The 60948-nt window shown below is 35.9% G+C and overlaps 3 protein-coding genes across 17 annotated transcripts; 1 reads left to right on the forward strand and 2 right to left on the reverse strand.

The window, feature by feature from the left end:
- Positions 1-21317: 21317 nt before the first annotated feature.
- On the forward strand, positions 21318-43856 carry LOC135617487 (DNA mismatch repair protein MSH3-like). Of its 5 annotated transcripts, none has more exons than XM_065117757.1 (14): positions 21318-21483; positions 22542-22587; positions 23544-25060; positions 25752-25946; positions 26271-26435; positions 29296-29394; positions 29653-29904; positions 37754-38008; positions 38082-38213; positions 38916-39176; positions 39267-39338; positions 40053-40202; positions 40706-41200; positions 43227-43856. In XM_065117757.1, exons 3-14 carry the CDS (start codon positions 24080-24082, stop codon positions 43575-43577), a joined length of 3408 nt encoding a protein of 1135 aa, XP_064973829.1. In that variant the 5' UTR covers positions 21318-21483; positions 22542-22587; positions 23544-24079; the 3' UTR covers positions 43578-43856. The 5 variants fall into 5 exon arrangements, with proteins under 5 accessions (XP_064973829.1, XP_064973834.1, XP_064973832.1 ...); XM_065117762.1 differs by having other exon boundaries at positions 43164-43299; XM_065117760.1 differs by having other exon boundaries at positions 43108-43242.
- A 3723-nt stretch (positions 43857-47579) lies between these two features.
- On the reverse strand, positions 47580-50911 carry LOC135617488 (cysteine protease ATG4B-like). Of its 10 annotated transcripts, XM_065117764.1 has the most exons (9): positions 50777-50911; positions 49402-49954; positions 49252-49280; positions 49063-49181; positions 48796-48946; positions 48388-48526; positions 48231-48286; positions 48065-48135; positions 47580-47994 (listed from the first exon to the last, which is right to left on the reverse strand). In XM_065117764.1, exons 2-9 carry the CDS (start codon positions 49810-49812, stop codon positions 47810-47812), a joined length of 1161 nt encoding a protein of 386 aa, XP_064973836.1. In that variant the 5' UTR covers positions 49813-49954; positions 50777-50911; the 3' UTR covers positions 47580-47809. The 10 variants fall into 10 exon arrangements, 7 of the variants coding, with proteins under 7 accessions (XP_064973836.1, XP_064973835.1, XP_064973837.1 ...); XM_065117763.1 differs by having other exon boundaries at positions 48796-49181; positions 49252-49302; XM_065117765.1 differs by having other exon boundaries at positions 47857-47994; positions 48231-48300; positions 48796-49181; positions 49252-49302.
- A 4506-nt stretch (positions 50912-55417) lies between these two features.
- Positions 55418-59557, reverse strand: LOC103973205 (E3 ubiquitin-protein ligase AIRP2). Of its 2 annotated transcripts, none has more exons than XM_009387704.3 (5): positions 59312-59557; positions 57661-57817; positions 57491-57557; positions 57163-57397; positions 55418-55996 (listed from the first exon to the last, which is right to left on the reverse strand). In XM_009387704.3, exons 1-5 carry the CDS (start codon positions 59389-59391, stop codon positions 55786-55788), a joined length of 750 nt encoding a protein of 249 aa, XP_009385979.1. In that variant the 5' UTR covers positions 59392-59557; the 3' UTR covers positions 55418-55785. The 2 variants fall into 2 exon arrangements, with proteins under 2 accessions (XP_009385979.1, XP_009385980.1); XM_009387705.3 differs by having other exon boundaries at positions 57661-57811; positions 59312-59556.
- Positions 59558-60948: the final 1391 nt, after the last annotated feature.

Raw genomic sequence — 60948 nt, forward strand, 5'->3', positions numbered from 1 at the left:
AATATTGTCCGGCATGTCATCGGTTCATCGATGCTTCGTCCGATTCTTCGACGCATCGTCCTCTTTTGTGGCCCTTTTATAATTGAATAAGATATATAATATAATAACTAATTGGGTTCCATTGAAATATTTTAGCCAATATATTAGAAGTCCACTTACGAAACGATTCCTCGGGAGATAACCTTGATGGGAGGAAATCTCCTGAGATCTTATCGTAGACCCTCTGCTCTCGCGTATAAAAGGACAGGACCTCTAGGGGCTGAGAGAGTAGGACCTCTAGGGGCTGAGAGAGTGTTGGCACATTACGTACAGACGCACCTCTCCATTGAGGGATTTCAGTTTCTCCCAAAAAACCCTTTCTCCCCAAAAATCCATCAATCTCAATGGGTCTTGTGAAAGGATAGGAAGAGAGGAGAAAGGATATACTTCTTGCACTCCTTGCAGACGGATCGATGCCTGCAGCAATCTTGGATCGGTGCCTGCAGCAATCTTGGATCAAAGACGGTGCTTAACAGATCAAACGAGATCTCTGAAGAGATGACATCAAAAGGTACGCATCGTAATAATTAGATCTATACACTTGATTTAATTCCTGGCATATAAGTTATTTTCGCATTTCATATATAGCATAATTATAGATTTTATGCTTACAATTGGTATCAGAGCTCGGTTTTTTGAGATCAAATGCATTAGATCTGTAAATTTATTTACGATGCATAAAATTACCTTTATCTTCCAAAAATTGCTAAGCAGCAATGGTCATCGTCGACCTCGCTACGAATCTACGACTACGCCGGGTAGCGTGCGCATCACAGAACCCGTCCCATATGCGGGTTTCACAGAACCCATCTCGTATGCGGGCATTACAGAACCCGTCCATGTGACGGCCGGCCGCACACGGCTAGAACCCGTGCATGCTACGATCGGCCACACGCAGGCAGGAACCGCCGCAGCGGCAGCGATCGCGCATGAGCAGTAGCAGCGCCGTGGTGGCAGCGGCTGCGCGCTGGCTAGAACTGTCGCTGGCAGCCGCACCGCAAGCAGCAGCGGCAGCGCCGCTCGCGCAGGCGGCGGCGACGAAGGCAAATTAGGTTTTTTGGCATAATTATGGTTTTGCCTTCGAGGCTAGGGTTTTGCAAAATTATAATATTACCCTTACAAATTTCATAATTTCAGGTTATGTTCTATCAACATATATACGGTTTTACCCTCGGGTTTAATTTATGTCAAAATTATAGTTCTGTCATTCGTATATTTCTGATTGATAACATTTCAAATATTTACGATTTTATCAAAATTGAGAAATTTAGTTTATATTCTCAATTATAAATTGATAAATATGATTTATTATAATTATGATTTTAATCATAATTATACATTTAATTATTTGATTGGATTTAATTTTTGATTTAAAAAAAATTATAAATTATGGTTTGCTTTATAGTTTTCTCATATGAATTATTGATTATACATGTGGTAAATAAAATTAAAATCTAATTATTATTTTTGAAATTTTATTTACTTATTCACATGTATATATATGAAATTGTGAAATAATGTATACCTTTCACATGAATGCATGATTTATATGAATTATTGATTATACATGTGACAAATAAAATTAAAATCTAATTATTGTTTTTGAAATTTTATTTACTTATTCACATGTATATATATGAAATTGTGAAATAATGTTTACCTTTCACATGAAGGCATGATTTATATATTATCATGATTATCATATGAGTTTTCTTACTAATTAATGTTCAATAATTATTATTGTTATTTATTATTGAACTGCTTAGCATCAATATTCAATAATTATTATTGTTATTTATTATTGAATTGCTTAGCATCAATATTCAATAATTATTATTGTTATTTATTATTGAATTTCTTAGCATCAATATTCAATAATTATTATTGTTATTTATTATTGAACTGCTTAGCATCAATATTCAATAATTATTATTGTTATTTATTATTGAATTGCTTAGTATCAATGTTAAATAATTATTATTGTTATTTATTATTGAATTGCTTAGCATTAATGTTCAATAATTATTATTATTGTTTATTATTGAACTACTTAGCATTAATATTCAATAATTATTATGGTTATTTTATGAACTGCTTAGCAAAAATTAAAGAAATTGATGAATATTATTTGTAATTCATCTCCCTAGGTTTTATCTGACTAGTAACTGTCAAAGTGGCTTAGGATGATAGACTTTTGTGATATGAATTACAATAAAAGTTTTGTCATTTATAGAACATTTTATATTTTATTTTATATTATTGCATTAGTCTTATAGCCACCAAAGTGACCTGGACTAATGACTTATAAAATAATATTAAGGAATTAGTTCTAAATGACATTAAGGAAATAATATTCATAATGACACATATAATTAGCAGATTTAGATAATCCCAAAGGAGAATCTAATTCAAATAATTATGTGATGGGGTAGGATGATACTGTTTTTTGGATATCCTTGCAGTTTAGGGTTGTATACCCAAAGGTAACAACACTATTCCACAAGGATGGTATCAGTCCTCCATAAATATTCTTAAGTGAATACTAGATATGTCAATATTTCACCTAAAGGTGTAATATAGATGATATCAATAGTTCATCAATTTTTGACAAACTCAAAGCATTAATGTTGTTTTATATTTTTTTTGCAATTGTACTTCCGCATATACACTCTTATGCATCTAGTGTCCCTGTACTATCTGGATCAAATTATTCAGAATGGTTATAGCATGTGCAATTCACACTGGTTGTATTAGATCTTGATTTAGCATTACTTGTTGAAAAGCCTTACAGACTTGATTGATGAAAGTACTATAGAACAAGTTAATGAAATGAAGGCTTGGGAAAGATCTGATAGACTTAGTTTAATGTTTATAAGAATGACAATTGCAAATAACATAAAGACTTCATTACCGATTGCAACTAGCGCAAAGGAATATTTAAATGTTATTGAAGACATATTTAAACCTGCTGATAAGTCATTGGCTGGGATATTAATGAAAGAACTGACTACGACTCAGTATGATGGTACTCGAGGAATTCAGGATCATATCCTCAATATGGCTGACAAAACTGCAAAACTTAAAACATTAGGCATGAATGTTAATGAATCTTTCCTCGTACAATTTATTCTCAATTCTCTTCCTTCTTAGTTTGGCCCATTCAAGATTCACTACAACACAAATAAGGATAAGTGAGACTTGAATGAGTTGATTAGCATGTGTGTTTAGGAAGAATTGAGATTATGGCAGGAAAGTTCACATAATGTTATGACTACTACACAAGGAGCTGGTAATAAGAAAAGAAAGTTGAAGCATTATCAATCAAAGAAACTTGTCGGGTCTGGAAATGTTAAACGAACTAATGAAAAGAAAGCATTTATTGTAAAGTGCTTCTTTTGTAGCAAGAAAGGACACGTGAAGAAGGATTGCATTAAACGCAAGACTTGGTTCGAAAAGAAAGGTATTAACTCGACCTTTGTATGTTTCGAATCAAATATTATAGAAGTTCCTTCTAACACTTAGTGAATTGATTCTGGTGCTTCAACTCATGTTATAAATAACATACAGGGATTTCTTTCAATTCGAAAACCAAAAGAACATGAAAGATTTATCATTTTGGGAAATCGTCTTAAAGCGAAAGTGATATCAATGGAAACTTATCGTCTACGCTTAGAGACGCGGTCACTTGATGGATCTTGTTGACACATGTTATGTCCCTACAATTTCTAGAAATTTGGTTTCTCTTTCTAGAATTGATGAGTTAGGATATTGTATTTCTTTTAGTAGTGGCAAACTCAATATGTTTTATGATTCAATAAAAGTTGGTTCTGAAATTCTATGTGATGGTTTGTACAGAATTAATTTGGATCTTAAGTTTGCAAAAACATTAATGACCCTGCAATCAAATGTTGGATTGAAATATAGTTTCAATAATGAAAGATTTTCTATATTGTGGGATAGACGATTGGGGCATATCTCCAAGGAAAGAATTGAAAGATTAGTGAAGGATAATATTTCGAAACATTTAGACTTCACTGATTTTGATGTTTATATAGATTGCATTAAGGGAAAGCAAACTAAACATATAAAAAAAAATACCACAAGAAGTAAAGAACTCCTTGAGATTATTCATACTGATATTTGCGGATCACTCCATATTCCTTGTTTTAGTGGAGAAAAATATTTCATCACATTTATATATGATTTGTCCGGATATGGCTATATTTATCTAATACATGAAAAGTCTCAAGTTATTGATACTCTTGAAATATACATAAATGAGGTTGAGAGACAATTAGATAGAAAAGTTAAAATTGTCAAATCTGACAAAGGTGGTGAATTTTATGACAGATATGATGGATCTGGTCAGAATATTGGCCCTTTTGCTAGATTCCTAGAATAACGGGGTATTTGTGCTCAATATGCATTACCAAGTATGCCACAGCAGAACGGTGTTGCTGAAATGCAAAATCGTACTCTGATGGATATGGTTAGGAGCATGATGAGTTATTCCTCTGTACCTTAGTCGATGTGGGGTGAAGCTCTTATGATAGCTATGTACATCTTGAATAGGGTTCCTAGTAAGTCAGTTTTATCGACTCCATTTGAGTTATGGACTGGTAGGAAGCTCAGTCTAAGACATTTACATATTTGGGGGTGTCTTGCAGAGATAAGAGTATTCAATCCACATGAAAAGAAATTGGATCCAAGAACTAATTCAGGATATTTTATTGGTTATTTAGAAAAATCCAAGGGATACAGATTTTATTGCCCTAATCATAGTATGAGAATAGTAGAATCTGGTAATGTAAAATTCTTAGAAAATGGTGAAATCAATGGGAGTGAAAAATCTCGAAGGATTAATTTTAATATCGAGGAGATTCAGGTTAATTCTCCCATATCATCTCCTATTCGAGAGATTGTTGTTTCTCAAATCAATGAGAGTATTGATGAAGGTGAACAACAAAATAACATCGAAGAACTCTCACATGATGTTGATGTCGCCGCTAATGATCTTGTAGAACAATCACAATTGGCAGATTTGAGAAGATCTCAAAGGAAAAGGAAACATACCATTTTTGATGATTACGTGGTATATCTACAAGAATCAGATTATAATATAGGAATAAAAAGAGACACCTTATCGTTTTCACAAGCCATAGAAAGTAACGATTCTAAAAAATGGTATGATACAATGAAAGAAGAGTTATTTAAATCAATGGTCCAGAATGGTGTCTGGGATCTCGTTGAATTGGCCAATGATTGTAAAAGAGTCGGTTGTAAATGGGTCTTTAAGACAAAACGTGACTCAACGGACAATATCGAACGATATAAAGCTAGACTTGTGGCCAAGGGTTTTTCTCAGAAGGAAGACATCGACTATAATGAGACTTTTTCTCTAGTCTCAAGAAATGACTCATTAAGAATCGTCATGGCATTGGTAGCTCATTATGATCTTGAGTTGCATCAGATGGACGTGAAAACAGCATTTCTGAATGGGGATCTAGATGAGGAAATCTATATGGAACAACCTGAAGGATTCATTGAAAAGGGAAAAGAAAATTGGGCTTGTAAACTTAAGAAATCCATTTATGGCCTTAAACAAGCTTCCAGACAATGGTATATAAAATTTCATAATACCATTACTTCCTTCGGATTTAAGGAAAATACTATTGATCAGTGTATGTATCTGAAGGTAAGTGGGAGCAAGTTTATTATATTGGTCTTATATGTGGATGATATTTTACTTGCCAGTAGTGATCTTGGTTTATTGCACGAAACCAAGATATTTCTCAATAAGAATTTTAAGATGGTTGATATGAATGAGGCAGCCTATGTTATTGGCATTGAGATATTCAGGGATAGATCTCAAGGATTATTAGGATTGTCTTAGAAAGGATATATTGATTGTATCTTAGAAAGATTTAATATGCATCTTTGCTCAGCCAATGATGTACCTATTACTAGAGGTGAAAAATTCAGTCAAAACCAGTGCCCAAGAAATGACTTAGAAAAGAATCAAATGAAGAATATTCCTTATGGGTGCGCAGTTGGAAGTCTATTATATGCTCAAACTATACAAGACCAGATATCAGTTTTGCAGTTGCAATGCTAGGAAGATACCAAAGCAACCCAGGACTGAAACATTGGAAAGCTACAAAGAAAATAATGAGATATCTGCAAGGGACGAAAGATTATATGCTCATATATAGGAGATCAGATCAGCTTGAAGTGATAGGATATTCAGATGCTGATTTTGTAAATTGCCTCGACAGTAGGAAGTCCACTTTAGGATTTGTATTTATGTTAGCTAGTGGGGCAATTTCTTAAAAAAGTGCAAAGCAATCGCTTATTGCATCATCAACAATGAAAGCTGAATTTGTGGCATGCTTTAAGGCCACAAATCAAGCTTCATGGCTACAAAATTTCATCTCGGGACTTGGTGTGGTCGACTCAATTGCTAGGTCGCTGAAGATATTTTGTGATAACACTGTAATAGTTTTCTTTTCTAAGAATGACAAGTACTCTAGTGGTTCCAAGCACATTGAGATAAAGTACTTGGTGGTTAGAGAAAGAGTCCAGAAACAACAAGTGTCAATTGAGAACTTGAGCACCACTATGATGATTGCTGATCCATTGACAAAAGCCTTATAGTGTAAAATACTCAAAGAACATGTTCTTAGAATTGGGCTTGTGAGTAAATCATAAAGGATATGGTAATGCATGTTTATGTGGATACTATTATTGACATTCTTCTTACTTAATTAAAGTTATCTATTTCTACTATCCTATTTACATTTATGTTTATGCATAATATGGTTGAATGTAATAACAGGATTGTCTTGACAAGACAAATTACAGGGGTCATTATGGACTATATAGGAAAGACTAACAATGTTGTGGTACATAGAAAGAAGTATGACATTGATGAAATACAACCGCTATGACTCGCATTGATAGTTGGACTTAATATAGTATTATTGTGTTTATTGGACTTATTGGCTTATTTTTAAAACATTGCCATGTATAAAATGATTTTCAAAAATTCCTTGGAATCTAATTTAAGTAAAATTATTTTTAAACAAATTTTATTTTGTTTATTTTAATTTTGAATATCTCTTTTATATCTTATCAATTAATGGGCCAAGTGGGAGAATGTTAAATTTTGTGGCCCTTTTATAATTGAATAAGATATATAATATAATAACTAATTGGGTTCCGTTGAAATATTTTAGAACGATTCCTCGAGAGATAACCTTGATGGGAGGAAATCTCCTGAGATCTTATCGTAGACCCTCTGCTCTCGCCTATAAAAGGACAGGACCTCTAGGGGTTGAGAGAGCGTTGGCACATTACGTACAGACGCACCTCTCCATTGAGGGATTTCAATTTCTCCCAAAACACCCTTTCTCCCTAAAAATCCATCAATCTAAGTGGGTCCTGTGAAAGGATAGGAAGAGAGGAGAAAGGATCTACTTCTTGCACTCCTTGTAGACGGATCAATGCCTGCAGCAATCTTGGATTCGTGCCTGCAGCAATCTTAGATCAAAGACGGTGCTTAGCAGATCAAACGAGATCTCTGAAGAGATGGCATCAAAAGGTATGCATCGTAATAATTAGATCTATATACTTGATTTCAATCTTGACATATAAGTTATTTTCACATTTCAGATATAGCATAATTATAGATTTTATGCTTACAATACCATCGCCTAACACACTATCACTAGGTAGTACCACTGCTTTACAGTCTCTTGGAGATTGTGTTTGGGTAGTACCATCACCCAGACCGACGGTACCATCGCTTGACATAGTCTCGAAGATTGTGCCACGACGGTTCCACTTGTTGGGTCATTGTTTGGGCCTTTTCACTTGGCCCAACATAGTCCAAACTTGGGCCCTAATTGAGTTGGCCTAATTCTAACCCAATTATGTGCTAACTAAGAATTTTAAGGCATACACTAAGCTAAATAAGTCCGGTAAGTCTAGGTTTCTTTCGGCAAGCTTCCGGCGATCTTCCGGCGAACTTCCGACAATCTCTCGGCAATGTTCCAACAGACTCCTGGCAAGCTCTTGGACTTCACAATTATCTCCTTGGCAAGTTCTGACGAGCTTCTTTGGCAAGCTCCTAGACTTCTCGGTCAATTCTGGTAGAACTTTAAATGAATGTCCAGACTTCCGATGAACTCTCGAACTCCCAACGAAATCTCGTTCTTGACTCCGGGACTTCATTTTGCTTTATGCCTTGATTGCTATTGTAGTTAATCTTGCACACTTAAAACTTACTTCGATCTAGAAAATTATTACAAATCTTGAATCAAATGTTGTCTGGCATGTCATTGGTTTATCGATGCTTCGTTCGATTCTTCGGCGCATCATCCTCTTTTGCGGCCTATTGCCCAATCGGCCAGTTGACCTCCATAACTCCGATTTACTTGACATAATTTATGCTCTTTTTGGCCTAATGCCCGAACCCATGGCCCGAAGCCTTCTGCCGATACGTTGACCAGTCCTCCGGCTTGACGTCCAATCTTCTGACATGTTCTATTCCAGCCCAACATAATTCTTCTTGCTTTAATTGTCTCTCCTTGATCTAGCTTCTTACGTCACTTAAAATACATATCAAATCATAAACACTATCAATTGGTTTCATCATCAAAATATGAGATTCAACAATCTCTCCCTTTTTGATGATGATAACCAATTCAAGCGAAACTATTGTCGACATATACACCCGTTTTACGGATGTCATCAATAGTTTAAAAGCTCTTGGCAAATATTTTTTGAACTTTGAACTTGTTAATAAAATCTTGAGATCCCTTCCAAAGAGTTAGGACCCTAAAGTAACGGTCATTCAAGAGGCCAAGGATTTAAATAATTTTCCTCTCGAATAACTTATTGGGTCACTAATGACCTACGAAATGACTTGCAACATTCATAAAGAGCTTGAGAACAATCTTATAAAGAATGAGAAGGATATAACACTAAGAACTCATGAAGATCACTTGAAAGAAAATTCAATTGATGAGGACTTTGATGATGACTTGGCACTCTTGACAAGAAAGTTCAAAATATTCATAAAAAAGAATAAATTTAAAAATGATACTAAAAATAAAATCGAACCCAAGAAAGAACAAGTAATATGCTACAAATGCAAGAAGTTGGGACATTTCAAAAGCAAATGTCCCCAAGCAAAGAAGAAGCAAATAAAGAAGAAGAAGACTCTTAAAGCAACTTGGGATAACTCAAGTGCATCCGAAGAAGAGGAGCCAACCAAAACGGAGCAAGTTGCTCATTATGCACTAATAGCTATCGGAGATGAGGTAAGCTGTTTATTAGATGCAAATTTATCTTTTGATAAATTACTAAGTACTTTTCATGAGTTATTTGATGAATATAAATTAATTAGTAAAAAATATAAACTGTTAAAAAAGGAGCATACCTCTCTTGTTAGTGATTTTGACAAATTAAAAGTTGAGCACAATGCTCGTTTAGCTCCTTGCACAAAATGTGATGAATTAGAAATACTTAAAAAGGAAAACTTGCTACTCAAAGAAACCTTAGAAAAGTTTGAGGTTGATAGCAAGTCCTTGAACATAATTCTTACCAATAAGGGTCACGTTCATAGAAGAGATAGAATCGGATTTGTGAGTAACTCTTGCCAAAATCCAATCACATTTGTTAAAGGTCATACCTTGCATGTATCACCCCGTACCAAATATAACTTTTATTGCGAACCCGGACATGTTGCGTACAAATGTCCATTTAAGAGATAGAGTCCACATAAATTGATTTGGATTCCTAAAGGAACCTCAAATGATTCAATGCAACATGATAAGTTGTGTAGATCGATTTTTTAAGCACCCAAGGTCAAATGGGTACCTAAAAATCATCATTTTTTGTAGAAATATTTATCATCACAAGCTAGGAGCAAGAGATGGTATCTTGATAGTGGATGCTCAAGGCACATGACCCGAGATCCATCTTAATTCTCTAAGCTCACTAGCCTAGTTGAATTATATGTCACCTTCGGAGACAACAACAAGGGTAAAATCATTGGCAAAGAAACCATAGGTAATAAATCTAACTTTTTGATTGAAGATGTGTTGTTGGTTGATGGCTTAAAGCATAATCTTTTGAGCATTAATTAATTGTGTGATAAATGATATATCATTAGATTTGAATCCAATGCTTGTATTATTGAAAACCACACAAAAACACATATATGATTACCCTAAAACAAAATAATGTATACACTATTGACATTAATGATCTTTGTAATAAAATATGGTTTTCGATTTTGAATGACGATGCTTGGCTCTGGCATAGGAGATTAGGTCATGCTAGCATGAAACTAATCTCTTAAATCTCATCTAAAGAACTTGTAAGAGGTATTCCTCATATTAAGTTTGTTAAAGATAATATGTGTGACGCATGTCAACTAGGAAAACAAATAAAAGGCAGTTTCAAACCAAATAATCAAATAAGCACCTCTAGACCATTGCAATTGATTCATATGGATTTATTTGGACCAATTAATATATCAAGCCTATGAGGTAGCAAATATGCCTTTGTCATTGTAGACGATTATAGTAGATACACTTAGACATACTTCTTGGCACACAAAAGTGATTGCTTTAGGTATTTTTTAAAATTTTGTAAACTTGTTCAAAATAAAAAGGTTTTATGATTTCATAAATTCGGAGCGATCATGGTGGCGAATTTCAAAACTGTGATTTTCAAAATTTTTATAAATCTAATAGATACAACCATAATTTCTCTACTCCAAAAAATCCTCAACAAAATGGAGTAGTAAAAAAAAAATAGAAACTTACAAGAAATGGCAAGAACCATGTTGAACGAATATAGCATACCCAAATTTTTTAGGCCGAAGCCATTAATACGACATGCTATGTCATGAATAGGGTTTTAGTAAGACTATTACTTTCCAAAACTCCTTATGAATTGTGGAACAACAAAAAACCCAATGTTTCATATTTTAAAGTTTTCGAGTGTAAATGTTTTATCTTGAATGAAAAAGATGCCCTAGGAAAGTTTGATGCAAAATCTAATCAAGAGATTTTTCTTAGCTATTCTTCTAGTTCTAAAGCCTTTCATATTTTTAACAAAAGAACTGTGGTTGTAGAAGAATTTATTCATGTTGTCTTTAATGAAGTTTTCGAATTTAAGAAAAATGAGTTTGATGATAATCTTAATTTTGATGTTTTGAATTTAAATGAACCTTCTCCTTCAACTAGCAACTTGGATGCATATACTTCCGAAACATCCTTACCCAAGGAATGGAAGTACATAGATGCTCATCCTAAGGATCTAATCATAAGAGACACATCAAAAGGGGTTCAAACTCATTCTTCTCTTAAAAATTTTTATGCCAATGCTGCTTTTCTTTCTCAAATTGAACCTAAATGCATTGATAAGGCCTTGAAAGATGATTCATGGTTTTTCGTAATGCAAGAAGAGTTAAATCAATTTGAGAGAAATGAGGTATGAAAGCTTGTTCCAAGGCCAAATGACCATTTAGTTATTGGTACTAAATGGGTATTTAGAAACAAACAAGATGAATTTAGTACCGTGGTTAGAAATAAGGCTAGATCAGTGACCAATGGTTTTAACTAAGAAGAAGGTATCGATTATGAATAAACCTTCGCTCCTGTGGTACGATTAGAAGCCATAAGGATGCTCCTTGCCTATGCTAGTAGTAATAATTTTAAATTATATCAAATAGATATTAAAAATACTTTTCTTAATGGCTTTATTTTCGAAGAATTTTATATTGAACAACTTCTCGGATTTGAGAATGATAATATTCTTAATCATATGTTTAAATTGACTAAAGCTCTCTAAGGATTGAAACAAGCCCCAAGGGTTTGGTATGAGAGACTTAACTCATTTGTTATCCAAAATGATTTCTCTAAAGGCAAGGTCAATACTATATTGTTTATTAAAAATTTTAAAAATATTTTTTTATTGTTCAAATTTACGTTGATAATATTATTTTTGGTTATATAAATGAATCTCTATATGAATCGTTTGCTAAGAATATGAACCAAGAGTTTGAAATGAGCTTAATAGGTAAACTAACCTTCTTTTTAGGCTTACAAATCAAACAACTTAGTAATGGTATTTTTCATAGTCAAATAAAATATACATTAAACTTGCTAAAATGATTTAATATAGATAATTCAAAGGCTATCAATACTCTTATGAGTACCTCCACTAAGTTAGACATTGATGAAAGTTGAGAAAGTTTTGATCAAAAAGCTTATTAGGGCATGATAGGTAGTTTACTATACCTCACCGCAATTAGATCGGATATCATGTTTAGCGTAGGACTTTGTGCTAGGTATCAATCTAATCCTAAGCTATCTTATTTTAAAGCAATTAAAATAATTCTTAAATATCTTAAGGGAACCACTAATCTAGGATTATAGTATCCAAAATCTGAAAACTTTGAATTAATTGCTTACGCTGATGCGAATTTTGCTGGATGTAGATTAGATAGAAAAAACACATCCGGAACATGTCAACTCTTAGGTCATGCACTTGTTTTTTGGTCTTCCAAGAAACAAAACTTGGTTGCACTATCTACAACCAAAGCCGAATACATAACAGTGAGTGCATGTTGTGCACAAGTTGTATAGATGAAAAATACATTAGAAGATTAGAAGATTCATCTTAAAAACATTCCTATAAAATGTGATAACACGAGTGCAATATATTTAATGAAAAATCCTATTCAACACTCTAGAACTAAACATATTGACATTAGACATCACTTTATACGAGATCATGTTAATAATCATGATTTAATCTTAGAATTCATTAATACGAAACATCAATTTGCCGATATCTTTACAAAACCTTTAAATTAAGAATAATTTGATTTTATTAGAAGGGAGTTAGGGAAGTTAAATTATCCGAATGCATGAGTTTGTTGTATTTCTTTTTCGGACTATCTTTCTCTTAATATATTTTATGAATGGAGCCTTTATGAATTTATTTCGTTTTCATCTTCCTTGATATCAAGTTTACTTCATATCCTTACTCCATCACTTAATGATTTTTTATACACTTAGTCCCTTCACTCATAGAATTCATTCACAAATGCATCTCTCACGGATTTTACTCTTGTGAACTTTTAACGGATTTGAATTATAAATTTTTGGTATTTGATAATCACTTGCAAGATTGGGGATTTGATTTCGTATGGATATCTTGATCCTTTTCATGAATTCATTCTCTACGATTAAAGCATGTTTTAACGAAAACTTATTTATTATTTTTTACTTCACAAATTTGGTTCTTAATGGATTCCCTCCTTTCCTTCCTTCCTCTCCTTCATGTAAAGTTTTGATGACAAAGGAGGAAAAGTTGATGGAATCTATCACTGTAATGTTGATAACTTTTGATGTTGAGAACTTTTGAATGTTACCATGCAACAATGCAATATCGATTTGATAAATTAGTGTGAAACTTGCTTGAATTTTTATCACACTTGCATTGTTGAATTGTTCTCCTTTTTGTTGATGACAAAGGGAGAGAAATTATACCAAAATATGGCAAATCGATGATCAATTGGCATTGACATTGCAAATGTATGCGATGTATCTTATTGTAAATGCTTGTATCTTATCATAAATTCTTGTATGTTTTGCGAATGCTTGAAATATGATTGGTATCATCAAATACAAATACTTAAAAAAAATCAAATGTTTGCTTGAAATGTGCCGTAATGTGGCATGATTACTTATAAATATTTTATTCCTAGTATCACGCTTGATTTCGTATCAAAATGATAAATATCTATTATTATGATGAAATATTGAAATTACCATGCTTTATTTCGCATTGGAATCATGTCTCGGATTGATGAATCATCATTTTTTAAAATTTGAATCTTAGAAAGTTTCATATTTGAAATTTCTATCATATGTAAAAATGATGATTGTTTATCATATTTCTATATTGAACTTGAAAATGGATGTCAAGCCTTGACATTATTTTTATAAAAATGTGGCATTATATTTTGAATTGGTAAATCATGATAAGTATCATGATATGCATGTTGATAAGTTTAAATGAATATAACTTATCAGTTTAATGCTTGAATTCAAAAGCCTTGAATTCATGAATGTTTTTCTCAAGTATGACATATAGATAGGAGGAGTTAAAGTTAACTCCGTCATCAATTGATTATCATCATAAAAAATGGGAAAATTATTGAATCTCAGATTTTGATGATGAAATTAATTGGTAAATTATTTGATCTAATCTATATGTTGAGAAAAGTATACAGGATTAATTACGATAGTGGTAAGACATAAAAAAAATATTGTGTCGGATTCAAGATTGAGACTTCGTTGGGAGTTCAAGAGTTCGTCGGAAGTCCGGACGTTTGTTGGAAGTTCTGTCGAAACTGAATGAGAAGTCCAAGAGCTTGCCAAAGAAACCCGTCAAAACTCACCAAGAAGTTCATCATAAAGTCCAGGAGCTTGCTAGGAGTCCGCCGGAACATTGCCAAGAGATCGTTAGAAGTTCATTGGAAGATCGCCGGAAGCTTGTCGGAAGAACAATTTATGTACTAGAACAAGAATGCTTTATTAAATGTCTTAATTATTATAGTTAGAACTTAAGTTGAGTGAGTATTGGGAAGTAATCCCACTAACTCAGTTAGGGGTCAATTGGGCCCTTAACAAGGCTGAATTGTGTTGGTTGAAATAGCTCATTTAGCACCTGAAATCACGATCGATGGTGGCACCGCCAGGTGACCTAGTCTCCCAGGTGGTTTAGGCAGTGGTACCACCCCTATCAGGTGGTGATACTACTAGAGCTCGGTCTCCGAGCTCTAGCAGGCAGTCGTATCGCCTAGTGTTAGAGTGTCAGGCGATATTACAGTCCAATACCGACGGTGGTACCGCTAGTATCCCGAAAATTTAGGATGAGACACTTTTTGACTCTAATTTTGAAGCCATTGGGACCTATAAATACCCCACCCTTTTCTACATAAAAGAAAACAAAAGTGTTAACATAATCTTGAATTCTTGGGGTGTTGTAAAGTGCAAGAGTCCTCCTCCTCTCTTTCTAAGTGTTGAGATCATTCAAGAAAGATGTGAGGCTTGTTAGGGTTATCTCCTAAACCCGTGAAAAGGAGAAAGCACTATAAAGAGGTGATTGGTCTTCGCTTATTGAAAGAGAACCATTAGTGGACCCCAATGACCTCGATGGAGGAGGAATCGGAAGTGGATGTAAGTTACGACAGCCAAACCACTATAAATTCTGGTGTGTTCTTTCCTTACTGCAAATTCTCTTTACTGCATTCAACTTTACTACATTGCAAACTATCCAACCTCTTCTTCTCTACTTATTCAAAGTGAAACAAATGATTTGAGTCGAAACTGATTTTTATCGTACAAAGTTTCTCGAATCGACATATTTTTTTTGCTGCACTAATTCACACACCTCGCCAACCCCCCCCCCCCCCTCCTCTCAGTGCCACTCTTGATCCTAACAATGAGAACACATAATAAGATATCTTGATTTTAGCTAAAAACTCATTCAAATTCAAATAACTTTCACTAAATTCAAAATATAAATAGATTCATTAATCTCTTTTTGAAAAATCGATAAAAGAGTGATAGAGAAATTTTTAAAATGCATTCCCTTTTTAGTTGTTTCAATTTAAGTGATTTGATTTCTTACAAGCATGCCCAAGTTTTTACGCCAAATCAAAATATGTATCATCGTTTAAAAGCAAAATTCATCACGACAAGATCAATAAACCATACATCACAAAGATCAATATGCATAATTTCGAAATATAAACTCATTAAGTAAGATTTCAAATCATAAAATATTTTTAATCAAAATAAAAAATCATCAATTTAGATACACATTATTTTTTCTTAAAAACATACTAGGATTAATCATTAGATTTAAATCTAACATTTTGTTGTATTTTCATAAAACATGTAATTGTCATTATCATTTTCAAAATTACTAGCAAGATAAGCATGGTCTCAATTTTTATATATTTTCATTACATCATTAAACATATAATTTTTCTAAACTAAATTAAAAATAACTCATGAAAAGCATTAAGTAATTTTAAAGTAAACTAAGGGGATTTTGATTACCTTATCGTCAAAAGTCATTACGACGTAGTTTGTCACCTCGCCTTTGTTGGTTTTTTCTTCATCTTCGGATGAACTCGATTCGTCCCAAGCCACCTTGAGTGTTTTCTTCTTCTTTTGTAGCTTTTTCTTTTTAGTTTCATTTTTTGTTCTTTGATTCTTGTTTTTAGAATTTTTTAAGCTTTATAGTTAAGAGTTCAAAGTCATCATCACTTGAGCTTTCGCTCGAGTGGTCTTCATTTGTTCTAAGTGTCAAATTTTTCTTGTTCTTTGGAAGGTTGTTCTCAAGCTCTTCATGAGCATTGCAAGTCATCTTATAAGTTATTATCGACTCGATAAGTTCTTCGAGAGGAAAATTATTTAAATCCTTGGCCTCTTGAATGATCGTTATTTTAGGGTCCCAACTCTTTGGAAGGGATCTCAATATTTTATTAATGAGTTAAAAATTTGAAAAACATTTGTCAAGTACTTTTAGACTATTGACGACATCCGTAAAATGGGAATACATGTCTCTAATAGTCTCACTTAGTTCCATTCGAAACAACTCAAAATCGTGCATCAAAATACTAACTTTAGAATCTTTAATCTTACTTGTGCCTTCGTGTGTGATTTCGAGTGTATGCCAAATATCAAAAGTCGTTTCACAAATAGACATTCGATTGAATTCAGTTTTATCCAAAGCATAAAATAAAGCATTTATAGCTTTAGTGTTCAAAGAGAAAGTCTTCTTCTCCAAATCATTCCAATCTTTCATTAGAAGAGAAGACTTTTGAAATCTATTTTCAATAATATTTCATAAATTTAAATCAATAAAAAAATAAGAAAATTCTTATTCGAGTTTTTCAATATGTGTAGTCCGTCCCATTGAACATAGGAGGATGAATGATAGAAAGTCCCTCTTGAAATCTAAAAAGAGTCATTTCTTTTTGTTGTTAAATCAAATGAGAAAAAGCGTGACTCTGATACCAACTATTAAGAACGAGTCAACACTAAGAGGGGGGGTGAATTAGTGTAGCGGATAAAATTATGTCGGTTCGAAATTTTTTCGTTCTATTAAAATTGATTTCGAAAAGATTTTAACTTGAAACACGTTCATAAGAGTGTGCAGCTAGAGTAATGAGGGAGTATGGCAATTTGCAATAAATTTAAATAGCAAAGCAAAAATGCAAATCAAATTTTATAGTGGTTCAGTCGTCATGACCTATATCCACTCATGATTCCTCTTCCGTCGAGGCCACCGACATCCACTAATAATCTTCTTTCAATAGGCAAAGATCAACTACCCTTTTATACCCCTCTTCACATATTTAAGAGACAACTTTTTACAACCCTCTTTTATAAGGTATCCCTCACACACCTCCCTTAGAACTCTCCCTAAGCTTTAGGAGGAGGAAACTCAACTTTTTAATAGGGTTTACAACTTTAGAATCACAGAGTTTTGCTCTACTTTCTTCCTTGCTCTATGTAGGAATAGCTAGGGTATTTATAAACCCCAAATGGCTTCAAAACTTGAAACTAAAATTCAAATCCCTTAGATTTCGGGATACGGGCAGTACCACCGCCTACATTGGGCGGTACCATCGCCAAGTCTGGTGGTACCACCGCTAAGTCTGGCGGTACCATCGCTTGACATACTATCATTGAGCGGTACCACCGTCCAGTCTGACGATACTACCACTTGATAGTCTCTCAGAGATTGTGTCTAGGCGGTACCACCGCCTAACAAAATCTCGAAGACTATGCCATGATGGTTCCACCTATTGGGTCACTATTTGGGCCTCTTCACTTGGCCCAACACAGCCCAAACTTGGGCCCAATTGACTCCTAATTTAGTTGGCCCAATTCCAATCCAATTATGTTCTAACTATAAATTTTAAGGCATACACTAAGCTAAATAAGTCTAATAAATCTAGGTTTCTTCCGACGAGCTTCCGGTGATCTTTCGGTGAACTTCCGACGATCTCTCGATAATGTTCTAGCAGACTCCCGACAAGCTCCTGGACTTCAGGACGATCTTCTTGGCGAGTTCTGACAAGCTTCTTTGGCAAGCTCCTGGACTTCTCGGTCAATTTCAGTAGAACTTCCGATGAATGTCCGGACTTCCAACGAACTCTCGAACTCCTAACGAAATCTCATTCTTGACTCCGGGTTTTCATTTTGCTTTATGCCTTGATCGCTATCGTAGTTAATCTTGCACACTTAAAACATACTTCGATCTAGATAATTATTATAAAGTTTGAATCAAATGTTATCCGGCATGTCATTGGTTCATTGACGCTTCGTCCGATTCTTCGGCGCATAGTCCTCTCTTACGGCCTATTGCCCAATCGGCAAATTAACCTCCACAACTCTGATTTCCTTGGCGTAATTTCTGCTCTTCTTGGCCCGATGCCCGAACCCATGGCCTGAAGCCTTCTGCCGATATGTTGACAGGTCTTTCGGCTCGACGTCCAATCTTTTGACATATTCCACTTCGGCTCAACATGATTCTTCCTGCTTTAATTGTCTCTCCTTGATCAAAGCTTCCCACGTCACTTAAAACGTAGATCAAATTATAAACACTATTAATTGGTTTTATCATCAAAATATGAGATTCAATAGGCATTTGGTATTCCCATAATTTTAATGTAAATAATTTAGTTTCACTGATAATGATTGGGCAGGAGCTTTAGATGATAGAAAAAGTACTTCAGATAATATTTTTAGCCATAGAGCAAGAGCTATATCTTAAAGTTCAAAGAAGCAGGCAATAACAACATTATCAACATCGAAAGCAGAATATATAGCTGTAACATTAGCAACTTGTCAAGCAATATGGCTTAGAAGACTTCTTAAAGATCTTCATCAATAACAAAAAGAAGGAACGAAAATATTTTATGACAACAAAGCTACAATTGCAACGACGAAGAATCCAACATTTCATAGAAGAACTAAGCATATAAAGATACGCTTTTATTTTATCTAAGATCTTGTAGCAAGTGGAGCAATAGTAATAAAGTATTATGAAACATATCAATAGGTTGTGGATATTCTCACTAAGTCATTTCCAGTTATTAGCATGTTTATTTTATGTGTCTCAAATTAGTTTATGTAACTAGGAATCAAGGAGAAGTGTTGATAATTGATTCATAGTGGTTATCTAGTTAGTTGTTATGTTCTAGATAATTATAGGCATATTCTAAGTTAGTGACCTATGATCTAGAAGTTATAGGATAGTTCCTACACCTAACTCAATCATGAGTGACATAATAGAATGAGGTAGTTACCACTAGGTCCTATAAATATGATCATAGTTCATGAAGCAAGATAGAGTATGTGCACTTGGGAATATCTTATAAGTGTTCTATATTTTACCTCTTGTTTAAATAATACATTAATTTTCTTGATTGAAAGTATTCTTTTTAATTACATTATAATATTATGTTTTTTATCGTTTGCTTGCTCATCTATCCCCAACACACTATCTCCCCCTCACTCTCAACCTTCCCCTCCCCTACCTCCACCTCCCCTCTCACTTTCTCTCGCCTTTGCTCCTTTGCACTCTACCTTCACCTCCCACCCACTCTCTTCCTCTACCTCTCCCAATCATCGTCATTTGATATCGCTTCGACATTGCTCATCACTCATCGATAAAGAGAAGAAAGAAAAAAAAAATAGGTATTTAAGAGGGATATCCTTGAAATATTATTTTTTAAAATATGATTGTAAACAGCAAAGAGGATGCCAATAGAAATATCATGTTTTTATCTAGAGACGCCATTTTTCTATTTTGATGAAAATATAATTAAACTTTTGCCTAAATGAGTTATAATGTACAAACTGATTCTTTTATAGGATAAACCAATCCAGTTTGGTTTGTTTGTTTTTTTGTTATAAAGGATAAGTGACGAAAGTAAAATTTCACGTTATGATATATAACACCTTAAAAAAATTAATATTTAACCAAATTACACTTGAAAGTGAACTAAAATTATACTTGACTAAGATATAAATTCAAAAAACATCAAATTTTAATAATTAATTGTCATATATTGTTTAAAATAGAAAAAATTGATACTAATAATCTTAAAATTATGTTTTAATAATTATGTAAAAGTTTGGGTTGATATAGTGAAAGTTGACAAAGTTACACTTGATTATATAAGCTATTTAAAAAATATTCAATTTTAATAATTAATTATCATAAAATTATATAAAATAAAATAATTATACTAGTCATTTTAGAATAATGGCTAGATAGTTTGGTGGAATTTTGAGTTAGTTTATTGGATGACTAAGTTATGGTCGACCATAAAATAATTCATTTTTTTTAAAATTTTGATAGTTAATTATATATTTTTTAAAAAAATAATAAAATAAAAATATTAATCATCTTAAAACCATGTCTTAATGGTTATATGAAATTTAGGTTGGGTTTAGTAAGTTGATCGAGTTATATGTAAAATTAAATTAAATTAAATTACACTCGATTATAATATTAATTGATAAATATTTAACTTTTAATAATTAATTCCTAAAAAATATGAAAAATATTAGTTAGGTAAGAATAATGTCTTTGTTATTTATTATGTAAAAGTTTGAGTCGGTTTAGTGAATATTGAATTATAGGTTACGTTGAATCACGAAACAAATATAAAAAATCTCCAATTTCAATTGGGTTTGGTTCGTAATTTTTTTTATCATTTATAAAAAAAAATATCCTTAGGGTAAAAAATGAATACCGGAGTGTCATTCCATAAAAAGTCAATACTAAAATGTTTTTTATACGATCATTTTAATATTATAAAATATTTATGTTAATATATTCTGGATTATTTATATTTAAAATATTTTATATTAAAATTTGAATACTATTTCTCAAGTTTACGTTTAAAAAAATAATTTAAAAGTAAATTAATTAAAACCAACACCAACCAGTTAAGATAAACACAAAAACATGGAAAAGGCGGGAAGAGAATAACCCTCGGTTTCATAAATAATATTGAAATATTATGATAATATATAAATATTAGATTTACATAACAATAAATAAATATGGTAAAAAAAAAAAGGGTTTGATTTGGCATAACACTAATATATTATTGCACCCGTCCAAGTTCAAGAACCAACCATCTCCTCCATCGTTACCTCCCTTTCGGAGAGGCCTAAACGAGGCAAGAGGAAGGAGCAGTGAGATGGTGACCTCATCGGTGGTGTACACGTACCCCCTCTCCAACTAGACCTTCGAGTCGAAGGAGCGAAAGATGGAGAAGGACGCCTCCGTGCTCGATCGCCTCGCCCGCATGAAGGTCAAGTAAGTCCACTCCCATCTCGATTCCCCCATGTAGATTTCTTCTATAGTCTCCACCCTGAAAGCCTTAGAGATGTTTTCTTGAGCCCAAAGCCCCACACTCGATCACTTTTGTTCTTGACTGTTACTATCCTTGTCTGGTTTGGTCGTTCGGGCCTCAGTTCGCAGAAGTTGATGTTACCCTACTTTTCTTGAATTAGTTCTTGTTTGTTACTATTGTTATCTGATTTGTCGTTCTTCTGCCTACCGTTCGATGTTGCCACACGTTCGATGACTTCGTTCTCGAGTGTCACGCTTATTGTCTGATTCAAGATGAAATCCAGGAAATGATTTAGTTGTACTTGGTCAATTGCAAACCCAAGTCGTTCGATTCGATGTTGTTTGTTGTTCATAGATTCCTAGATTTAATTTTCTCAACTTGATACCACTCGGAATCTTTTCTCTCGCACCCTTGTGCGATTCCACAAGTTCCATTTTCCTGTCATGCAAGGCCAAAATTTTTCTTTATGTGGTTGAAAGAAAGAAAGACCGAAGATGAGAATTATTGGATAAATAGCAGATGTTGTAGAGTCTGTAGAGACAATATGAGGATAGTAGTTAATGCAAATAGTGAATTGGATATTTCACTATGCTTCTATTCATACTAGTTATCAATTGTTTAGGACCTACCCTCTCTCTCTCTCTCTCTCTTAGATAAATCTCCTGAAGACGCACTCTTGATTGAGCCGTCGCTGGGAAAATGCTGTGTGCTAAGTTTGGGGCTTTGGTACATAAGCAATTGATTTGTCTTTGACATTCAACATCGATTGTGGGTGGTCATGCAAGTCATGACCATACAGGATTAATCTTCAGAGGGAATTAAGATAATTTTGCTTTTTTTAGTTGTTAACGAATAAATTTCCAAGTAATTTTTGGAAATTTGAGTTGCATTTGTAACTTATATGGGGTGAATGCCCCTAACTTTGTCATTTCTCTCTCTTATTGCTCTAATATGGTGTTGGAGCTTAATAACTTATTAACTATATATTTTTTTTATTGCTTTCCTTTTTCTTTTGATTCAGCTACATGAAACAAGGCATGCAAAGAAGTGTTGAAGGAATATTGTTGGTAAAGATCGACACTCTGTTCCGTTATTTCAGCGTTTTCTGGTTATACTTTATTTTCTCAGGTTTATGCGAGGCACATATTGCAATATATTCGATGATAAAGTAATTATATCAGAATGTCAAACCATTTGATTTTAAAGTAACATTTTATGTTATATCATGGGCATGTCATAGCTCAATTGTCATCTAATATGACAGCACGATCACCGTTTTGGTTGGTCATCTAATCGAATCAGTATACTAGTCATTATCGATGTAATATCATGTGTCATTACACAAATAAACATTGATGTTTATGAAAGGAAGGAAAAAAGAAGAAGAGGAAGGGTGGGTGGCAAAAGAGGAGGGAGAAGAGAAAGCGGTGAAGAAGGAAGAAGAAGTGGCAAAGGAGAAAGAAGAAGAGGAGGAATGCGATGATAGTGACGTTGCAAAGCGATGATGCTACATGAGAAGAGGGCTCATATTTCTATTTTAGGTTTTTTTTTCTTCTTTTTTTAATGATAGGTTGGATGCTAAAAAAAATTTCTGAGTTGGAATAGATTACCCGAAACAATAGTGGTTCTTGTACCGATCCACTCCCATATCAATATATACCACCCATTTTGTACCATTTCAGGTGGTAACATAATATTCGATGATAGCTGTATTCAAATTTGGAATATAAAGATAAATTTAGTATGTCTATTATCGTTTAGGAGCTTCTGTACATAACTGAGACAAGTGCATATCTAATTTAACAGAGATATAGTACATTGTATCTAACAGAGATATAAACCCTAACAGAGATATAAAATTTCTGTTGTCAATATAGCAGCTTCACTCCTGCAAGCAGTGGCTTTTTTTTTTGGCATACTTTTACCACGAAGGGATATCTTTATTCGTTTATCTATCTTATGACTAAGATATTTAGGTTTTGAGAATATCTCAATCAATGAATGCATATTACAATGGATGCAGAGCTACGGATCTGTTTTATCGATGATCCCACTACAGTTGTCAAGGTTCAAGTTCATCATGGTAAGAAGGTCTGTGAAGCTGTTGGGGTGGCAGTAGAAGTCGGCTGGTTTCATCAAATGAATGCTTTTGTTTGTACTCTGTCCCTTTTTACAAGCAACTGTGTCATCAAGCTAAGCTAAATAGGCGCAGGATTGAGAAAGCTAGCGATACTATAGATGTAAGGAGACCTGGTCAAATTGAATCGGGCCAGCCTCCTTGTTATCTTCTCATATGTACTTGTAATTGCTGGTGATGAAGAAATCTCAATCCATTTTAATGGCTTCCTTGCCATCTCAACGAGTTTTAGTTGAGGTTGAATATGATCCGAGAAATTGTTTTTTTTTTTCGTCAACCTTATTCTCCAACATGAGCGGCCCTATTTGTGTCGATCGCTGGTTCTCTCTCTCTCTCTCTCTCTCTCTCTCTCTCTCTCGATCTATATATATACCTTTGCCGCTTCCCGCGTTGTCACCCCTCTCTCTCTCTCACACCTCAACATGGGGAAGCCAAAGCAACAGACCATCTCCCGCTTCTTCGCCCCCAAACCCCCTCAGATCCCTTCGTCTGCTTCTCCCCCGTCGCAGCCTAAACCCTCCCCAAGAATCTCCGCCACCGTCTCCTTCTCCCCCTCCGCCAAGCGTAGGCTTCAAACCCTAACCCCTTCGCCTCCCCCCAAACCCAAGAAATCGACACCCCCCTCCCCTCAATCCCCCGCCGCCATTCCTCCCTCCAACCCTTTCCTCCACCGCCGCTTCCTTTCCAAGCTCCTTGACCTCTCTTCCCCCTCTTCCTCCTCCTCCTCCTCCTCCTCCTCCTCCTCCTCGGCTGCCGCCGCCAAACCCCTTCCACAAAACCCTGCATACACGCCTCTTGAACAACAAGTTCTTGACCTCAAAACTAAGTACCCAGACGTTCTTCTCATGATCGAGGTCGGGTACAAGTACCGTTTCTTTGGCGAGGACGCAGAAATTGCCGCCCGGGTCCTCGGAATCTTCGCTCACGTCGACCGTAACTTCCTCACCGCCAGTATCCCCACGTTCCGGCTCCACTTCCATGTTCGGCGCCTCGTTGCCGCGGGTTACAAGGTCGGCGTCGTGAAGCAGACCGAGACCGCCGCCATCAAGGCGCACGGTTCCAACCGTCTCGGACCCTTTTCCCGGGGCCTGTCCGCATTGTACACGAGGTCGACCATTGAGGCCGCAGAGGACATGGGCGGTGCGAGGGATGAGGGGGTCAGCATCTCGGGGAGCAATTACCTTGCTTGTGTCGTAGAGAAGGAACTGGTTCCGGGGAGGGTGCATCTCGAGGGAAGGTTTGCTGTGAGGATCGGGATCATCGCCGTGGAGGTCTCGACGGGGGATGTTGTTCATGGGGAGTTCAACGATGATTCGATAAGGACAGGGCTCGAGGCGGTGCTGATTAGTGTATCTCCTGCTGAGATTCTTTTGGGGGAACCCCTTTCCGCAACAACAGAGAAGGTCAGTATTTATTGACAATGTAATTTGAAACTAATATGGGATTACTGGAACTCAACTCCTTTGTCATCAAGGAAGCCGTCTTCTATTAACCCATTTCATTTTTTTTTCTTTCTTCTGTTTCATGATACATATGGATAACTTTTTTTATTGTATTTATAGGATTCTCCTATTGAATCTGTGTCTGAATAGTCGAGATTTACCTTATGTGTCACCCTTTTGGATGATTACATGCATTAAAAAATATTTGCATTTGCTTAATGCTATTTAAATTAAAATTTTCACCCGGATTAAATCCTTACCTGGTTTTGCACAACAGTGACTTTTTTTTTATATTGCTTAGTATGAGAGACTGCAATCACTTGCAAGATATTTATCAATATCAGCAGAACAAAACATTGCCATCGAGATCAGAGCCTTTTGATATAACTGATCTCCATTACTGTTACAGCTCAAATCTGCCAACTAGGTTCTTTCCTGACAACTAACATTTGTCTCATTAAATCTATAGTCAAATATTTGCATGGAATATAGAGTTGCCCAGAATTTGATTTAACTAGGTGCACTGGTGCATTATTTGGTAAGGTGTAATTTCTTGATGTGATCCTGCTTTCTATGTTCAACAAACTGATAATCATGACAGGTTCAGTGGTTTTGTGCTAATGTTGTTTATGTGCAATGTTTTCTTTCTTAGCTTCTACTGGCATATGCTGGACCTACATCCAATGTTCGGGTTGAGCGTGCCTCACGTGATTGTTATAGTGATGGGGGTGCACTTGCTGAAGTGATTTCTTTGTATGAGATCACAGATGACAATGTTCTGGCTGCTGTAAACAATACAGAAAATGGTGATAGAAGAGAGGAAGGATATAATCATCCTACAATTGAGGTATGCTTGTTTATTAGTATAGTTCATAAAATACTTGGAGTCATGACCAATATCATCTTTGTTTTGCATATGAATAAACATCATCCCATCCCACCCACCTCTCCCCCCCCCTTCCCTCTCTCTCTCTCTTCCTGCCTGCTCCTGTCTCCCTGCACTTGCCCTCATGTTTGCTTTTCTTTTTCTGTGTATCTATCTCTTTATCACCACTTTCTGTGGCCATATGCATCACAGCATTGTCTTTTTCATTCACAAAGACTGATATATATGATATATAGCTCTTAGATTCACCGTAGATTACCATTTTTCTTTGATTTCCCCTTACAGAAAATTATGGCCATGCCTGAATTACCCATTCAGGCGTTGGCATTGACCATTCGTTATCTTAGAGATTTTGGGTTGGAACGGATAGTAGGCTCCACTGCTTCATTTCGGCCTATTTCTAGCAACTTTGAGATGACTTTATCAGCAAATGCCCTTCATCAGCTTGAGGTAGTTTTTCTTATCATGCTCAATATAATATTGATGTATGTGTATATGTCATTTATAGTTTTCTTTTTTTCTTTCTGAAAATGGCAGCTATAAAGTTTTTATGAGATCATGTTTGTTGTGTTTGTGCAAGACACAGTAAAATGCAGCACTATCATCCATTTCAAATTTGTCTTTTTTCCTTCATCCTCTAGTTGTAGACTCAATTTTATCAATGTAAACAAGGTTTGCCATTTTGATGCGCTCCATGACTGTATCAGTATGTGTCCAGTCCATGTTGGCATATAACATACAGTAAGTACATCGGTATGTATTGTGGTGCCAAGAAGAGGCGAGGGGGGAAGGTGGGGGAGGAGAAGAAAAGGAGGAAGAGAAGGAGGATACTGATTACTGAGAAGAAGAGGATGGGAGGAGAAAGAAAGAGGAGATGGTGGCAGTGACCATAGAGGAGTGCTAGGCGGATTGACAGTCATTGGGGGAAGGCTTCGATGGCAAGCCTGTTCCACATCTGGACAACTCGAAAAGGGACAGACTTCATCCCAGTTCACACTTATGGACTAGTAAATATTGGTCAGCATGTACTGGTTCGAGACAAATGACAATCCTTGAATATAAGTTTATGATTTTGATTGGGTATCCTCTGAATGTCCTAGTTTTCAAAGTGATCTTTCATCAACAGCAAATATATTACTTAACAAAGAAGATGAAGGCTTCTGATAATAAATAATCTAAGTCTGAGATGACTTAAATAAGCTTAACTCTGAATTTGTGGAAACTTTGTCTCTATATGGTTGAAGTTAATCTCTTTGTCTCACACTTAAGATGGTCAATGCATATACACATTTGGTTTACTAATGGACAAGTGATATATATTATTTGCAGATGCAGATCAATCTTAATGCACTTTTTAAGTGTTACTTGGAAGCAAGGATTGAAATATCATACTGACGATGTCGTCGATATATATATATATATATATATATATATATATATATATATATATATATATATATATATATATATATATAAGTAAAAGAAAAATCTTTTTTGGCGATGTCATCAAAGCGACGTCTCCTCTCTTCTCCCCACGTGAGGCGACGTTGCCTCTCTTCTCCCCAAGCGGGGTGACGTCACCTTCGCTTGGTACGGTGCAGCACAATACTATATATCGAGCGGTATATTTTGGTTTATCGCTCGGTATATATATATATATATAAGTAAAAAAAATCTTTTTCGACGATATCGCCGAAGCGACATCTCCTCTCCTCTCCCCACGTGAGGCGACGTTGCCTCTCTTCTCCCCAGATGGGGCGACATCACCATGGCAATGTCATAGAAAAATGAGGTGACGTTCGGCTCTCTCTCTCTCTCTATATATATATATATATATTTATATATATATATAAGTAAAAACAAAATCTACGAAGTCGCCTCTATTTATGTATATATTTAGATATATATATATTTATATATAAAAGTAAAACAAAAAAATCTGCGACGTCACCTCCCTTCTCCCCACGCGGGGCGACGTCGTAGAAAAATGAGGCGATGCCGCCTCTCTCTCTCTCTCTCTCTCTCTCTCTCTCTCTATATATATATATATATATATATATATATATATATATATATATATATATAAGTAAAAAAAAAAATCTGCGACGTCGCAGAAAAACGAGGCGACGTTGCCTTTATATATATATATATATATATATATATATATATATATATACAAAAAAAAATATCGCCCGGTAGCGGGCTGTCTGTGTATCGGTCTGCTGGCAAATCGGTATGTACTGCTTGGTATTATTCAAAATTGAAGACCTTGCTTGGAAGTAATCTTAATTATGATCAGACATTTGGATGGTAAATGTACTTTCAGCTAAGGTTTGAAATATCGTACCGTACCGATATTTCGATATTCGCTCGGTATAGTACGATACTGTATACCGAGCGGTACACTGTTCGACATATATATATATATGTATATATATGTATATATGTATATATGTATATATGTATATATGCATGTATCGACGACATCGCCGAAGCGATGTCGCCTCTCTCTTCCCCAAGTGGGGCGACGTCATCTAGGCAACGTCGCCTCGTATATATATATATATATATATATATATATATATATATATATATATATATATATATATATATATATATATATATATATATATATATATATATATATTTTTTTTTTTTTTTTTTTTTTTTTTTCCTTCTCCCTCACGGGCGATGTTGCCTTAAAAAAAAAAGAATATATATATATATATATATATATCGTCCGATAACGGGCGGTCCGTGTACCGGTCAACTGACGGACCGGTACGTACCACCCGTACTGGGCGGTATTATTTGAAACTATATACCTTGCTTTCAGCCATAGCAATTGAAAGAGTACCCAACTGATGAGGCTGCAGTAGAAAGTTGCTTTTGAACAAAACTAAAAGTGTAATGTCATAGCAAACCGGGAAGATAATTTGAGAGTTTTTTGAATTGTGAATAAGGAAAAGAATTCATTGTATGCTTGTCTTCGAGTCATTCTAGTTATAGATTGGATCAGGATAGTTTAGACAACATTTTGTGGGATTTTGAGATTTATGAATAAGAAATTTACAACCACGAGTGATCTTAGTTTATGATGTATTGTAAGCCTTAGAGGCTGTCTCATGAAATTGTTTATTTCATTATTGTAATAGATTTATCCTAGTTTAGTGGCATAGTCTCCTTTTCCTCTCTCTTTCATCTATGGGAGACAAGTTCAAATTGAAACTTCAAGGTCCAATGTCAGTTTCTTTTTTCATCATGAAACAAATTTATATTTTGGTTTAATTAATCTTGATAATTTTTTTAGGTTTTGGCAAACAACTCTGATGGTTCTTCAGAAGGGTCCCTATTTCAAGTTATGAATCATACGTGTACTGCATATGGATCAAGGCTTTTCAAACACTGGGTAAGCTTTTTGGTATAGTTATACTTGATTGCACTGAAATGCACATTTACTGCATAATCTCTTAATATGAAGTCATTTTGAGTGACTATGAAGCACTTTCTTCAACTAAACGGGAAAAAGAAAAAAAATAAAGAAAAAAATCTGCAATACTTTTCCTTCACTTTCAAGTTAGCATTACATAAGTTGTTTGCATGAAGAACACAATGTTTCTTCCCCAGTTCTCTCTATTCTTTGTTGATATTCAAGTTTTTATTGCAGGTAACTCATCCTTTGTGTGATAGAAACTCAATATCAGCTCGTCTTGATGCGGTTTCTGAGATTGCTGAATCAATGGGCTCGTGCAAGGGGTCACAGGTGGAAATGGAGCTTGGAGTTGAGAATCACTCTGATGCATTTAGGCAGTCCGAGCTCAGTGAGGTTATGTCTTCAATTTTAACTATGCTAGGGAAGTCACCTGATGTTCAACGAGGAATATCGAGAATTTTTCATCGAACTTCCACAGCAGCAGAGGTAGTGCCGGACCTGTTGGTTTCTTTGGTTAAGATGCAATTGTAGAATAAAAATTGGTTCCCAATGGTATTCTCAAGTCTTGATAGTCTGACATTGATATAATTAGTACAGGATAAATCTATTATACCTGTATCATGGTATATCATGTATGTGCTATTCCTTCCTGCACTTTTTTCCTGTGGACGATGTATATTCTTGCAAGATATCCACAGTTCTCAGAATATGTTTTCATTTATATCCAATTCATTAACTTGAAGCACAGTTTTTGTAACATCCCATTAGTCCCACATCGGAAGTGGTCAATGTGTATGATTAGCTTATAAGGGCCTGATGAGTGTACTACGTTAACTCCCGCTTAAGCATTTTGGTCCGTGGTTGAAAGACCAAAATGGAGTTATTGGCCAGTTGGCTCATCAGACTCGGGTCATGACATTTGGTATCAGAGCCGACTTAGCATTTGGGCAGGGTGAGAGGGCTCGAGTAGGAAAGGGCTACATGTGGATGGAGTCATAGAACTCATCACGGCGTGGAGCCACCACTGAGTTAATCCTCACATGCATTATGCTAGGGTTCGATCTGGGTTATGACGGGCCTTGACGAGGACGTCAAGCTAATTGAGTTGGGGATAATGTAACATCCCATTAGTCCCACATCGGAAGTGGGCAATGTGTATGATTAGCTTATAAGGGCCTGATGAGTGTACTATGTTAACTCTCGCTTAAGCATTTTGGTCCGTGGTTGAAGGACCAAAATGGAGTTATTGGCCAGTTGGCTTATCAGACTCGGGTCGTGACATTAAACTGCTCAAAGTCATCAAAAAAGTCATTAAAGATTTATCTTATGTGGAAGAGCTCATTCAGATTGTTGATAAGAAAGAAAAAATCCTAAGGAATCGGGTCATCCCATTGGTTCAAGTTATTTGGAGACATCATTCTGGAGAGGAAACAACCTGGGAGCTAGAGGAGGAAATGAAAAAGGTGTATCCCCATCCTTTCATCGATAGAGGTACGATAAATTTAGAGGACTAAATTTTTCTTTTAAGGGGGGGAGAATGTAACATCCCTCATTTCTGAATTTTTATATAAGTTTCTAGTGGTAATGTAAGTATCTATTTTAAATTTGACAAAAGAGTTAAAGTATGAATCAGAGATAACTTATTCATAAGATTTGGGGGATTTGTTCAAAAAAAAAAAAAAACAAATCTGAGGACCTATATGTAAACCCTGAGGACCTAATCGTAAATATAGTAATACAAGGACTAAACTGCAAAATACACAAAATTACAAATCCCACCGCTTAAGCCTCTCTGCCTTCGTTCTTAAGGAACCAGAGAAGGCAGCTGCGTGGAAGAACAGAGAAAGAAGAAGAGAAAAAAAAGGGGGAAGAAGAAGAAGAAAGAAAAAAATTGGGGCTTTGAGGTTTCTTACTCAAATCTTCTCAATTGGGGTCATAATTCTCAAAGGCAAGTGTTCTAACCTCATCCTATAGAAATATTAGTCTCTGTTCTGATATTTATTCTAATTAATCTGAAGGATTTCTATTTAGAACCTGATATTTCTCTCTTTGGACATAGAACCATGGATCTGAAATTTTTCAGTAAACTGACCCCTATATACTATTTCAGCTATAAATTTTAGCACCAAATGTGGATTTGGGCAGGACTTAGTTCGTTTGAAATTAGACTCTTATATCTTTCTTTTGACCCTGATTTTGGACACCGAATATTTACCCAAACGCCTGTATCAAATGATCCTACAGATTTTGCAAAACAGGGATCAAAATTTCTTATCTTTCGATACTAAAATACTTATAAGTCTCTGTTAGAAATTCTGATTTGTACGAAACTGACTTCATTCGAAACTAGACTTGTAAACCTTCTTTTGACATATAGATTGATAAAATTGGAATTCATATGCGTACCCTGTTATCTGTTGAATCCGACCCTATGAATTCTGCAAAACAGTGATTTTGTTCTTGACCTTGATTACTAAATCAACGGTAACTTCGTGTTGGAAACCCTGATTCATACGAAATTTGTTCATCAGAAAATAGATTGATATATCTTTCAACAATAGCTTTCTTGAGGGTATTGGAGCATAATTGATAACCTGAAGTATTTATCCAATGTGCCTCCCGAATTCTGTCAGAAGTCGAGCTTGATCGATTTTGCATCTTCCGTTTTCATTCGTTTGGAAATAGATTTCATTCAGTTCCCTTCACTCAATTGAGGCTTATATGAATGCTTAAATTCTTATGTGCTCTTGTCTATAAATTATTTCCATTCTTGAACATATTGTGTAATGTTCATGCTATATCACATTGATTTATATAGGCACATGTATATCCCATTGTTCCTCGTTTGCTTTCGATATGTGTCTATTCCAGTTTTATTCCTTTAGACATTGAATTCATTTAACCTTCTTATTTGAATTGAGTTGGGGATAATGTAACATCCCATTAGTCCCACATCGGAAGTGGGCAATGTGTTAATCCTCACATACACTATACTAGGGTTCGATCTGGGTTATGTCGGGCCTTGACGAGGACGTCAAGCTAATTAAGTTGGGGATATTGTAACATCCCATTAGTCCCACATCGAAAGTGGGCAATGTGTATGATTAGCTTATATGGGCCTGATGAGTGTACTACGTGAACTCCCGCTTAAGCATTTTGGTCCGTGGTTGAAGGACCAAAATGGAGTTATTGGTCAGTTGGCTTATCAGGCCCTTATAAGCAAATGAGGAACAATGGGATATACATGTGCCTATATAAATCAATGTGATATAGCATGAACATTACACAATATGTTCAAGTATGGAAATAATTTATAGACAAGAGCACACAAGAATTCAAGCATTCATATAAGCCTCAATTGAGTGAAGGGAACTGAATAAAATCTATTTCCAAACGAATGAAAACGGAAGATGCGAGATCGATTTCTGACAGAATTCGGGAGGCACATTGGATAAATACTTCAGGTTATCAATTATGCTCCAATACCCTCAAGAAAGCTATTGTTGAAAGATATATCAATCTATTTTCTGATGAACAAATTTCGTATGAATCAGGGTTTCCAACATGGAGTTATCGTTGATTTAGTAATCAAGGTCAAGAACAAAATCACTGTTTTGCAGAATTCATAGGGTCGGATTCAACAGATAACAGGGTACGCATATGAATTCCAATTTTATCAATCTATATGTCAAAAGAAAGGTTTACAAGTCTAGTTTCGAATGAAGTCAGTTTCGTACAAATCAGAATTTCTAACAGAGACTTATAAGTATTTTAGTATCGAAAGATCAGAAATTTTAATCTCTGTTTTGCAAAATCTGTAGGCTCATTTGAAACAGGCGTTTGGGTAAGTATGCGGTGTCCAAAATCAAGATCAAAAGAAAGATATAAGAGTCTAATTTCAAACGAACTAGGTCCTACCCAAATCCACATTTGGTGCTAAAATTTATAGCTGGAATAGTATATAGGGGTCAGTTTACCGAAAAATTTCAGATCCATGGTTCTATGTCCAAAGAGAGAAATATCAGGTTCTAAATAGAAATCCTTCAGATTATTTAGAATCAATATAAGAACAGAGACTAATATTTCTATAGGATGGGGTTAGAACACTTGCCTTTGAGAATTATGATCCCAATTGAGAAAATTTGAGTAAGAAACCTCAAAGTCCCAATTTTTTTCTTTCTTCTTCTTCTTCCCCCTTTTTTTTCTCTTCTTCTTTCTCTGTTCTTCCACGCAGCTGCCTTCTCTGGTTCCTTAAGAACGAAGACAGAGAGGCTTAAGCGGTGGGATTTGTAATTTTGTGTATTTTGCAGTTTAGTCCTTGTATTACTATATTTACGATTAGGTCCTCAGGGTTTACATATAGGTTCTCAGATTTTTTTTTTTTTTTTTGAACAAATCCCCCAAATCTTATGAATAAGTTACCTCTGATTCATACTTTAGCTCTTTTGTCAAATTTAAAATAGATACTTACATTACTACTAGAAACTTATACGAAAATTCAGAAATGAGGGATGTTACAATTTTAGTTGGCTTCTTCTCAAGTTCTGTAGGCATTTCAAGAGATAAAATCAATCGCTTAATTCTAGTGATGAAGTTGTAATCAAAATTAATCTTCCAAGAGCAATCTTATATATCTTTCTAGTCACTTGTAATTAGTATTATTAGGTTGAAGTTATTGCTATTGGATTGTACTCAAATGACCTCTTCAAATTATGTATTGGCAAACTCTGAAGTACATTAATTGTCTATATCATGTCTTAGAATAATGTATTACTCTCACTCAGCTTTTTTATTCGCCCTTAGGGAAAATGGTATGTTGCAGCTAGCTAAATGGATATTACCTATTAAACAAAGAGTAACATACTTGTCAGTGAGATAGCATTCCATACAATTAATTCTTTGTTTAAGTGTTATATTGTGTGTGTGTTGTCATACTGAATAACTTGAAACATTTAAGTCTTTTAGATGCGAGAAAAACAGAGAATACATTCCTTTTTCTTCTAGGCACTTTTGCATAAAAGAAAATGCATCTTGGTGATGCCATGTCGAAGTCCAAGGAGTATACCTTTCTGGTTCATTAGACCAATCTAAGAAATTTTATCTTATGTTGCTTCAAGTTATTCTCAATTGATCTCTCACACAAGGTTGTTATGCAAGATCTGTATGATTTTTATGTCCCTGAGGTGCAAATGTCTACTTCTTACATAGTTATTCCCGGGCTGACTTCATCAGATATATATGATTCCCATAATTGTTTCCTCAGGGTTATCTTCAGCCATCCAACGGTGTAGTTGATTGGGTTTTAGGGGGGAGCAATATCCAATCATTCACAAAATGGCCTTGGGAATATGTTAGCGATCTACTTATCAACCATAAACAATAGTTTTTTTTTTTAACCAGCAGGAACCATGATGCAATAGAGTTGACTACCCTTTTGATGATTGTTTAGTGTTTATAGATACTTGTTGAACACCTTCACAATGCTGGAGGTCTTAGGATCGGAGCGGCACTAAGAGGGGGGGGGGGGTGAATTAGTGCAGCGGATTAAAACTTGTAAGTTCGAAGATGATTCCGTAAAATACAAGGAGATTTCACTTTGATAGTAACTTGAGTAAAGTAAAAACCGGAAACTTGCTGCTGTGTAGATAACGATTGCAAAAAGGTAAGTACTTACACATTCAATGAACATGCCAATTTAAAGTGGTTCGATTAAATAACCTACATCTACTTGCGAAGCCTTCTTCGATGAGGCTCCCAACTTCCACTAGCAAATCTCTTTGAAGGGGAAGGACAAATACCACTCTTACAACCTTTTACAAGTGGTTCACACTCTTACAAATTTTTGAATAGAAAGAAGGAGGTGAACACTCAAAGTAATTGAAGACAAGACTTGCTAAATACTTTGCTAAGGCTTTATCTCAATCTCTAACTTCTCAAAGGTTGTATTCTCTGCTGAGAATTGAGGGGTATTTATAGGCCTCAAGAGGATTCAAATTTGGGCTCCAAATTTTGAATTCTCTTGGGTTTCTGAGGTTGGCGGTGCCACCGCCTGTCGGTGGCGGTGCCATCGCCTATCAGTGTCTGACACTGACAGTGTACTGGCGGTGCCACTGCCCAGTTCGGCGGTGACATCGCCGGACCTCTCGGGTGCTGGGCGGTGCCACCGCTTAGTCCAGCGGTGCCATCGCTCGGTTCTCGGGTTCTGGGCGGTACCACTGCCTACACTATTTCAGCTCACTGGTTGGGCTCCAAACTTGGCCCAAACCAGTCCGAACTCGGGCCCAATTGGCCCCTACTTGGGTTATAGGATTAACACCTAATCCTAACCCTAATTAACGTGCTAAATATGAATTTAAAGACATTTCCTAAGCTATTACAAAGTCCGCAAGTCAAGACTTCTTCCGGCGAACTTCCGACGGTCTTCCGATAAACTCTCGGAAACCATTCTGCAAAGTCCCGGCAAGCTCCTAGACTTCACGATTTGATCTTGGCGAGTTCCAACGAGCTTCTTCGGCAAGCTCCACGAACTTCCAACGAACCTTCTGGCGAGCTTCCGAAAAACCCTTCGGCAAGCTCCCTACTCATTCTCGGCTAGTTCCGGCAGCATTCCCGACGAACCTTCGGACTTCCGTCAAACTCTCGAACTTGCAATGAATTCTTCGTGCTTGACTCCGACACTTTGTTTCGCTTTATGTCTTCGTCGTTATCATAGTTAATTCTGCACACACAAGCCAAAACTCTACTCCGATCTAGACAATTATTATAACGCGAATTTACATTCTGTTGCCCAGCACGTCCTTGGTTGGCGCTTCGTCCGATTCTTCAGCGCATCGTCCTCTCTTGCGGCTTGTTGCCCAATCGGCAGTTGACCTCCGCAACCCCGATATCCTTGGCGCAATTCCACTCTCCTTGGCCCGATGCCCGACGTCCGAAGCCTTCTGCCATCCAATATCCTGACGCGATCTTCTCCGGCGCAACGTCAATTCCTCCTGCGTCAACTGTCTAATCCTGATCGAGTAGACCTGCATCACTCAAAATACAGTTAAACATCTAAACATAATCAATTAGTTTCATCATCAAAATCTGAGATTCAACAGAAGGATGGTGTCTCAAGCAACTCATTATGTAGTCCATGAAATTTTGTCTTAACATAGACAAGTTATTGCCTTAAGAAGTTTCAGCAACATCGATAAATTGTTTCCCTTTCAATAAGATATGGAGCTAGTTGAGAATCTAGACTAATCAACAGCCCTTATGAGAGTGATTGTATATGCTTGATTGCATCATTGATGTAATGCATTAATTGTGCTTTTGCAAGTGGCAATTTATTTGAGTTAGTGTTGGCAAAAACAAGGTGGTCACATGACATAATAAAAGATTTCTGGATTCAGTAGCCTGGCATGTTTTTGCAGGACTAATACATGCCATTGACATTGTACCATATAGGTGAGTGACATGCTCATACAGGTGTGTCACTGTCAAAAGAGAAAAAAAGAGAAAAATAATGAAATAGGTAAAAGATAGTCAGAACCATGAGGAAAAAATAAATAATACACATTCCTCTACATTCATTGTCGTAGAAACAAAAGGCCTCTTGATGTACTATAGACAACTCATGTATGGACCTCCTTAATTCCCACGGTTTAGTTCCACAAAAAAGATGTTAGTTTATAAGGACTTGATGAGTACATTATCATCGATAGGTTATTCCATTACGTTGAGTATTGGGCATGGTGTGTGGCTTAAGCATGAAAGGGCTATCCATGAATTAACGAAGACTCCAACCTCTTAAGTGTGGCAGATTGTACTACTCTCACATTGGATGTGGACGAAGATCTGATTTGGTTTGTTAGGGCTAGATGGATGAACTACCATTATCTTGGAGACTTGAGTATTTTGGTGCAATGGTTCAGACTTAATAAAATTATGAGTCAGTTATCCCATCAAGGTGTAGGTCGTGACAGTTTTAGCTGATGGAGGACCAGAGAAAAGTTTGAGAGGGCTTTCAAGTGATGCATTTGATCCAGTCGACCTGCCTCCATTGCTATGAGGCTGAAATGTAGGTGTCTCAGCCAATCTGGCAAAAAACATGTAAGACTTAGGCAGGTAAAAGTAGGTCTCACTGCCATTAGTAATAGCATGCACCGGATCATATACGTGGTAATGATCTATAATTTTTGGGTATAGTCATTGCTAGATGTATGTAATGCTTCATTTTTGGTATTTCTAATGGTTTTCTACTTGAACGAGGTTGGGAGTTTGTTAGCTGTAGATTCTGTCACACAATATGTCAATGCCTTATCTAAAATGTTCTCTTTCTTATCTCTTTTTACAGTTTATCGGGGTCATTCATGCTATACTTACCTCTGGGAAGCAATTACAGAAGCTTTATGTGGAGAGTGATGCAGGTTATGGAGCATCACAGCAAAAAAAAGTCAAATCTGCTTTACTTAGAAGGTTGATTTCGACTGCTGCTTCACCTACTGTAATGGGTCATGCTGTTAAACTTCTATCATCTCTAAACAAGGATGCAGCTGATCAGGGTGACATGTTGAATTTATTTATTTCATGCACCAATCAATTTCCTGAGGTTAGGGACTACAGTGTTGGTTACAATTATGCTCGGTTATAATGAAAAATTTGTGAGGAATTTTTATTTTCAGATTGGTAGAGGCCATATAGCTGTTCAGTTGGCAAAGGAGAAGCTGGATTTACTTATTGTCCAATATCGGAAGCAGCTTGGAGTGCGCAACTTGGAATTTATGAGTGTTTCTGGGAAGACACATATGATTGAAGTAATATTGCCAATTGAACATGTTTTTTTTACTTATCTGGACAAGTTCCAAGTTTCTTTGACCCTTTTGTGCTTATGCTTGGTGCACTTGCATTTGCATTTTTTTGTTATGGAGATCGGATCCTTTCTACATCCTATGCCACACGTCCATATTGAATCTTATGATCTGTTTCCTGTTGCTTTCTGTCTATCTGTTTTTCATTTTGTCACATGGAATTAAATGCAATTTCCACTATGCTACATGCCAACAATGTCATGGATATAGGATCCTATCTACTTTCTATGCTACACATCAACATTGAATCTTCTGATCTGTTCCCTGTTGCTTTCTTTCTCTTTTCATTTTGTTACATGGAATTAAATACAATTTCCACCAGCTTAAAATTCATTTATTGCTCTTAGTTGGTTCCACTGGTATAATTTATTCTTGGAACTTGTCAGGTCTTAGCTCGAATGATGTCAATTCATACTTCTTCAGATAATTATTAGCATGTCAGGGTTAATTCTGTTTCACTTTAAGCAAATTGGATTCCATTGACCTGCTAATGATTCTACAAAGCACCCCCATGCCTTAAATGGTTGTTTTTAACAAGCCTTTGGAGTCTTCTTGAACTGATAGTATTGGTGTGCAAATGTGAGGGAAATTTTCTTTTCTGATGTGTTGATCTTTTTTCCTAATTGAATTGTATTCCTGTGGTTCTAGCTGCCAGCAGATTTAAGGGTGCCTTCGAACTGGGTAAAAGTCAGTAGTACTAAGAGGACCATTCGATATCACCCACCTGAAGTGTTGGCAGCCTTGGATGAATTGTTGCTTGCCAGAGAAGAACTTGCTGTTGCATGTAGGACAACATGGGACAATTTCTTGATGAGTTTTGGGAAATACTATCCTCAGTTTCAAGCAGCTGTTCAAGCTCTAGCTGCTTTGGACTGCTTGCATTCACTTGCCATCCTCTCAAGAAATGAGGTATATGAAAACTGTAGTTATTTGCTTACATTTGTGTCTTATTTACAGTCTGAGTAGCATGTTGATATTTATCTTCATTTTTTTCTGCAGAATTATGTTCGTCCTGTTTTTGTTCATGATGATGAACCTAGTCAGATCCATATCTCCTCAGGCCGTCATCCTGTGAGTAGCAATGATTTTGATATGACTCTTCATGTTTTTTTAATTTCATATCTCCTCAGGCCGTCTCCATATCTCCTTTATAACCAGTAAATTCTGTGTTAATTGCATATATCGCCTAGATTCAACAATTTTCTCATCTTTGTTGTTGTTCCTGTTCTAGTCTCTTATCAGAATCCTGTATCTGTTTCCTCAACTGTGTTTCAAATGTCATCTCTGTTACTGGCTTCTTGTTGTTGCAAGAGTTGCCTTTTTGTAACCTCATTTTGTTGTTTATGCACTGTGGTGTGACCTGTATGTGTGCCATTGATCTAGTTCCATTTGATCCTGTCAGTTATTGTTGCATTTCTGCTGCATATTCATTGATATTTATATTTCACAAAGGGAAGATAAGCCACTGTACATTTGCTCGAATCAGTGCAAGAACGGGATAGTTCATTTTGCATTATTTCTAAGATGTAGCAGTTGACACTGTTATTGTGGAGTGATAAAACATGCCTTTGTGAAGCCTTTCATTTTCTTATCTAATGATCCTTGGCTGTTTGGTGATTGAAGAAGGTTATATTTATACCTTTGTTTCTCTGACTCTAAAATTAAATTGTACAATTGGCCTTGATAGATACACTGCATGAAAGCAAGTCACTGTTTGCAGAATTTTCTTTCCTTTTATAATATATTAATATGCTGGTTAAATGTGATCATATTCTGCTGCTGCAGGTTCTGGAGTCAATCCTTGGTGATAACTTTGTCCCAAATGATACCGAGTTGCATGCCGATGGTGAATACTGTCAAATTGTGACTGGACCAAATATGGGTGGGAAAAGTTGCTACATTCGCCAAGTCGCTCTCATAGCAATTATGGCTCAGGTATAAATAGGTCTTTGGTTGATGATCTATACTTTAGGATATCAAATTACTATTGTCAATCCTCATTTAATTTTTAGTTTTTGATGGTTTACTGAAGATCATATTGTGCATAAAGCAGTAATGTGCGGATTTTTTTTTTCTTTTGTTTTGATGTTGATGAGATAGTTCCTTCATAAACATTGCTAGGCATGTCATTATTCATCTATTTGTACTCATCTTATCAATTTTTGAATGAAAATATTCTAGAGCACTATCAAGAATTTAATCATAAAGTGGTGGTTTAAGTAGTGTCAAACTTCTTTTTTTTTTTTTATCATTTCTATTTGTCTGGTACATCTAACTTAGTTATGTCATCCTTTTGTTTCCTGGTTCATTATGAATACTAGAAAACTTTTACTAGATGCACCACTAAGATGGCCTTATTCATGTTGCTCTAAGTAAATTGTTGAGAGTTCTTTTTTCCTGATAATTGTGTCATGAAGATGTACCTCTGATTCATCTAGGTTGGTTCCTTTGTACCAGCATCATTGGTAAAGATGCATGTGCTGGATGGAATTTACACTCGTATGGGTGCGTCAGACAGCATCCAGCAAGGAATAAGCACCTTCTTTGAGGAGTTGACTGAGGCTTCTCAAATACTACATAATTGCTCATCATGCTCTCTTGTCATCGTTGATGAACTTGGTCGAGGCACAAGTACATATGATGGTGTTGCAATTGCTTATGCTACATTACAGTATTTTCTTAAACAGAAGAAATGCATAGTTCTTTTTGTCACTCACTATCCAAAGATTCTGGATATCCAAAAAGAGTTTAAAAGTTCAGTTGGGGCATATCATGTTTCCTATCTGACATCACAAAAACCTCTTGAAATTACTGAATCTGAATCAATATCTAGTGCTGATAAGCTTTGTCACAAAGAGGTTACTTTTCTTTATAAGCTTGTAAGGGGTGCATCGGATAAGAGCTTCGGTCTTAATGTTGCCAAGCTTGCACAGGTAATTTCAAATTATCATTATCTAGAAATTCTCTGCTATCTTATGTTTCTTTACTAGCCTAGCTTTGTGTATGGTCCTGAAAGTACATTCATTATTGGGACTTCTCAATTATATCCTAATGGAATTGAGGATTATTTCCATCACATGTGTAATCACATCTGTTGTATTATATTACTTGTTTTATTTACATATATAATGCTTGTTAAATAAAAAACACGTAAAATCCAAAAGAAAACTGGAAAGAGATTATGATGGATCTGAATTTGAAAAGGTATTGTATATGGTTGAAAAGTTTCAATAGTTTGTCCAATAAACAACTCATGTATGACCGAGGAGTAGGAAAAGGATTCCCAAAATCAAAAATAGTTTGAACTTTGTAGTTTATTCTATTAGTTCTTATTGCTCAGCCCATGCTAAGAAAGGGACAGAAACTGATAATGAAAGGGTTAATTTATTTTTACTAGAACGGAGTACCTTCATTTTGACTGTTCACATACGTGAGGGATGCAGAACTGGTTAGATCTCCAAAACTGTTTACCTAAGCTTTCTTTGTCCAATTTTACTACATTTCAAGGTGCACATAGAAGGTCCTAAAGGAAATAGGTACACACAAGGTCACAAAGGGAATAGGATATAAGAATCTCATTTTGCCCATGCTGAAGATTGTGGACTGTAAATGCACATTTTTTTCTGGAAATATGTATTTCAGAGAGGAATAATCAATCTTGATTTTAACATTTTTTTAGCTTACCTCCCATTTTATTAGCTCTTTGATGTTTGCTTTTGGCAAAGAAATGATTTGCAAGAGTTTATCTTTGTGCTAAATATTGTTACATGTCAAACTTGTACCTTATGTAACCTTGTAATTTGTATAACAGTCAATATTGGCATGGAGTTACAAAGGTATGTGTCACTTTGAAGTGTTGAATAGCTTTTTATTGTGTTAGGTCAGTAACATTATGTACTAGCAATAGAATTTCATAAGATTTGGAAGACATTGGCCATGGATATTTCTTTAAATCGTTGAATTGGATAAAAAAATTACATTTTATCTTAGTTTCTTAGACAAATTATTTTGCATATTAGTCCCTGATGTCTACTGATCTGCAAATTGATTTCTTGAATCCCATATGTTAGTGCCAAATGGGCCTCTTGGTTAGTTGGACCATAGATGAATAAAATATGTCACGGATACTTGCCTTTTTAACATTAACATAGAAACCTTGGATAACATAGAAACTTTACAAGATGTGTTGACAATTTACACGAATTTTATTAGTGGTCTTTCTACCCTTCTTTTCCATTATTTCGGTCAATGATTCACAAGAAATTTAATTATTTAGCTTGGCTTTCTTTGGATTTTCCAATTGGGTTCCTCTCATCTCCCATCTCTAATCTAACCTTGATGGTGGTAAGAATGTGAGATAAGCATCAGTGGGAACAAAAGTAGGATCTAACTAACCCCTTTTTATTGATAGATGAGACGGATGAGAACAAAGTGGAGTTTATGAGAAAGACTAAAATCTAGATCTTCTTGTAATGCTTCAATATGTATATGACATCCAAAATAGTCCCCAGTTTAATAGTGAGACTAAATAGTTCAATTGCCTTGATCTAATCTTGAGTTATCTTCGTGACTAGCATAGATGTCAAATAGCCCATATAACAAGAGATGATGGAACCTATTTGAAACCCATGTGTTTGTCTGCTTCATAGGCTGTAATTGGTAGCTCAGGAGACAAACTAAACATGAAATCAAACCATCAAATTAAATTTAATTGTTGTTTACAGTATAATAATGCAAACATTGACTTGTGACTTGTCAGTTATGTTTCAATTTTTGACATGCTTAATTCCATATGAGGAACCTGAATGTATCATTTGATCTTTTGTATGTTTGGTGCAAGATCATGTTGGTACAGGAACTAAATCGATACCATTTATCGGAAATTTGACTGAACAGATGCTTTAAATTTGAAATATTTTCCCGGATCCGGAACGAGTAATTAGCTATTATTTTCTTCAGCTACCGGCTTCGTGCATTGCACGGGCTGCTGTCATGGCTGCAAAGTTGGAATCAGAAGTGAGCAAGCATTTGGGAAGCAAAGAAGGGAGGTTAATTAAAGTGTCATCTCAGAATGAAAATTTAGATCATTCTTCTGAACTATCTGAGTTCTGCAAGGAACAAGAAGACTTTGCTGACTTGGCAAAAGCATGCCATAAAGTGTTGTTTTATATGATGTCTGCCTTGAACGAGGCTGAACCTGTGAACATGTTGTGTTCATTGAAGAATGCAAGAGAGATTGCATCCAAGTCCATAGATCATACAAGGGACATGCTTCCACTATCTTTTATCCCCACAAAAAGGAGACAATGAGACTGGCTTCAATGATTACAAGAGAGCTCATATCATCCAACCACCATGCCAAGATCACTGGAGAAATCAACATACAACACCTTGGATGCAAATTGAAATTGACGGAACAGGTTACTGAAGGCTCTTTGATGCGTTATGTAAAGATTGCAGATCCCCTTGCTGCCATAGTGAATAGTATAGAAACGGAATATGGTGGTGGTTCCATGCATATGAAATTTTGTTTAGCTTCACTCTTTGATCCCTGAGAAAATTGTTTATAATATGTGAAGCTTGTATATATATTTCTTCCAGGGAGCCTAGCTTAAATTATGCTTGCTGTTGCTCCTAAATCTTGTAGAGGGAAAGTGGAAAAAGTAAAAGTATGCGTTGCTTATTCTGATAAAATGATAAAGCAGTAATGATGTCGAGTCTTTCAGATGTTTTATGCTCAGTGATCATCACCCAAGACTCATTTGGCATTGAAGCTTCATCTATTTGTAATTTGTACCAATTTTTATGATCTTATCACTTGAATATAATTACTATCGTCAGTAGGGATTGTATGTATAGGCATCAAATCAGGATCCAAGATGGGCATCATAGGCCACCCCCTTGTTTATGGTGTGGACACGTAGTTATCTTTTAACAAAATTGTGACCCCTTTTGTGGATTGGATTCATCTATTGTAAGCCACTAAATGAGTGCTTAATCCTGCATGTCGTCGTCATCATTAACCAACATATGGTCTTTTCTTAATCTTGGCAGGACGGATACTGCTGTCGGTGAAATCGGATTCTGCGATACTTTTTACCATTTTCGGATCCTAAGTGGATCCGATGGATTATAACCAGGTAAGGGAGCTCGACTACTATCTGTTCATCCAATACCCGACCCGAATCCGAACTGATGACATCCCAGCACCCGGCGAGATCCCAGGTTTAAAAGACTCTTGTGGTACTGTTGCATTCCAAACACCCGTCGACCCAACGCATCGTTGCCGCTCGACCATCCCTCCATGTTCACCGCTTCTTCCCTGTTTCTTCCCTGCGCTATCCCGAGATGTGGAAAGGAAGAAAAAGGAGCTCCCGTGGCCGATGCCATCGATCTCTCCGCCATTGATGGTCCTTTCCTCTTCCCATCTCCAGCTCCGACAGGCCCCCTCCGTTCGATCGGTCCGTGCGATCCTTCCGCTTCCCTTTGGCCTCGCACCCTTCTCCTCCGGTTTTTAGGGTTTAATGTTCGATTTGATCTGGTCTTGGAGGAACGATGCGAATGAGGGATCGATGCTGGTCATTTTGGTCTATTTGGATTTTCTTTGAATCATTGTTGGTGATTTGTTTCATTCTGATGCGATCTTGCGTTCTCGATTCGGGGTTGCTTACTTTTCAAATGTGGTGGTAGCGTTGGATTTGTCTGCCCCGAAAGTAAAGTGGATGATGGATTTAGCTTGTGGTATCTTGATTACGGCATCGGTTGGTCTTCGGGGTTTAGATACAGAGGACAGAGTCACTGTGTTCTTCGTTGCATTAGGCTATGCTTCTAGTCTTTTTCTTTGGGAAGGAAAGGAAATCGCTGATGATTGGTCGTCTTGTTTAAAGTTCCGTGTACGGGACAGATCATGGTGTTCCGTTTAGTTTGTTGGGCAATGGAGGAGACCTTTTGAATGCATTTTCTTGAACTCTGTGGAGGAAACTTCTGAAAGGATCGATGCGGTTGGTTTGTCAGATGAACGATTCTTTGGCATTTGTTGGTGCTAGCAAACAAAATTTTGATGTGACCCAGAATAACTTTGTAGATGAGCAGGAAGACTCTTTAGAGGGCTCAGAAGGAGGGCCTCTCTTTGATGGAAAACCGACTGAACAAGTGGCTGAGGAAAAGGAAGCTTATCAGCTGGATGAGTTGAGGGATTGCTTCAGAAGGCTATCAAGGAATTGCAGGTTGCTCAGCTCAACAGTCCTTGTGCTGGAATACAGAGCATAGAAGATATCTGAAACAGCAATCGCCTTAAAAGATGAAGCAGAACGTGGTTGGTGAGACGTTAATTCAGCTCTTTCTACCATTCAGGAGATTTTTTTAATGAAGAAGACATTGCCAAAGAGGCAGTCCACAAGGACACCATGGCCCTTCAATTGATTGAGGTCCGGCAGTGGCTGGTAGCACGAGTAATTGATTACAAAAAGAAGATATCATCAGAACCTTCTGTGAGGAATCATGAGAAACAAGCACGGGTATGTAAGGAAAGCTTGGAAAGCTGCGAGGAAGGATCGAGATGCATTCGAATGGGGAATGAGGAACTGCAGCAGAAGGAAGTGGAGAAGTTGCGGGAGATTGCTGAGAAAGCTCAGCTGGATTTTGGAGATGCAGTGAGCTGAGAGTTTAGGAAACTTTTATAATGCTTTTCCACAATTATCTTACACAATAAACTGCAACACGAATTTTGTAACTGGAATTTTTAGATTGGGGCCGAGGGGACTCGTGCTGCTGCCATAGCTTTAAATACTCCTGATGCAAATTATAGAGCAGTTTGGACGGTGAGCAACTATCCAAATGTTAAGACATTTGTTCAGGTCCACAAATGTTGATCATGGAATTAATTTGTAAAAGGAAGGTGCATCTGCGGAAAGTTATGTCACACCTTTCATTTCAACACATGGTACAAGAAAAAAAAATATTATCAAGAACATGTTTTTCTCTGTTAATTGTTTAAATACAACTAACTATATGTTGTTGTGAAAAAAGGTGTTTTTGATATCCCAATCAGACTTGCTATTGAAAATTGTCAAGGTTGTACCAGACTTTGGAACCAAATCTCCAGTTAACTGCTGTTGTTCTTGCACAGGTAAATTGAATGTTACTGTGATTAATGTCGCACTGATTGAACCTATATGGCTATATGTTCAGTGAAGCTGTGAAACTTTGTGCTTCACTAGGAAAGTTGGCCAATCTCAGAGCTTGCTGCCCCAATAAATGAATTCACAACTCCTCGTCTCTCAGAGCTCGCTGAGGTAAAAATATCACCAACTGTTTCATGTTGTAGTTAACTGAACTGACCCTTGTTTACCTCTTAACAACGTTGGTGAACTGTTTTTATTTTTTCACCTTATTGAGCAATTTGCAAATTCCCTTTGAGAAAATCATGGTTAGACTTTTTGCTTTACTTTGAAATAATGGTGTTATATTATAAGATAAGCACAACTTCAGCCAACCCTTTTATAGTTATCAATCTATTTAATGTTACTTAGATACTGGCTGCTTGCATAAACATCCTTTATAATATAATTACATTATTTAGTAGCACTCCTTATTTAGTGGTTGTTATTATTATCTGTATGAAAGTAGTAAGTGACAAATTGTAAATATGTTTTCCTTGCATCACTATTATACATATTTTTGGGCATTATATCATAGGAAGATGATAGATTTAATAGGATTTTCATTACATTTTGTCCTTTTTTGCACAAAAATCAGTATAACATTTGCCGGACAGTAACCAGCAGGTCTCATCCTATCTGTAAGCCTTTTCCTTTTATTTGAATTTTCCGGACAGAAATCAAAGGAACAAATGCTCACCTAATGAAAAATTGAGGTCCTGGAATAGCACTAGTCAACCCAAATGTAAGACAATTTTTTGTAGCTTTAGGAAAATATTCCTCAAGATATGCTTCAGAGAGAGTTTAACTTTAGGAAACACTTGTAGCTTTTGTGCAACAAATGCTTAGCATTGGACAAGTATTACTCAAACCAGCAAGTCCTCTCTTATCTCAGCCCATCTGAGGGATAAATGCTTAGCATTGGACAAACTAGTAAGAGATCAGATCGAACATCAACAGATCCGGGACTTCCCAAATACAACAATGAGAAGAACATTTGCAAAGGTTGCCAGTTCAAATAGAAATTAGGCTTATCATTAGGATCAGTTAAGGCGGCGATCATCAGATTGCTAAAACATAAAACATCTAATTAAAAGAATCACCATCAGAAAAGGCTACAAACATTAATTTTTCCAGCAAACTAATCCTTCGATGCACCAAAAAGTTGGGAACTCCTGTGGAAGTTATCATCCATTATTGAGTTATGGGATTATATCTTTCTTTTACATGTACAAGGATCTTGACAATAAATCAGAAAGAATAAGTGAAAGAAAAGAAATCCAGCACACTCTGGCTCCTCTAAACATATGATGTCCAGGTTAGGTTGGTGCCTGCCCTAAGATGATAAAACTTAATATTTCAGATGGCATTAAGACATGGCCTTCATAAAATCTGCCATTCATCATCATGGACGGGATCATCAGTGTCAGTAAAGGTATCAACTGCCAAAAGATCATCGTAAGGAACTGGCTTTGCGGGCTGAAGATTCTGGGCAACAGTAAAGAGTGGTGCCCTGTTTGACTTGTCTGCAAGCTTAGAAGCACGGGAACAAAAGTCTTCGAAATCATCTGTATTAGTTAACTAATCAGTCGACTGTAACTTTCTGCAAAATGGAACTCTAAAGGGAGAACAAGTTACCTTTATCTCTGCAATAGAACCCAATGGCCAACGATGGGTCGATCATGTCAAGTGGCACATGACGCACAGTGCTGAAACATGAAAGTAAGCCACTTGAGAGGGGTAAGGCATCAAATATATATCAATGTCAGCCACCTAAAACCTTTACGCAGCTGAAACAACATACCTGCAGTGATATGAAGAACTATCAGCTTCCAAATCATCCCTCTTGATATCAACAGCCTATTCAGTGCATACTTAAAATTTCAGTACGATAACAAATAGTCAATCGGTGATCTGATGCATGATCAAATAGAAAATTTTCCTAATGGAAGCTTATATACCGGTTGGCCTTCATGAGGATCCAAGTACAGTGCCTTGTTGTCCTGTATGCCAACAATATAGGTAGAGGCCCCAGGTCTTCCACCTAAAATGCCCAGGCTTTGTGGAAATGTAAATGTTTCCCACAACAAAGGAATGTACCTGCACCAAGTATGACATGCTAAATAGCACATCGGAATACCAACTGATAAATTCATCAAAGATTCCCATATTTGTGGTGATTTAGGCAATTATCTAGTATACATGTAAAAACGAGTTCTTTAAATTTCCATTCACTAAAACAAAACACTTGCCATTTAAGCATGCTTGTTTTATTTTCTTTTTCACAGTTTAGGTCCACAGAAATGGGAAATAGAAGTTGCCATATAATGTAAAGCTTCGCTATAACATTGTTAGGAGGATTGATTTACCTGGGGTTGATCTTTTCTAGTCCAAGTACCAAAGGAACCAACAACAGAATAGGTGCCCAGTTCAATTGCCCCTTTTTAAAATCATAACATAGTCTGGCAGCAACCTCAATACAGATAACTGGAGCTCCACCTCTCTCCCCATCTTCATCACCTGAAACAGTATATAGAACCATGGGCAAGCTTTCTTTGCATTTATCACTTTCAATTTGCTCTTTGTTAGCATGAGCAAGGGTTTCCCATGTTCGACAAATAGCATAAGGACCCAACCATGATCCAGCAGCCAAACCATAACACCTCCCAGCTTGAAGCAGATTGTGCACTGAAAAAGCACATGCCTCCGAGTCACCAAAAAGATGAAGAATTTCAATATACCCAGGATCATGTGGCTGCATAACCAATAGAAAATCATCATAAGCATTCAGAGATATCATGGATATATATGGTTATTCCTTTTACCTTCTGCAAGCGCATCCTCCAAGATCTCCCTAGATGATGAAAGATCAATGCCTGTTAGCAATTTTAGATTAACAAGATAAGCACACATCACTAGTTTCACTGGGACATGTATAAACTTAGATGAATAAGGAGGAAGACTTGGATTTATACCTGAGCAACAAGCATCTGGCTACTTCTGATCATACATCCCCAGTTGACATCACATGTGAACTTTGAATCACCAATGGGGTCAAAACCTTTCCGGTATGTTATCCAAATTCTTGACAAGAAATCTTCTAGGAAAGCATCATAACTATTGGGAGCATCAGAACCATGTGATGACTCCTCAAGTGAGAGTTTATAACATTTGCCAAGAAACCATATATCACTGGTCGACCTCAAAGTGTCCGCCCTGCTTGTCCATAGTATACGCTCTTGAAGTCTCCTCATCGGCCCACTAGTCATGACCTTATTCAGACTTGTCACCCAGCCATGGCTTCTGGAATTGCTAGACTTGTTTTCAACTGAACCCGTGTTGGAGTGTCGTTCGAAAACCGAAAAAATGGATCTGAAGAATCTCATCAAGAAAGAGGCCTTCAAACACCGTTGGCGAACCGTCTGGTCTGAATTAGCAGCTTTGGATTCTCTAGCTACTGAACCATCATCTGAGTTATGTGCAGGAAATTTGGAGTCCAGAACTCTCCCAAGCAAGTCCCGTCATTACCTAAACAAACAAGCACACAGCACGTTTTCATACCAGCAAAAAGCATGGCGTCGGAAGGAGGCATCACATGAAATACTGAGCAAAAGAAAAGTTTGAAGGAAGACCAGGTTCCTTACTACCAGCATTAGACATTCAAGTATAGCAAGTTAATCACAGCAGAATAAATTAAAATGCAGTTCAACAAGAATGGTGTTGACTATTTGTGTTTGGTAGGTGTAAAACATCGAAAAGAATGCAAACGATTTGTATTGAGGTGGATTTGGAAGTTGCTAGAAAAGGACCCATCAAATCCACATCAAACTTGGGTAGCAATTAGCCAAGGTGTATTGCATTACCTTGAATATGTTCCTTACTTTTTACTTTTTTTTTTTCTCGATTAATCAGGTAACAGGCTTTACTCGATAGTACCAATGTTTCTTTCAGTCCAAAGCACGCAAATGAAGGTGTCATCAATCAAGAACAGGAGTTCCGATCAAACTACAGAACAGATTCAAAAGAAAACCAAACCCCGAAGCAGATGGAGTTTAGCGAGCTCAAGATTGCAGACCCATCCCAAGTCCTAAATCACGGTGTACTACTTTTGATGCTGATAGATGCCCTTAATCAAACAGGCTTCCCCTCGCACACCGATCACTACCCGAGATCCCCGATCAGATACTAAACTATTTACGACAAAATTCGAACTATAAATAATGATCGATGGCCAACAACGATCAGCCATTCCTCCTTCACTCATCAACCCGATCCACAAAGTAGCGATCGAAAACCTAGAGACAACGAGATGAAATCAGATCGACTCCGAGACAGGAGATCACGCGTTACCTGGGAGGGAGCGAGCGAAAAAGAGCGACGGGATTAGGCGCGCGCGCCGTGTCGCATCGATCTCCAACACAAGCCACAAAATATTTCTAGGTCGTCTCCAAGATTCCTCTTCTACTTGGGACGTTGGTTCAATGGTAAAATATGCATAGGGGTAAATTCCCTAGAAAAATTCATATTTTCCGAGAACTCCTATTTTTTAAGAAAAAAATAGAATTTTTTTTATAAAAAAAAACTAAATTTCTAATATTTTTTCCCAACATAATGTCTTTTATTTTTTTAAAAGATGAGTTTACGCTTGTACGATCCGCTATCGTTATCTCATTTTTTTTATCCAACATCGCCTTTACCGCGAGGTCATTGCTCGGAAACTCCTCAACAATTGTAAAGTGTTCAAGATGTCAGGAATAACCTCAAAATAATTTTGCTGTTGACCTTTGCTCCACTCCACCATTGTGATAACTCTCAATAATAATCTAAAAGACTCCTAAGACCTCTCTTCCCTAACTCCCTTGATGGAGGTACAGATAAGACAAGTTCGGGGAGTCGAGGAGGAGGTCTTGGGGGTCATTAATATGGGGGCTATCACGACGAGGGTCATCGTCGTGGTAGAATAAAGAGGAGGTCGATGCAATGACAATGTCACTATGAGGGTGATTCTAAGAAAGCGATAAAAACGGCTTGCTATGTGAGAGGGTAAAAGGCGACCATAATAAGACGAAGACGATCATGATGAGATGGAGGTCAAGGGTAAAATGGTAAAGATAACCAAGAAAGGACATTATGCAGGAATAAAGAAAAAAGAGGTGATAGCAAGAAATAATAGAAACTTGAGGCTTTTTTTTTTTTTAATTTATCAAAATAATATTTACTTTTTTTAGTTGGACAAACATACAATCAACCACTAATTTATCTTTTTCCTATTTTCCTTCCATTTTAAGTAAATACAAATGAATCGTAAATTAACAAAAATACAAACTAAACACAAAATTAATCTTAAAATTAAAAGTAAAGTATTATAAAAATTATAAGATTATGAAAAAGAAAATAAAAATCATAATGTTAAATATTAAGAAAAGATAATATAATAATTTTATTTTATATTTTATATGAATAACAATTAAAGTCCTTAAATAAACAAAAAATTGTTAAATATTAATTCTAAATTTCAAATTTTTTAATAAACCTTATAAATAACTTTTCAATGTCTAAATGATTATTTTTTTCTTTTAAGCCTTTAAAATATATATTTTTTAATTTATTTCAGTTAGTACAAGTATGAAATTATGTCAATTTTAAAATTTACCAAATTTAAGATGAATATACAATCTTTTAGGACAAACATTTCTTCAATATTATTATAGAACGTCTTCTGAAGTTTTGAAGAAGCAAAACAATTTGGATATCTGTCTTTGAATGAGATTACACTGTTTTCGAATCCTATTTAAAAACACCTTAACTCAGATCTAACATGAGGTGCACTATTTTTTTTGAATGTGGGTATACTGTTTTTTAAATTGTATTAAAAAATAATATCACCAGATTAGTAATGTAGCTCAAATTCCATTCCTTTAAAAAAATTCTCAAATTTTCAAGAAAGCTTGCAAATGACTTACAAATACCTAATGACCATTGTTTCTATTTTCAGGCTTTAAAATAGATATTTTTATATATTTTAATATCTAAAAGTATGAAACTATGTTTTTTTTTAATTTTATCCGAATTTTGATAAATTTATGATCACTTTGGGACAAAAACCAATTGAATATTATTAGAGAAGATTTTATGAAGTTTTGAAGAAAAAAAATAAAAACCTAATTTATATTATATTGGAATAAGATTATATTGTTTTTCGGTTCTATTAAAAGTCTAATCTATTAGGACCGTAAAAGTACTAAAAGAGGGGGGGGGGGGAGGGGGTTGAAATAGTGCTTTCTTAAAAATTATGAAAGTACTAAAGGTGGTGGTTGAATTAGTACTTTCTTAAAAAAAAATTATGATATGGAAAACTTGTTCAATCAAGCTCGTATCGGAAATATATTTGATCAAGTTCGTATCAAAAGCACGTTTAACTTGGAATACGAGTAAAGGTAGCAAGCAACTAAATCAGTGTTACAATATTTTCTCTTTTTCATAAGCTTAGAAGAGAACATTTACACCTCACTTTTATATTAAGACCTCACTCCACTCTTAGAAGACTTCTAAGACAAAAGAGGAAGATACTCAACAACTCAAGAGAGTTTATACATTTAAAATCACTAAGAATTTTTTTTCCTTTCTTCTCTTTTGTTTACTATCATCTTTTTTTTACTATCCCAAGCAAAAATGAGTGGGGTATTTATAGACCCCAAATGACTTTAGAAATGGAGCAAAAAATTTAAATTCCTAAATTTTCGAGGTATTAGTGGTACCACCGATTACACTAGACACAGTACCACCACTTGCCACCATGTGTATTGGCGGTACCATCACCCAATCAGGGTGGTACCATTGCCAATATGGGCGGTACCACTACCTGACATTGGGCGGTACCACCGTTGACTCTAGAGGTGCCATCGCTGGGTTTTTTGGAAAAATACATTTCATACTTTCCAACTCAAGCGGTTCTACGGCCTGGCCAAGCGGTGCCACCGCTTGGCTGAATTTCAAGTCATTGAATTAGTCTTCTAATAGGCCCAATTTAATCCTGATTCAGGCCTAATGGACCCCTAATTAAGTCAACATAGTTACACCCAAAATTAACTTAATTAAATCTTAAATTACTTCGATTAAGACACAAATGATTATAAAATATGAATCATATATTGTCCGGTATATAATTGGTTCATTCGACACTTCATCAGAACTTTCAACTCATCGTCCTCTTATTCGACGTATTACCCGATCCATCGACATGTTGACCTCCTACAACATACAATCTTCTTAGCACAATGCTAGATCCTTCTAACCCAATGCCCAAACTCATGGCACAAAGTCCTTTTGGCACATCGACCAATCCTCCAGCCCAACGTCTAATCTTCTGACATAATGCTCTCTGGCCTAACGTTTGATTCTCCTACTTCAATCGATTTGCTTTTCCATGATCGAAGTTAGTCCTTTTTCACTTAAACGCTCATTAAATCAAAACTTCATCAATTGATTTCATCATCAAAATCCGAGATTCAACAATCTCCTCGTTTTTTAGGATGACAACTAATTGATGGTGGAGTTTTAACTAAACTCTCCCTATTTATATGATATTTTAAAATAAATTTAAATTTAAAAAATGATAACCTTCTAATCATAATTTTTTTAATTCAAGTCAAAATAATTTTAATGACGGTAACTTTCACATCATTACATACATGATTGCATAATTTCAAATCATCATATTCTAAAATATTAAAATTTTAAATGATCATAACTTCTCCTCCTTTGTCATCAATAAAAAATGAGAAAAGTATAAGAGTTTTACTTCTCTTTAAAGTATGCAAGCTAGTAATTTTTTACTTTTTTTTTAATTGTGCAAACTATCAAGTTTTTGCTTCTCTTTTAGATGTACAAGATAGTAAATTATTGCTTCTCTTATTAGATGTTCAAGCTAGTAATTTTGTTATATCTCTTAAAATTTATAAGCTAGCAATTTTTACTTCCAATATGGAAGCTAGCATTTTTTATTTTGAGAATTACAAGTTAGGAATTTTCTATTCCCCTTTGTCGTTATCAAAAAGAGGGGAAAGATATAATGGTATAATTCTTTTCCCTTTATATCAATATTCAGATCATGATAATTATTAATAATAAAAATAAATTTAAATAAAGAGTGATCATATATATATATATATATATATATATATATATATATATATATATATATATATATATATATATATATATATATATTACTCCAAAAGTCAAGCAAAACGAAAAAGAATGAGTGATGATTTGGACATCAGTCATTAACACCGAGGCTTTGGACAAAACAAGTTCACCGCGTGGAACCTTTTTGGTTTGTTTGGCGACAAATTTGACGTCAATCACCGTCGAGGCATCAGCCAAGCAGCCGTTCCTCGCGATGATTGACATGTCTTCAAATGAATAATTAGTACAGCTAAACCGAAAGCAGGTTTCCGTCAGTTTCAGCTTCAACTTTCCATAAGCAATTCTCGAGCAAAACATGGCAGCACAAACTGTTTGAGGTTATAGAGGAGATCATTTTAGATGCATCCATTATTTAATTGGGTTTGCTTCACTAAACCGAGCAATAGTTCAATAAAGGATGATAATGGCCACCCTCCTCCTCCGCATCACCGGTTTCCATTTTGTTTCGTTGGCATATGCTTCTGACTCACTTGCTAACCAAGTTCATCAGGGACTTCAATTTCCTGAACCACAAATGAAGGCCTCCTTGTTTCACTGGACATGCTATCCAGTATCCAAAACTAGAATCACAAATGACTAGATTTTGGTTGGTTAGTCATCTTCATTTTTTCTGTTGACGAGCAGCTAGGAAGATGTATGAACAAATCTGCACTGCATAATGAGATATATAAACTTCTCAACAATCAAGTAGATACTGAAGCCAAAAAAGCTTACTTTTGTGGACACTGAAGCAAGCATCCTTCTGCAAAGGAAACGAAGAAGCAACATTAACAAAGACGCAACTAAAATCTCAATAATGTGACTGCACTTTATGTCCATCATTGAAAGAGATCATTGAACAACCATCCAGGTTTTGAGTGAGAACGGAAACACACCAATCGATGAGCAAAGCATTGTTGATACACTGATTAGCAAAATACGCGCATGATATGTACCAACCGCATAAACATATACAATAGGCTGCAGATGATTTACATACATATCGTTAGGGATTAATCTCCTTCGAGTTAAATGAGCTGCTCTCAAGACTTTGGAGCAGCCTTAAGGAGGCAATCTGTTACTATCTTCTGATGAGACGAATTAGCCAACAGGTTTTGCAGCTGAAGAATTCGACAAGGTGCAGGTGGATAAGCAAAAGTGTCTCTGACAGGTCATTTCACATGAGAATCATAGACATCCAAAACAGAATCAGGCATAACAAGTGGTAACTTCTCTATGTACATGAACAGGCGCCTCAGATTCTCTTTCACCACCGTTGCCATGTCAACAACATCGCGTCTGTCAGTTAGTATCCATAGGTCATTTGGATTTACCCTCTTAAGGCTATCGCGACAGAAGGGGCAAGATTGTGATCGCGAATGCCTGCATAGAATCAGTTTGCTATTAATATGCAACAATATCATTTAGTGAACCAACTTTTTTATTTTAGGATCACTAGTAGAGAAAAACCATGATCGATTCAGTGAGAGATCTCACAAGTACTGATCAATTCAGTGACCTTTCTTGGAAGGAAATAAGGTCAAGATAAAATTTGAAGGGCTACTTCAGCAACTGAAACTTAATTATGGTCACCCTTGAAGCTAAATCTGGAGCTGAGGTAAGACAAAAGTTATAAGAGATGGGGAAAAAACTTGCTCGAAAGAACCCTTTGAATCTCAGAAGCCAAGCAACAAAGAATTGCTTCATATTCCCAAGGATAGTTTGGCTACCTGGATTTAATCACAAACATGGAAACAAAAGTGGGTGCTTTGTCCCTGCAATAACTTTTGACACTATGCTCTTTTCTTATGATCATTGAAGGAAACATTCACATAAATTGGAGCAAATCTATAAAAATAAGTAAAACCCCTACTTGGCTCATCAGTGCAAGGCAAATTGAATAAAATTTATTATTATCAGGATATAATGCACTGAATACTTTCATATGTTCTGAAGACACGAGAATTTATTTGATTATGACACAACTATTGGTGCTAGTCTAACAGCATGTAATTTTATCTTCATCAGCATATAAGTTTAATTAATCTGCTAATAAAGAAAGGAACACCAGGTCCCCACATCTAAAAGTCATAATATTTAATGTGAGCATATACAGTAAAGAAGTTTGATTTCTAATTTTATAAATTAACAAGAATCACATTATCTTGAATCTATCTTCTATAAATCATCTAATTAAAAGTCTACAAAAAAATTAGCTTTGGAGATTTCAGAAAATATATAAGAATGTGAATATGAAATGGCTTTCATTACTCGCCATTGGAGAGAAAATGACCATGCAGCCAATCACAAATATTTGGGACCATACAACACTACTACTGGAAGCTACATAGACAACTCATCATATATCTAGAATATGGATATGGTCTCCCAAAAACTAGACGCTTTTAAAGAAGGCATTTGATTACCAGTGATGGAATTATTTAATTTAGTTTCTAGGGATTAGGTTGGACAATGCTTCTTATACTCATTCCTATATCTCGTGAAATACATGGGAGATAACCAAAGCAGTCTGAGAGGAGAAACTATACCATTCATAGTAGCACCTCATGCACATAGCATGGCCACAATTTGGCAACACAACCTTGCTGTTCGTCTCCATGCAGATACCACACTCTTCCTCTCTCTCAACATCTATCTCTGAGAGTTGCTGCTTGTCATCATCTTCTCTTCTCCTATACCTTTCTACACAGATGGATTTTTGCTTTTTATCTTCCATATCAGTTATCCCTTTTTGCAGTTGTATCAAAGAAGGGAAAATCACCCCTGTACATAAACAACCCTTTAAAAATTTAGAGCTACAATATTCATACCATCGGGATGGAAACTATCAAGTTTAATACAAGCTAATAAGTTTACCGTAAAACTCTTTGATACTTGCTTTCCTTTCTTGGATAGACATTGTGGTTTTTCCATCAACATAAACCTGCATAGCAAAATGTTACTAGATAGAGGAAAAATCAAGGCAATAAGAACTGAAAAAATTACCAATATAGGTCCAAGGCAAATTAAAAGCTGGACACGTCAACCTTATATATCAGAACTCTCAGCAGACCAAGAGCCCCTGCAAGGCTACAGTCTGTCCATTGCACCAGAAAAAGAAATAAGTGTGCAGCTGGGCTATATGACATTCGCATCTGAAGACAAGCACCATCATATTCCCTTGGAAAATCTGAAGCTCTGCACCTTAACAAACATTAGATGTTGTAATGTGGAGACAGCAGCAAATACAGAACATCTGTTATTCACTTCATTTACCAGGGCCTAATTATGTTGAAGGTTGTAGTTTTGCTATTTATAAATCGTTTGAATTCAAAGGCTAAGGATGCATGCAAGTGAAAGCTTGTCACTCGTCACCGAGAAAATGAAAGTTGAGTAAAAAATCAGTGAGAATAAATAAAAGCAACATGGAGAAATACATCCAGCAATTAGATTTTCAGATTCGTATTAACCACAATATAAGAATCCGAAATGACATGCGAAACACAGACACAAACTAAAATGGATGTACAATCGTAATAAATCAGAAATAATTAGAATATGAAGTTCTCAATGTTATTTTTACAAGAAGCAAGAAAAGCTTCTGGATTACCAATTTCCAATTTTCTTTTTAAGAGGTTGAAATTGACTTTGGGATCTCTACTAAATTGGGATCAGCCAAAAATATATTGAAATAAGAACTTCCAGAAACAACAAAGCTAAATGTCACAGAAACTTTCAGAAACCCGAAAACTAGAAGTCACACAAAGAAAAAAGCACTTACACTAGCAAGGAATGAAGCTTTAAACCAGCATTGAGACTTGTGCTAAGCACTAAACCAAACAATTGAATAACTTTTCACCTTAACGTTCCATTTAATCAAGTGCAATTCATGACAAGATATGGATAAGACATCAGAAAGTAATGATGGTCAATAAATTAACACGACTCATGGCAATGATATGAAACTAAATATGAATAAAGTATCGAGATAAACTTTACTGGTCATCATCATCTAAAGAAACTTCACAAGGTACATCCTTTCTCACAAATACTCCACACAGATATGCCATTATTACTCCCTTCAGAACGAAAGCCTCTTAATTAGCAAAAGTTGAACTAAGAATTAACTTCTCCTTCGTTAAACACCTTTCACATGTAGCGGTGGAGCATTTCCTTTACTGTTTTAGAATAGTGTTTTCCAACAGCAGCTAAATAATTAACTCAGAATTTCAATATCCAGACGAAGGCAGCTACTTTATAGTCGATAAATGTCATTGCACAATTACATTCAGTGCGTTCTATTGAATTATGAAGACTCAATCCGGAGCACAACTAAAACTTACCGTGTACGAAAAAAAGATACAAAGATTCTGATTTCAACAGAAGGGTAAAATAGAACACCTCAAATCTACCCTGTAGTGCAGAACCGCTCACATTTCGGCATCAACAATTAAATGCACCAGACCAAGAATCAGTACTATTCATAAGAAAACTACCAAGATTAGCATGCAGATTTTTCTAAATACTATCAGAAAGAAAACCAGAAAACATCTTCGTACAAATTACACTCCAAAAGAATAGGAAATTTCCTAAAGAAGCTACTTTGGTTTCAAATATTACCCAATGATCCAACAACGTGTCATATTCCTAGTAAGAAGACCGGGACGGCAGGATCCGGTGGCAGATAAGTCCACTTACAGTGAGTTGGCGTGCTGGATGTCAGCTTCGAGGACTTTGAGGGAGTCCTTGAACGATTTCCGCATGGAAACGAGGAACATCTGAGCCGGAAATCATCCAGCAGCGATGCGAAACCCTGACCCTATCCCGCCTCCTGGTCTCCGCCGAGACTCCAATTCCTCGTCCCGCCAAACCCTAGCGAGCTCTTCCTCCTCTTCACCCTCCCTCTCTCTCTCCCTCTCCCTCTCCCTCTCGCGTTCGTTGCTTTAGAGGGGGAGTAAACTGTGACACGACCGAGCGAAGAAAAGGTTTCCTCCACGCCACGTGGACGGAGCAGGCTTCGTGCGCGTCTGTTTTAGATTAAAGTGGACGGCAACGAGCACCAGCGTCTTAATTCGACGGAGGACAGATTCGACTCGCGGGCCCCACGGCACGAAAAGTTGGCATTGGTAAACCATCGAGGCCGTAGAAGAAGCTCGTTGGTTCTTGCTGTGCCCCTCGAACACGATAAAATTAAAGTGCCTCTTTTGGGTTCCTCGAGCGTACGCTATCCAACCGTTCAAATAATATATGTAACCAAAATGTCGTTTTAGCCGACACTACTAAGACATGTAACGGAGGGCTCATTCGATCACGTTGTCGGTCATTGATTACTGCCATCGCCTTCCTTGATGATTGAATGGCCATCAATATCAACTGTTCCACACCTACTTATTACCATTCAAAATATAACGATATGAATAGAAATTGGAGTGTTCGTAATTATTACTAATTAATTTTTTATTTAATTATATTTTTAAATGATACCCAATTTAAAGAATTTTTTATAATTATGAAGGATACATAAATCATATGACATCGATATAAAGAATAAATATGAGCATAGACTTAATGAGAAGAATGGATTCTTTTTATGGAGAACAATCGGGAGAACTCGAAGATGTGCCTAAGTCCACTTAAGCTAACGATGGAAAAGCTTCGAGGCCTAAGCCACAAAAGTTAGGTTGGATCGAGCGCATATCTATCAACCTAGCCTTCGAGAGTTATTTATGATTCAGCCGACATAGTTACTGTATTAGACCATCTAATTTATGATATGCTATGTTTAAAGCCCAAGTCCTGTGTAGGTGTTAAATGTGCTAAATGTGATGTGAATTTTTTCTAAGATCTCACATGTTTTATTATTTATGATATGAAGGTCATGACATTCCCGTTAGTTTCACAATTGAAACTTCTTCGATTCTTAAATATCGATGGTCGATACCCGATCAACTATCCACCTTGTTATTGGAGGCAATGAGAATTTCATACAGAATCCACATATGGATTGATATTAAATTAAAGGAATGACTAGCTTAAATTTTTATTGATAATGGGTGTGAATTTATATACACAAAGAGATATTACAAAATATGATAATTACATAATTTTCTTAATTAATAATAATATAAAATATTCATCTAAATCATTTCATAATATAGGCTATCACATTAAGATCATGATCCTCATTATTGATAGAATTATGATAATATGTTAGAATAATTTTCATGATTTAAAATCATTATAAATATTATCAAAATATTGAGAGGATCATGATAGTTTAATCATGATTTGTTTTATCAATAATATCCTTCCTAATATGCCCCTACAAGATTGTG

Source organism: Musa acuminata, chromosome BXJ2-7 (assembly GCF_036884655.1).
Source record: "Musa acuminata AAA Group cultivar baxijiao chromosome BXJ2-7, Cavendish_Baxijiao_AAA, whole genome shotgun sequence".
NCBI lineage: Eukaryota > Viridiplantae > Streptophyta > Magnoliopsida > Zingiberales > Musaceae > Musa > Musa acuminata.

What these genes read in the sequence shown, in the direction of transcription:
- LOC135617488 (XM_065117763.1), bottom strand. Translation starts at nt 49,812, where the DNA reads ATGAGATTCTTCAGATCCATTTTTTCGGTTTTCGAACGACACTCCAAC. An exon ending in CTAGAAAAGATCAACCCCAG is followed by an intron (nt 48,527 to 48,795) that starts GTAAATCAATCC and finishes TACTTGGTGCAG; the next exon opens with GTACATTCCTTTGTTGTGGG. An exon ending in AGTTCTTCATATCACTGCAG is followed by an intron (nt 48,136 to 48,230) that starts GTATGTTGTTTC and finishes TTCATGTTTCAG; the next exon opens with CACTGTGCGTCATGTGCCAC.
- LOC103973205 (XM_009387704.3), bottom strand. Translation starts at nt 59,391, where the DNA reads ATGTTCCTCGTTTCCATGCGGAAATCGTTCAAGGACTCCCTCAAAGTC. An exon ending in AAGTATCAAAGAGTTTTACG is followed by an intron (nt 57,398 to 57,490) that starts GTAAACTTATTA and finishes GTTTATGTACAG; the next exon opens with GGGTGATTTTCCCTTCTTTG. An exon ending in ATGAGGTGCTACTATGAATG is followed by an intron (nt 55,997 to 57,162) that starts GTATAGTTTCTC and finishes GATTCTATGCAG; the next exon opens with GCATTCGCGATCACAATCTT.
- LOC135617487 (XM_065117757.1), top strand. Translation starts at nt 24,080, where the DNA reads ATGGGGAAGCCAAAGCAACAGACCATCTCCCGCTTCTTCGCCCCCAAA. An exon ending in ATAATCATCCTACAATTGAG is followed by an intron (nt 25,947 to 26,270) that starts GTATGCTTGTTT and finishes TTCCCCTTACAG; the next exon opens with AAAATTATGGCCATGCCTGA. An exon ending in CCATCCTCTCAAGAAATGAG is followed by an intron (nt 39,177 to 39,266) that starts GTATATGAAAAC and finishes TTTTTTCTGCAG; the next exon opens with AATTATGTTCGTCCTGTTTT.